The following is a 72,089-nucleotide window of genomic DNA, read 5'->3' as shown; positions in this document are numbered from 1 at the left end:
AACAGGAAACTCCTTGAAAATGCCAGTTATCTAGTATGAAGCCATCCAGTTGTTGAATCCTTGAAAATGCCAATTATCTAGTATGAAGCCATCCGGGTTGTTGTTTACCGGAGTTGTCCAGTTCACGTACATGTGTGGTTAACCAAAAGAAAAGACACTAAATAGGTAATTTGTGTCGAAAGAATCTGTACACTAAGGGTAAAAAAAAACTGAATTCCTCGCAATTTGTTTTTTTAATTCACTCATTAAATTTAAAATTTAGGATTAAACACCACCATGATCCATAAAAAGGCTAAAATAAATACAATGCTTGATCATGGTTGGTCCAAATTATAATCATGTCGATTAATCATAGATTTATTAACTCGATCGTAGAGAGAAAAACCAATAAGCTCCAATTTATACTAGTTTTTTCTCGTGTCCGAAGCGTCTGTATTCATACTATTCATACAATCCTCTATTCTTTCTCCAAAATTCTTGTGAATCAACACTACTAGAGAAAACCCCACCTGTGATCCCCCTCCAGTGGCGGTTAAAATGGACCAAAAAACACACCGCCACTGGAGCCCTCTCGAGGCATCCACGAGCGCCACCAGTGGCAGTGGTGCCTCACCACCAATGGCGGTGAATATTTACATGGCCATTTTCAGTGGCGGTGAATATGGTCCATCACGAGTGGCGGTGTTTGTCACCGCCACTGGAAATGGCCATGGAAACCCTAACAAACACCAGTGGCGGCCGTAAAAAAGAACCGCCACTGGTAGACCACCCGATACATGATGGTACTACTAAGTCTAAGTGACCTTTCCTGAATCCCTTAAGCACCGTCCGATCATTAGTTTAGTACTCAACCGGAATGGGAAACGCACTGAGCGCTGAGTAGTAACCACCGGTAAGTGGGACGGCGGAATCCTTTTTATGCTGGTCGGAACTCATGTAAACTAGTTGTGGCCGATAGAGGAAGAGGCGCCGCAGGAAAACAAGAATGGTGAACGCAAGATATATACGCGATGCAAACCTTCGTGTTACAGTCTGAGCAATGCCGAGCTGCATAGGATGTGCGAGTGTCTCCATGGCATCAAAGTTCCATCGAACTACTCATCCAGCATCAAGAAACTCGTTGACATGAAGAGCCACAAGCTGGTTGGCATGAAGTCTCATGACTGCCACGTGATTCTTACACAGTTACTTCCGGTTGCAATAAGAGGCTGCATGGAGCCATGGGTGAGAGAGATGGTCATGAAGCTCTGTGAATTCTTTGACACGATCGGCCAGAAGTCGATCACGGTGGACCGTTGCCTGCAACTAAGGGACGCAACGATACAAATATTGTGCGAATGTGAGATGTTCTTTCCCCCAACGTTCTTCGGCATTATGGCCCATCTGATGGTCCACGTCGCCGATGAGATCTTGTTGTTAGGGCCATCGTTCCTGCACAACATGTTTGGGCACGAACGATACAACGGGGTGCTGAAGCGATATGTTCATAACAGAGGACGTCCTGAAGGAAGCATCATGGAAGGCCTTCATGCAGAAGAGTGTGTTGAGTTCTGCACTGATTGGTTGGCGGACTGCAAACCCATAGGGGTCCCCGAATCAAGACATAAGGGGAAGCTAGAAGGTGAAGGTGGGCTTGGCCGGAAGGATCTTGACGTGCATGCCCGCCAAAGAATGGATGACTTTATAAGAGCACAGACAATGGTGTTGCAACTCACGCCAGAGGTCGAGCCGTTCATCGACATGCACATCGAAGAACTTCAAAACCTCAACCCTAACAGGAATGATGATTGGATCCAGCGAAAGCACAATTCTACATTCGCCATGTGGCTCAAGGATCTTTGGTATCCAAGGGCTGCGGCGAATGAAGATGAGAAGATTGTCCAAAAGTTGTCACGGCTTCCTGACCGCAACGTCGTCACCTACTAGTCGTACGCAATGAATGGTTATACGTACTACACCAAATCTCAAGACCGTAATAGTACGTACCAAAACAGTGGTATAGTGCTCGTTGCTGAGACGGCGACCGACAGCGAAGGCCAGACTGAAGCGTACTACGGCGTGGTCGAAGAGATCTGGGAGCTTGACTACACCTTCCCCACCATTTCCATGTTTCGCATCAGATGGGCACGCGATGTCAGGCATGATCATAGGTTCAGAACAATGATCCTGCCAAAAGAGATTCCCGGTCATCAGGTGAACGTCAAAAGAATCTCGGCACTACTTGAACCATGGCAGTTTGCTTCCAAATGCAAACAAGTCTTCTTCATAGAAGACACGATAGCGAAAAACCGCGTAGTCATGAGGGGAGGCAAAAGGAGCATTGTTGGGGTCGACGGAGTAACTTCACAACAAGACTATGAAGGTTTCCTTGATCCCACGACCAGGCAAGAAGAAGAGGTGGCAAGACGGACGATCCAGACAAGAAAGAAGTCAAAATTACCCACACAAGACGGGACCTATGCCAGAAGAGCCACGATAAGGTCCAAACGTATAAGAGGAAAGAGAAGACAACAAAGAAAAAAGACAAGATTGTCCAACAGTTCACTGTTTGTGTAATTTTGATAAATTATGCTCGTTGATGATTTTCAATGTAATTTGAATTCTAACGAGGTTCGTATTTTAACTTGTTCAAATTTGAAAACAAATGCCGTAAATTTGTTCGAAATGTTTTTCTAGTCATAATGCATATTTTATTTCCTTGTTTCAATTTCAGAAACAATTACAGAATGCATATTTTATTTCAGAATGAATATTTTTTAAACTTATTACATGTTATTTTCATTATAAAGGAGGAAAAAAAAGGTTTTTAAGCCCGCCCGGGTCAACTAAGCGTTTCGGGTTCAGGCCCAGCCACGCGAACCCGGGAGCAGCCTACTACCTACTAGGCCAGCGCAGAGCTGGGCCCACGGGGCTGCAATCCGAGCCCAGAATGAACATTACAGGTACCGGGCCCACGGGCTAGGCGAGGAGCGGCGGTGACAGGGTATATGAATATTCGGAAGCTGATGCACAGATGGGAGAAAGCCTTATATGCTGATCGAAACGCGTGTAAACTAGCAAGGTGGGACTAAACTCCCACCTCGCCTTGCGTGGCAGCCCGCAGAAGGCCACCAGTGGCGGTGATCCAAAGAAACCCGCCAGTGGTGCACGTACCAGTGGCGATGACCCCAGGAAACCCGCCACTGGTACGTGCTAACACAAAGGAGGGAAAAAAAGTTTTTTAGCCCGCCCGGTCAATTAGGCTGTTTCGGGTTCGGGCCCAGCCAGGCGAACCCGGAAGCTGCCTACTACCCACTGGGCCAATAGAGCACGGGCCCACAGGGCTATAATCCGAGCCCACAGTGCGCACAAATAGGGTACCGGGCCCACAGGCCAGGCGAAGGGAGTGGCGGAGAGAGCGGCATTCGATTTTATTCGGAAATTGAAACGGGAGGGGGAGGAAGCTATTTATGCTGGTCGGAACGCACCTAAACTAGCGAGGTGGGACTAAACTCCCACCTCGCCTCACGCGGCAACCTGTAGAAGGCCACCAGTGGCAGTGAAATCACAGGAACCCGCCACTGGTGCTGTAAAGCACCAGTGGCGGTGAGTACAGGTAACCCGCCACCGGAAGGGAGCACCAGTGGCGGTGATTTACCGGAAACCCGCCACTGGTGAGTGCTACAATTAACATGGGGGTTTCCCAAATCTTGTCCCAGTCACCAGTGGCGGTGATTTACCTTAAACCCGCCACTGGTGCTAATTTAAGAATCCACTATTATATTCCTATCATATTCTCTGTCTTTCCAAAAAATATACCAGTTGGACTTTTGGGTGTATAACAATACTGTTTGTTCCCAATAAAAGTTTTAGACAATAACTCATAGTATTTCATGCAATTTTCTGTGATTATGTGTGGCTTTTCTGCTAATTTAATTCCATAAAATTCAATTTTCATCGAAATGAGCTGAAACTTCGCATGGCAACACCACTCAGTCTAATGAAACCATATGGAAAAAATCAAGCTCAAAGTTGTTTAAATGTTACAATTTGGATGTTGGATTAGAAGTTATCAGAGATATCTACCTAGATGATCCCAAAATGATATTCTTATAGGTTTCATTTGGAATTTTGACACCAAACTTCCTATCTAAGCATATTGTTGTGTGAGAAGCTTCCATGCCAAATATTAGACCATTCTGAGCAATTTTTTAATTTAAACAATTTTTAACCACAGTAAACACTACAAAAGCATAAATATTTCATTTTCAGCAATGTATTTAGCATTGAAAACTTTAGTGAGATAAGAAATAATTATTATACACTTGAAAGTACAGGTGCTATAATTTTCAGAGAGACCCCAGAATATAATATTAGAACCAAAATATTAACCAGTGGCCAGTGGCGGATATATACAATATCACCGCCACTGGTGCGTGGAACAAGAATGTGGTGAACCCTCACTCCTGTTCAAATTACCAGTGGTGGGGTTTTCATATACTCGCCACTGGTGGATTACCAATGGTGGTTATCCGGGATTCCCCGCCATTGGTGGTCTCCTTTACCAGAAACCCTAGGAGGGGTTACCAGTGATGGGTATGCAGAAAATACCCGCCATTGGTGCTATTCCCTATATATATATATATTCCAGAGCAGGACTTGGCAAAAATTTTGTATCCAAAGTGCGCGTCTATTTTGGACCAGCAACGCTTCCTCTCTCTTCCTGACGGCGAAGCCCTGCCAAAATCTCGCGTCGCCGCTGCCGCCCTTCTCCCTCGCCTCCCCTCCCCTCCCTCGCGCTTCCGTCGCCGCCGTCCTTCTCGTCGCCTCCCCGACCACGATGAAACCCTAACCCTAGCCGCCACCGCCATGTCCTCGCAGGACCCGAGCTCTGGCGGGGGGTCGCAACGGACGACGAGGAGCGGGAAGCTCCTCGCCCCGCAGGCCCCGCCGCCGGCCGCCGGATCCGACGGCCCCGCCTTGTCGCCGCCCGGCCCGCGTCGCCGGGGGCGCGGCCGGGCCTCCTCGACGCCGCTGCCTACGGCTGCCGCCCCAACCCCGGCCACGGCTGCCGCCCCGACCCCGGCCACCTTGACCCCGATCACCGTCGCTGCGGCCCCCACCACCGACCCCGCCTCCACCACCGCGCCCGCCGCCGCCACCACACTGCCAAGGTAAGTTTAATATGAATCTTAGAGTTAATCTTAGGTTTAATTTAAATCTTAGGGTTAATCTTAGTGTTTTAATCTTAGGTTTAATTTGCTGTTTAGAGTTGTTGTTTAGTATATAACTTATAAGGGTTAATTTGAAGTTTAGGGTTGCTGTTAGTTTAGTTATTTTTCTGTTTAGGGTTGTTGTTTAGTATATAACTTATAAGGGTTAATTTGATTAATCTTAGGCAAAAAAGAAATTTCTTGTTGTTTAGGGTTGCTGTTAGTTTAGTTAGATGATTAATTTGTTGTTATATAACTTATAAGTGCTTATTGCTGTTCACTTATTAGTATATGTTCCTGCTAGTTAGGTTAACTTGTTGGTGCTTAAGATAATTTGATGCTTATTTGATAAATATGTTGTTGTTGGTGCTGTGATTGGTGCATGTGATCCCGACCATCGTGTCGGTTGATATGAGCAATTTGGGCCCAGCCATTGTGCCGAGGGGGTATATGTGGGTGAGAATTTTTTTATGCAGGTATAAAATTCGGGTAGATTCATTTGGTTTTTTACTACAATGGTCATGCCGAAATTTTCTTTTTTTACAGCATAGGTCATGCCGAAATTTTCTTTTTTTATAAATTACTTTTATAAGTGTTGGATAGGAACCCCAGGCTCGCGTTGAAGAGGTGCCTGAGCAGCCACCGGTTGTGGAGGGAGAAGTCCAAGAAGAACCGGGGGCATCTTCCTCGGGCTCGGAAATTGCCATGAGCGATGGCTTCGAGCACGGTGAAGAAGGAGCCGAGGAGCAGCTGTTCCTTGAATGAGCCGAGGAACAGCTGCTCCTTGAAGGAGCAGCTAACGAGGAAGAAGCCCAGGGTGCGACGTCTCAGGCTACGGCGTCGACTACTCAGTCGAAGTCCAAGCGGCGGGCGAACAAGGTGCCGTCGGAGTCGTGGGTCGTCACCAAGCTCAATAAAGAAAGCTACCCGGAGGAACCGGTGGAGGCTGCCGAAAAATTCGCAAACACATGCAACGCCATCGTACGGGGATGCGCTCGGATCTATCAAAGATGGAGCGACGTCCCTGAAGCTGTGAAGCAGGACTGTTACGAGGCGGCATGGAAGCGGTTCGTGCCTGCCAATGATGAGATCCGCGTACGGTTGGAGTGACGGATGCACCAAGTCATGAGGAAGGGCCAGAGCACGTGGCAATATAACTGCAGGAAGCTGATCGGCAAAGACTGGAAGGCTGTGGTTAACAAGCACTGGAAGGGGATCTCGGAGGAGGACTGGGAGAGGTTCAAGGTGTGGGTCAGGTCCCCTGAATTCAAGGCCAGCCAAAAATGGTACAAGGAGCTTCGTGAGAAAAGGCCCTCCGACCACCGCCTCAGCAGTGGTGGACGCCCCGGAATGGAGAAGGTGTGGGCGAAGGAGGACGCCGCATTGGACCAAGCCGGGATACAACCGAGGGTCCCAACTTTGCTTCAAGGTGAGCGCTCCAGCAAATGGATGCGGTCGTCCATGACCGCAAATCAATGGGCGGGCCTGGAGCCTATGTCAGAGAAGCAAGTGGCTGCACTCGTAAGGCCTCGTCCTGACATCTTCTTTTATCGGTTGGGCTTCTTATACTCACATATAAGCTATATTAACACCGAGCATGTTGTTTTTTTGGATATAGGGTGCAATGGCAGAGTGGAAGTCGGATGGCTCCCACTCGTCTATCAACCAATAGTGGAATGATGCCATCAGATACGCTCTGCAATGAAATGAGGTGTCGGTTACGGGCCCTTTCGCAGGCAGATGGCGAAAGAGCAAGGTTCCCGGAAACGCAGAAGGGCGGCCGTCAAAGAACAGAGCTCAGAGGAATTAGATGAGAAGATCCGGGTGTTTGCGAGGGAGGAGCTCAGGAAGCTCATGCGGCATGTAAGGGACCAGCATGACGTCGACAACTTTATTGATCACGGTGTTTTCCCGCCGGCACCCATCCAACCAACCCCACCCACACCGGATCCGTCCCCACTGAGGAATAAGAGCACCTCATGCTCCGTCACCGAGTGCCAGCTTGACCCGCTTGGGCCACCCGACGAGAACCTCACGGTAAGCGTCTTCGCGCGGTACGAAAAATAGTGAAATACCACTATCATGCTCCAATCTATTAATGATGTTGCCATGTTTGTCATGCGCAGAATGGCGTCAAATGCCGGCTACACATGCCGACGGTGGGGAATCCTCTGGGCGCGCGCGGGTTGCTGATGCCGCGTACGGCTGTGGTGCACCACGTGACCCTACGAGACGACATGGTCAAGGTGCAGGTGGACTCCGTGCTCAAAGGCTTCGAGGACGAACCGGTCCTTTATCCTCCGCACGAAGAGGCGACGACCCTAAGGGATTGCATCAACTCCTACTTCATCTGGCCTAGGAGGTTGGTGGTCATCACTACGGAGCCTTCTCCGTCTCCATCTCCGTCGCCCCGCCTCGGTCCGTCTCCACCCACCCGGTGCCTGACGTCTCCGTCGCCGCTTGGCACCTCACCCGGTCCTTTGTACTACGAGCCTGTGGAACGAGACTTCTCACCTGCGGCGGAGTGCAGCGACGACAATGCAGACCAAAATCCTCCGTCGCCGCCCAAACCCGAAGCCCCGAAGCTTTCCGTACCAAGACCCGTCCCTCGGAGAGCTGCAACAGCATCGGCCCCGTTTGAGCCCCGTCCAAGTGCCCCATCTGGGATGTAGGTCCCCCATAAACCAGACAATTCTGATTTCCTGAGACGCAGGAATAACAAGAGGGAGACAGGCGGCAAGGCAAGCAAGGGCTCCTCCAAGGAGGGGAAAGAGTCGTCTTCTATGGGAAGACAACCGAAGACCGTGCCGCAGATAGAAGGGATTTGGGAAGAGTGACCAGACATTCTGAAGATGCCTACCCATCCATGTGTTGGAGATAGATTGCCTGATGGATCTTATTTCGTGGACAGGAGATTCTCCCAATTTTTGTTGTTCCACCCCGGACAACCGGATGAACTGTATCGCCTGCCACGAGAGACGCAAGAGGTCCATGAAAAATATATGAATGTGGCATCATCAGGCGCAGACCTAACAAATCTGAAAATTAGGGTTCGAGGGCCAAAGCATTATGGCTTCTTCGACTCCAATACGGGGGAAATCCAGAGGAAAAACGACGTTACCTTCGGCATTGACTTCCTCGACTTGTTTCACCTCTTCAACTCCAAGTGCCTCGATTAAGCCATATTAAGACTGTGGTGTGTACACTACACGAGGGAGGCCTATAGGGTGAAGCAATATGGGATGGCCATCGCCGACCCCGTTCTCTTCAACGCCACTTTGCTTGGTCCAGACCCATTGTTGGCCGAAAGTAGAAGGTTGGCGATTGAATACCTCACTTAATTCATGTTGAAGCACAAAGACCGCCACTTTTCAATTCGCGTGAATACATAAATCTTTTTCCGTCAGAAGACTTGCTTGTTATATTATTTGGCTAATACAATGTGCGTCCTTTTGTGAAACAGCGGCCATTGGGTGACAATCGTCATCTGCCTCGATCTTGGAGGGGTCACATATTTTGATCCACTACGACGCAAGGAGAATGAACCACAACGCGACTTTGACCCGATCAAATATGTCATCAACGACTTTCAGGTTCCCCTACGAGCAATAGCCTGAAGGATTCGTCTACTGTGGTTACTACTGCGCGCACACTATTCAGCAGTTCATCAACGACTTCCAGCCGATGGGGAAGAAGACCTTCGAAGAAGTGAGGAATTGGTTTCTGGTCAACGCCGAGTTAGGGCACAACTCATAAATTCTCGTGTACGAGATCCAAAAGGACATCGGCGAAATCCTCAACAAGGAGGTCCTCAAAACGAGCGGGTATTACTACGACAGCGGGATTGTCGCCAAAAGTGGTTAAATAGTGTGGAACACTTTTATTTGTGGCTCATTCTTTCTAACACTTTGTATACATGCATGTGACTTGAATGTTTTAACTCGTGTGGAACTTTGTAATATATTTGCTGCTATTTGGTTTCTTTGATGCTGTATACTGTGCTACTGTATTCCTGCTATTTTCTGTGGTGTGCTGTATTCCTGCTATTTCTGTGCTACAGGAATATTTATTTTTATACATGATTCATTTTTTTTTTGGAAAAAAATAGTACCAGTGGCGGTTATAAATCACCGCCACTGAACATATAGCAGTGGCGGTTAGACACCACCGCCACTGGAACCGGTTCCAATGGCGGTGGCCACGGACCACCACTGGAAATGTCCAGTGGCGGGTACTGCGCCCACCACTGTTGTACTCCATGCACTTTTCGGGAGGTGCCGGAGGGATTTACAGTGGCAGTTTGTAGGTCTTCAGTGGCGGGTATTTTACCCGCCATTGATGATCTCGGTGCAGCAGTGGCGGATTTTACCCGCCATCGGTGCTAAAACCTCCAGTGACGCAGAGTTGGTGGTGGGCGTGATCACCGTCACCAACCCCATTTTTTTACCGCCACTGGAGGAGTTTTATGGAGTAGTGCAAAGGGGTTTTCACAGTTTTTTCTCGTGTGGATATATCAACTACTGCGTACATGTCACGACAGTATAAGTCACTATGTCCTCTCCCTCTTTCTCGTCTCAAATCAAAACCACTATTGCGCGTGCTCACTTTGCTTGTCTAGCACTTTTTTGGGGGTTATAGGCAAGGCGTCATATGCAGTGTTGCTCGCCGTGCCCATCGAGCGGGCACACCCTCTGCCACGAGTTGAGTTGGGTCGCTCGGCTCTAACGACCACAACCATGTCGATGGACCCCTTCCTTTGTCATTTTTGTAGTCACCACTTCTAGCTCATCGGGGGAGGTAGGAGATGTATGGTTGTAGGAAAAGGCAATTTACGAGCTTTGATGGAAGGATTTTAGTCGGAAACCGCTGGGATTCAGTTCAAACCTTTTGAATTTAGTTTTAGACCTTAAACTTTGCACGTTTTGAGATGAATGTTTCTTGAGTGAATGTTCTAATCCTTAGTTACAAGGTGTGACTATATGTCTCAGACACGTGATTTTTAACCAAAAAACTTGCATTTTGAGTTAACGCATTACAACCGTTGAATTAAGATCCGGATGTCATCCTCGCTCCCTCTTTTCCCACACGCTAGCATTGGATCTAATCCAAAGTATAAGTAGATCGACTTATCTCTGACTAAGAAAAACAGATGGCTTCGCGCTAGTAAGAGACCGTTAGCTAAAAGCTGCTTAAAATTAGTTGATATTTTGATATTCCCTTAAAAAAAAAGTTAGTACGTACTACACGCGCATGGCCTGGCATGATTAGGTGCCAAAAAGTGACCACGCTACGACAAGTGGTGTCATATGATAAGCGGCACGGCACGACACATGTTCCCGGATCAGTCTTCCACTCGTCCGGGGTACTACGTGTGTATGTGTGTACGCGGGGCCCCCCTCCTTGGCCGTGGGTCCGACGCCGGCGAGACGGCGACGTGCGCGCGGGGCACGAAACAGGGGGCGGCCGGCCGCGCGCCGCAGAGGCGCAGAAACCGCGCGTCGAGCGAGCGGCGCGCAACAAAACCAGCAGCTGGTTGATTCGATGCTGCCACGCTGGTGTCCATAGTACTATATACTTTTACCCGCAAAAAAAAAGTACTATATACTTTTATTTTCCAGACTGGTGTGCGTATTGAGTGCTCTCGTACATTAAATCTCGACAATTTTGGTGGTGAAGCGGTTCACTGATACACTTGACTACCTTGAATCTCGACAAATTTTGGAGTACTATGTGGATGGCCTGCGGTTTCTACCTAGCGCATTCCGATTCAATTAACCATTCTTGTTCCGTTCCTTCCTCATGGGCTGCCGTTGCTACCGAGCGCTTTGAATGGCCCGAGTATCCGAGCGGTTATTACGCGCCTTTGTTCACGTGCCAGCATACGTGATCCCCCGGTACGTCGTGGCGTCGTGCCATACGTAGTGTGGACCGAATATGCAGCAACGGACGGCTGGAACGAGTCGAGGAGGATTAGACAGTGATGTTGGTCGCTAGTCCTCGATCCGTATATATGTGGATGGAAGAACCTTGTATAGACAATACATGCATGCACTTCGTGATGGATCCTAGGACCAGTTGACGCCCGTAGTATGCTCTGCATCAATCGAGGACCTATGCATATGCTGCAGCGATCGGATGAGAATATGTCCGCTAGGTGTCGTAGCTGGCTCTTCACTCATGGTTTGAGCTAAAAACCTTCATGGTAGTACGGTATAGTGAGGAGCACGACGGGATAGTAATTGGATATAGACACTAGCTCGCAAGTTGCTCGTGTACAGGGTATTGTTTGAGCATGGAGATTTGGCGTGGTTTGGTTTCTGTTTTGGACAACTAAAACTAAACTTAATCTTTTGTTATATATGCTGTACTCATTTCATATTGTAGAGTTTAGTTTTTTTTATATAAATTTAGTCAAAGTTGAAGAAATAGGAATTCATACGGAGTATTTAGGAATGGCCGGGGAATACTTAATTTGCAATTTGGTTGGTCGTCGGTCCGTCCCCCCAAATTCACAGAAATTACATCCGTATGCCACCGCCTGAACTCCCGATTCGTTTCTCTTACCTTTTCTCGCATCTCGCCCAGTCCGCATGCCACCGCTGCTCCCCGTCCCGCGCGCCGCCGCCACCGCTCACCAGCCTCTCCTCTCCCGAAATCTCTCCTCTCCACCGGAACCCACTCGATCCCTTCGTCTCCCTCTTGATCCCTTCCTCTCCCTCACCATCCCTCCCGCGCCCGTCCCTCCATGTGCCGGTCCACGCTGCCGCCGCCGCCATGGGGTGCCGCACTGCCGGTCCCCGTGGACGCCGCCATGGGACGCAGTCCCGCCGCAGAGTAAGTTTCACAAATTAAGCCCATAGCAGGGTAAGTTGCACAAATTAAGCCCATAGCAAGGTAAGTTTCACAAATTAAGGAAACCATACGTAATCTATATTTGAGAAAATTAAGTCCATGTGGAAAGTAAGTTCTACAAATTAAGGTAAGTTCTGTGTTTGTCAATTACGTTTTGGAAAGAAAAAAATTTGATCGGTCGATGGACATGCGTAATCTATATTTAAGACGTAAATCAACGGATACAGCTAGTATAATATTATCCACTGGCAGAGTTACGTTAGGTCCAACCTGGGCAATGGCCCGCCCAGGGTTTTTGAAAAAAAAAGCTAGTAGTACTCATGGGCCCAGCCCAGCAGAAGAAGCAGAGTGCCGATGAAATCACAGAAACCACCCTGCTGCCTCTGACTGGTCGCCGATCGCCTGCAGGCTGCAGCCAGGGGCGTACTGCCTTGAGGAGTTGAGGACGACGCACTCCGCCTCGCTCCGCACGGCGCTGCCGGTCGCCCCCTGCCCTGCGCCACTGCGCCCCTCGCCACGCCAGTAGCCGTGCGCCCGCTGCCCTGCTTCCGACGGAATCAACGCAAATCTTGGCTAAGGAGTAGCTATTATCTAGCTTAGGTAGTTTCTCTGGAAGAAAATGCATATAAGAAAATTAACGACGCTAGCTCGTAAACAAAATGTTGAGGAAAACGATCACGAAATCGGATGAAACGAATAGCTTGTACTAGTAATCGAATGAACCCAACCGTGCGTACCTTTGTGAAGTGGTGACATGATTCGGGCGGACAAGAAAATGCATACGAGGGCACTTGTCAGTCCTGGATCGGTACTGTAGAAATAGTAGCAGTCGATTCTCTGCCGTGCTGTCTCTAATCATTTCCGGGGAGGCAGACATAATCTGTGCGTAGCCTCACTCGCTACACGGCAACACGTGTTGCATGCCTAGGCGCCTCGCATCCTGTTGTGTGCCTGTGTGCGCGCATCTACTGTGATCGATCCGATGTTGCTTTTTTATCTGACCATGCCCACCAAAGTTTGAAACATATCAATTCTACTCCTCCTTCCGATCCTAAATTGAATAAAACCACGACAAAAATTTAGAATCGGAGAGAGTATCATTTTATAATCTCACTCCATCCGTTCTAAAGTACAAGGCCAATAAGTTTTGTTGATTGCAAACTTGTAAATCAACAACAGTTAAAGTTCAAAATCAAGAGCACTAGATCTAGCATAAAATATATTTTCATAATGTATCCGCTTGAAATAGTAGATGTTATATAATATATTTGGCGGTAAGCTTAATCAAAATCGACTAAAGAGTTTGACTGTAAACAAAAGTTATACGCGTATATTTTGAAATGGTTGGAGTATTTCATAGATATATCATTATTTCATTACTATAGCATTAAAATTTTAATTAGCACGTCATTATTTCATTACTATGGTATTAACATCCTATTATTATTATTCTTGTTGTTGTTGCTGCTGCTGCTGCTGCGGTTGTTGCTGTTGTTTAATACATGTGCTTTGCATGGCAACTTGTCAGTGCGTGATTGGTTGAAGTGTCTATGGTATGATAAAATGGAGTTTTTTTGGAATACACTCGTCCACACGTACTACGAATTGCAATATTTTGTTGTGTAAGTTTTCTATCCAAAAACACTAGAAACCCTAGCTTCGCTCCTTTAACTTTTGCTGACCGCTACCTTTTTTGGGTGAAATTGTCGGATCATGTACTGAGCCTCAAGCACGACTACATATAACAGTACAACACTCAGAAGATAGGAAGCTTAGAAACCTTGGAGTACAAGAAGATGGGTTTATATAAAATTCTCGTCTATCACTAAACATTTAAACGTCCCAAAGTATACACATATGGCCTTGTTTGCCAGTGGTGTATTTTTTAGTCACTAGTGGATTAGGTATTTGAGGGGTTTCGTCTAATATTCTCAAAAAAAAAACTTACTCCTAAAACAATAATATGAGAAGTGTTTTTATTTCGTATAAAAATGAGATGTTTTAATTTGTGGGGGCAATCTAAGAATTATCCCCTACAATCCATGCCTACCAAACGACTCATTTGGAGTTTCTAGTGTTTTTGGATACTCTCTAGGAACACTAGAAAAACACTAGTGTCAAAAAAAGGCCTACATGTATTCTGATATTAACCTTGATAGTAATGGTAGCAACGTGGACGATTAGGACCGAACATGTGACGAAACAATACGGAAACGGCTTATGAGAAGCCTTGGATATCACGGACATGCTCATCCCTACGGAGTACTTGTGAGTGCTTCGTCGCTATATATGAGTGCTCACTTGTGCTTCAGCTGGCGAAACATGTCCAGTGCACAAAAGCGTGAGTGCTCGCTTGAGCTCCGACGCTTGGTCATTTCCTCTTGTCACGCACTTATTTTGGTAGCCTGGCTAGCCAGCTGCCGTACTGTAATGAGAAGGAGTACCTAACTATGCTCCCTAGGATGTAGTATGTGTCTAATCTCATTAACAAATCTCAAATTCGTCCATAGGTGATTGGTTGCCATTGATATATAGATCAACATCGGTCTTCGTACAAATTAACTAGATCATTAATTGCCTGTGATATGTTAGACCGTGCATGTGAATGTGTATGTGGTTGCTCGGAATTGATACAGAAATGGCCCGGTGTTAATATTAGCTAGATAACCGATCGATAGACAGATCGACGTGTGTGACTGCAGGTCCACTGACACTCGAAGACCGAGGCAGATCGTCTTGCCAGTACTGGAGTAGCTGTAGTGACCATGCAAAGGCCAGTGCCGGCCGGCCTCATGCAATGCAATGCGTGGCGCGAGCAAAGCCCGCACATGCATCCGAACGGCGGCCGCAAGTTATCTCCCAACACACACATGCATGGCTAGCTACTCCGACATGCATGTACTGCATGCGCATGTACCACGACCGGCCATGCGTGATTCAATTCACAAGTTCAGCTGGACTCTCTCTCTCTCTCTCTCTCTCTCTCTCTCTGGAAACTGCGAATCTTTTCAAGTTTCCTGTTTCTGTTGGAGTTCTCAAATTAATCTGGCCGAGCGAGCAGCTCGAAGTGATGAATATGGCAGGGGTCACGTACAGTGATTCTGCCAGATGACTAACACAAACAATTCTCAGAACTTCATGCAAAACAATTCTGCCAAACAAAGCCAACGAACGAGCTCCGGAATCCTCATAAGTTTGAACCAGAACAGCTGGCTACATTTGACGGAATGACGGCACACTCGCGCACGTTCAACAGTTCTTGGTGTTGTTGGCTAGGTGGAGCCGCAGACCGGAATAGAATCTCTCGGTTCGAACGCGCGATGGCGGCTAGTCGGTTCGCCGTCGTTTGCTACGGAGGGGACGACGGGTGAAATGGATGTTGGAGCTGAATCTCACAACTCGCACAAGAACAAGAACAAGAGACTCCAGCTGCCTCACACAGCACAAGTTTTTCTCCCTTCTATTCCTCTTCTCTATTCTCCGTTACTACCAAATAAATGGGATTACAATGCTTAAATAAGCCATGCGCAGCTAATGGAAACTAACAACCTGACCGGGTCTCCAGCCCCTAACTCAGCGCACGTCCCACGTCTTCTTCCTGGATTCTCTCCATCGAGGCAACGGTAGGACTTGGCCAACTAATTGACCGGCCGGCTAATTAGGCAGTTAAGCTTGCATGCAGCCGGATAGCTAGGGGATGACAGCTCTCGGCTACTCACGCGAGGAAGACACGATCACACTGGACTCAAAGAGATTTTGTGCAGCGAACTGTTAGCTGATTTTCGGGACTTCTCTACCTTTTATTCAGCACTCTGGGCGCAAGAACCGGTCACCACAACCCGGACTGGCCGTGCCATCCCACAGCGGATCCTACAAGCAAGGCGCACACAACGTTCGTGCGCTCGTGCCTAACAGAAAGGAAAAAGATCCTGCCTATCAAAACCGATAGCAACAAACTAAGTTCTGCCGCGGCAGGAAATCTCTACCGCGTCAGGTTTATTTTCAACAAACTCCCCCTAAGCCTGACGTGTACCTGCGCAGTCGACGACGCCAATCATCTTGCACAGCTCCTGGAAACGCACACGACCAAGGGGCTTCATCAGAATATCTGCCTTCTGCTCCTCCGAAGCAATGTGCTCAACCCGAACTTGCTTGCCCTCAACACAGTTCTGAATGAAGTGAAATCTGGTGTCGATGTGCTTGCTGCGAACATGGAACACAGGGTTCTTGCAGAGCTGGATGGCAGACTTGTTGTCGATGTGGATAGTAGTGCACGCAATCTCCTGATCAGTGATCTCAGCGAGAAGGCGTGCCAGCCAAATGCCTTGGCAAGCCACGGTGGTAGCAGCTATGTACTCAGCTTCACAAGAAGAAAGTGCCACCACCTGTTGCTTCATGGACTGCCAACTGACCGGGCTCCCCCAAGGAAAAACAGGACACCCGATGTACTCTTTCTGCTTTCCACATCTCCGGCCATGTCCGAGTCACTGAAGCCCACTGAAAGATCGGTATGGTCGGCTAGAAGGGGGGGGGTTGAATAGGCGACTAACAAATTTTAATCTTTTTTCTTTTCTTTTCTAGAAAGATACAAACACTTAACCTAGGATTTACTAAATTCTCTAAAGGTAATGCAACCCTAGGATGAAGTGCAATAGCCGAAGCAACTAGATAAAAAGAATGTAAAGGGTAAGAATGGATACCACACGAGAGACGAAGATTTCACCGGAGTTCCACTGATTGGGGTAGGTGTACGTCTCCGTTTGGAGGAGTGCTCTACCACAAAGGTAGAGACGCCACAAAGGCTCACTCTATTCTCCTCTCACGGCACCACAAAGGTGAGTGAGCTCCACTAATGGCTTTCTTGAAGGCGAAGACCGAACCTTTACAAATTTGACTGGGGCTAGCTCCACAACTCAATTGGAGGCTCCCAATCCAATCCTCAAGCTCCACGATCCCCAAGGGAAGAGCTCAAGGCAACCACTTCCGTCTAGGACTCCCAAATGCCAAAGAGAAATGAAATCCACAAGAGAAATAAGGGGAATCAACTTTGTGACTTGGTGAAACCCTAGGTCTAGGTCTTCTCCTCCAATCCTTAAAGAACCAACAAGGAGGAAGCTTTCTGGAGGGAGATCTAGTAGAATGAAGCTTAGGAAGTTCTTGGGAGAGAGGGGGCTGTTCTTTGCTTCGTGCTCGGGCAGGAAATCCGTTGGGGACGAAGGGGTATAAATTTGGACTCCCCAAAATCTAACCATTATGCACTGCAAGTTCCAGGGGCGGAACTTCCACTGGTCACCGGAAGTTTCGGGTGACCGGAAGTTCCGTCCCTGTTCCGGTTCAACTTCCGGAAATCCACAATGGATTCCAGTAGCGTTGCGGACCTACTTCGGAGGTTGGGCGGACGTTCCGGGGTATCGGAACCCCACCGAAACGTCCGGAGCTGGGCAGGCAAATGCACACCAGTTAGCCTCTAGAGTTGGTTCTCTCTCGCTTTTTGGTAGGCTTTATGTGGGTGCAAGATGTTTGTTTGTGTACGTGAAAAACGATTCACCCATTACCTTCCCATGTGGACTCCCTCTTAATAGTACGGAGTTCCTACGACTCAATAACCAAAAAAGCCGCTAAAACTCCACTACTCTTCGTTTTCCAACTTGAGGGCATCGAATCGTTTTGCGCCATTTGATATCAAATCTGAAATATTTAACGCACGATTGGTCCACAACACACGTTGTCATCACCACCAAAATTAACTAGGAGAGAAATGTCCTTTCACCCACAAGTTCCAGGCTGTCCCCGCGACAAAAATTGCAGCCAAACGTGCGCGTACCAGCAATGTACCGCAGCAGGTGCTTCACCGCCACAAGATGCTCGGCAGTAGGATTCTCCATGAACCGACTCACATACCCAACAGCATAGGAAATGTCAGGGCGTGTGTGTACAAGATACCTCAGGCTGCCAACCAAGCTTGGATAAACTTTGCGTCCGCCGGAGGAGAAGAGCTCTCCCTGCTCAATCCGCACTTTGGCTCCATGGGAATATGACAGGGATTGCAGTCATGCGTTCCTGCCTTCTCAAGCAACTTAGCCGCATAAGCTGCCTGAGAGATGCTGATGCCGCGCGGCGTCTGTTTGACCTCGAGCCCGAGATAATAGCTCAGGTGCCCAAGATCACTCATGCTAAACAGCCGGCGCATCTCGCCTTTGAAGTCGTCGATCACAGACTGTGCAGCTCCAGTGATGATCAGATCGTCGACATACATGCCCATGATCAGCAGGTTGTCGCCTGTCCCACGGATGTAGATGCCATGCTCAGCTTCACAGCACCGAAAGCCCAGCGAGACAAGGCTCGCGTCAAGCTTCGCGTTCCACGCTCGTGGGGCCTGCTTCAACCCATACAGGGCCTTGTGCAGACGGAACACCATCTGCTCCTTGTCGGCGGCGACAAAACCCGGCGGCTGCGCTACATACACCTCCTCCTCCAAGTCGCCGTTGAGGAAGGCAGATTTCACGTCCATGTGATGGACATGCCACCCTTTGTGTGCAGCGAGCACCAGCAGCATGCGACTGACTCCATGCGAGCCACCGGAGCGAACACCTCCTCATAGTCGATGCCGGCACGCTGGACATACCATTTTGCAACGAGCCTCGCCTTGTGCTTGATCACAGCGCCGCACTCGTCCTTCTTGAGCTTGAACACCCACTTGAGCCCGATCGGACGCTGCCCTGCAGGAAGATCGGTGCGTGTCCAAGTTGAGTTTTCGTCGATGGAGTGCAGCTCGTCCAGCATCGTCTGTCTCCAGGCAACATGTGGCGCAGCCTCGCTAAAGGTGGTTGGTTCCTCCCCGCAGCCAGATACAGCTCGTCCCTGTCAAGCTCATCGAAGATCTCCTCAAGCGGACGGTAACGGCGTGCTGGCGGATCCCCATCGGCCGATGACGGAGTGGGCCATGCCGGTGGAGATATGAACGTCGGCCTAATTGCTGATGAAGAGGCCGACGCTGGCATGTTGCTCGGTCCTGCCGCGCTTTCTACTGCAGCAAAGGATGGAGTCGTGAGAGACTTGGGCACTGTAGCAGATCCAGCTGTTGTCGGGCTGGCTGCCGCAGATTCTGCCGCGGTAGGGGATGCTGCCGTGCGCCAGGGAACCTGCATCCCGGTGATGACAAACTCGGGCTGGTCTGGATCTTCGTGCGTCTTGCTCCAGTCCCATGCCGCGCCTTCGTCGAAGACCACGTCGCGTGTGATGTACACGCGCTTCGCCTCCAGATCATAGACGTGGTATGCCTTCGCGCCCGATTCATAGCCGATGAAGACCGTCGGCTTGCTGCGATCGTCGAGTTTCCTCAGGTGTGGGCGAGTGACGCGCACGTGTGCCACACACCCGAAGACTCGCAGGTGCTCGATGTTTGGCCTCTTCCTAGCCCCGAGCTCGTACGGCGTCGCGGTGGCATTTGGGCGAGTTGTAGACCTGTTCAGCACATAGACGGCAGTGGAAATGGCCTCCCCCCAAAACTCACTCGGCATACCTCTGGCTTTCAGCATACTCCTCGCCATGGCAGCGACAGTCTGGTTCCGCCGTTCCACCATGCCGTTCTGTTGCGGCGAGTACGGCACGAACAGATGGCGCCGAATGCCGTTGTCAGCGCAGTAGGCATCGAACACCTTGGAGGTGAACTCCCCCCCATGGTCGGTGCGCAGGGTCCGGAGCTTGGCGCCACTCTGCAGCTCGGCCATGGCTTTCACACGCTTGATGGCACCTCAGCTTCATCCTCGGAAGAGAGGAGAGTGATCCACATATAGCGGCTCACATCATCCACCATCAGTAGGAAGTGGTGTCTGCCTCCCGGCGTGGGTGGCGAGATGGGACCACACAGGTCAGCGTGAATGAGCTCCAGCTTCTCAGTGGCACGGAATGATGCAGACTTCGGGAACGACGATCTCCTCTGCTTCCCTGCCAGGCAGGTGTCGCAGAGTTGATCGACATGGCCGATCTCAGGCAGGCCGCGGACTAGCTGCTCACGGCTCATGCGGTGGAAGGCACCGAAGTGCTGATGGCCCAATCGCTCGTGCCACAGCCAGTCACCATCACCGCGCCTCGCTGCAAGACACAGCGGCTGGATGACCTACAACAATACCCTGTATAGAAGGTTAGGCAGTTGAGGTACCCTGGCAATCGTTCTGTTGTGGCGATCTTCCACTGTCATGAAGCCGTGCCGGATCGAAGTAGGACAGCCGTGTTCGTCCAATTGCCCGAGGCTAATGATGCTGGTCTTCAGGCGGGGAATGTGTATATAGTACACATCCGTCAGCGCCCGGTGCTCGTCTCCTTCCACTGCGAACGTCACGGTGCCGCGCCCCTGGATCGGCACGATCGAGTTGTCACCAAAACGCACAGAGCCGGTGATGGAGTTGTTCAGATCCGTGAACAGTGACCGATCTCCCGTCATGTGATTCGACGCACCTGAGTCCAAGTACCACGGCAAGTCCACGGGTTCCGATTCGGGCCCGAGCCGAACCCATGCACGTTCTTCATTGAGGTAGACGTAGCCGCCCACCATCTCCGGTTCTGGCGAGTCGCCAGAGATCATGGCCATGAGGAGCGCCGGTGCGTCGTCTTCATCAGCCTGCGCGAGGTGTGCCTCCTCTGTAACACCCCGGATATCGACTCTATCCTGAATATTACCACATTACGCAAGTAGCACTAATAACTAGGAAAAACTAGAATTTTCGGCAGAATCTCCTTTGTTTATAAGGACATCCACGACAGGCAATTTATAATATCTCTCAAATATATCCACAACTAGAAAGACATGCACGCAGTTCATAATAAATAAGTAGACTCCAAGGAAACTAAATAAGAAGTCTCAAACAGCTAACAACTCCAACTAACAAAGGTACATGAAAGGGGTTCTCAACATTGACTTTATATCTATTAAGACATTAAGAATGAACCTAAGACTAATTTATAACGTGTGATGTGTGCTGTCCATGTATAGTGCTACAACTCCCGTCCATGCATGCCATTATTCGGAGTACCTGGAAAACCAAATAAAACAACGAGAGCAAGAGTGAGTAATTATATTACCCAGCAAGTACAATTTGGAACCAGAAAAAAAACATTGAATACTAGTCACCATCACATGTTCACTGGAAAACCACACTTCACTGAACACAATGTCAGGAAATAAGCATACGGAATTTAACCACATGTGACGGGGACTAATCACATGTAATCGCAGTGTTGGCTCAAAATTTACCAACATGTTGGCGGGGACTAACCAACCTGCGGCAGCGTTGGCTCGGAATTTACCAACCTGTGACTCTTGAAGTTTGGAAGGAAAAGAAAGTACCATTGCAAAGAAATATCAATTCGGAAGAACCAAGCACTCGAAGCACAACCATCAACACAATCAAGCATACAAAGAAAGGGTTCGTCATGCACTTGCCTTAGACGCAAAACAAGTCGAACGATCAATCCGTAGGTTTATGCCCGACACCTGAAGCTCCTGGCAGCAGCGAGGACTGCAGCGGCCACGGCACCAGCACGAGACAGCAGCAGAGGAGAGCCCGCCGGTGGCAGCTGCAACAGGTCGACAGCGGCGGCGGTGCGGCTGGCGACTGGACGACGGCAAAAAAATTGGGTATGACTTGGGGAAACTAGGGATTTAATCTAGCGAATACCCTTCTCCGAGTCAGTTCCAAAGCCGCGTGTTGGTTTGCCTTTTGTTTATATATTTTGTTTAATCCCAAAAATTTCTTTAAGGGCTGAAAACAAAAGGTGCTTTGGCCAATTAATCCGGGCTCCGAAATTGACAAACCTATAGTGATTTTCGATCGACTTGATGGTACGAATCTAATCATGGTCTCCGTTTTTTCCGTACGACTTACGATTCAAAACTCAATTTTTGGTCAAGGGTGACAAAATTAACCTTAACAAATTTCGGGGTATTACATCCTCGCGCTTCTTTTTGCAACAGTCGTGGGCCCAGTGGCCCAGCTTGCCGCAGTACCTGCACTCGTTGGTGCGTTGCAGTCCGACGGCACCGACGGTGTTCGGCTCTGGCTCCTTGTCCTTGCGCTCCGGCTTCTTGCCACCACTCTTGCGGCGGCCTTTGGACGTTCCTCCTCCGCCACTGCTCCCGGAGCCGTCCTGATCACGGTGGCGCATACGCGCCATCCATTGCTCCTCGGTCAGCAGGAGCTTGCCGCCCGAGTTGCTGTCGTCATCGGCGCCGCGCTCTTCGACGACCTTCAGCCGGCCGATGAGCTCGTCAAGTGTCATCGTAGACAGATTGACACAGCTCTCAATCGACCAAGCCAGTTGTTTGTACTTCTTGGGGACGACTCGGAGCATCTTCGGGAGCACTTTCTTCTCTGCTACGTCCTCGCCGACGGTTGCCATCTCATTGACGAGGGTCTGGAGACGCATGCCGAAGTCGTCGACCCCTTTGGCCGGCTTGAACCGGACGTCGTCATACTGCTGCCGGAGTGTCTGTGCCCGTGATTCACGAGCACGTTCTGCTCCCATGCGCAGGGTGCGGATCGCATCCCACGCATCCTTCGCCGTCTTCTTGCTGGCGAGCATGCCATGCATTTCCGGCGGCACCAAACGCAGAAGCGCCTCCATCGCATAGCGATCGTCGGTGTAGTCCGTCATTCCGGTTTCCACCACCGTCCACAGGTATCTCGCCTGCAGGAGCACCTTCATCAACAGCGACCAGTTGTTGTAGTTCGTATTCGTGAGCATCGGGAATGACGCCGATCCCAAACCAGCGTCGCGCGCCGGGTGCGCAGACACCAGCTGCTGGTTGTTGTTGCCGCTTCTAGCCATCAGCTCGTCCACCTGGGCGGTGAGCTCCGCAATCCGCTGCTCCTGCTTCTCAGCCATCTGGTCGGGCGTCTTGGAGCCGCCGGTAGCACCGCTTGTCTTCGGCCTGAACTTGGGCATACAATGTCAGGGCCTACGGTGGCTCTGATACCACTTGACAGCTCTCTACTACTCACGCGAGGAAGACATGAACACACTGGACTCAGAGAGATTTTGTGCAGCGAACTGTTAGCTGCTTTTCGAGACTTCTCTTCCTTTTATTCAGCGCTCTGGGCGCAAGAACCGGTCACCACAACCCGGACTGGCCGTGCCATCCCACGGCGGATCATGTGATCGATCGATCCTACAAGAAAGGCGCACACAACATTCGTGTGCTCGTGCCTAATGGAAAGGAAAAAGATCCTGCCTAACAAAACCGACAGAATCCTATGTAAAAACGAAACAGCAACAAACTAAGTTATGCCGCCGCAGGAAATCTCTACCGCGTCAGGTTTATTTTCAACAGGGGACTGACTCCATCATTCAATACCCACGCAGCAGTACCTTCCACTTCATCTCTTCCATGCAGCACTGCAGCCTCGCGTCACAGTCGGCATCTCATCACGCACGTCGCCTCGACATCTCACCCTGCATGCCCCAAGATGATGGACTCGTACCAGACCACTACAGCTACTGTACCTAACTACATGTAGAACAAACAAAACAACTAGATACATGAATCAAGATTATTGCTAACAATGGATGTCGGCGTCATTCTCATTCGTTTGCTAGCTATGGAGAACTCGAGCATCCTCTCGCTACCTCACGGCAGACGTTTGCACGCACTATGTTAGCCGCACTTTGTTCAAATGTAGTTAATTTCTGTTTTTAACCGCACTTTTAGCACTTCAACCATAGATATATTTAACACTTTTAAAATGCCATGAATATGAATTTGATGCACTTTAAAGCCAAATTAACGCACTTTGAAATGCGTCCGGTTATCTACCGTGACGTAGCGTGGCACACGAGCGCGGTGGGGTCTGCGGTTGATGGTACACCAGGACCATCCAATCCAAGTCATGTTTTTTTTTCCTTTATCAGGTCGACAGCTAGATAGCTAACACTTAGACTATGCCAGAAACACTTGTGTTCTGGACCCGATCTATGCGGGTCGATACGGTTTGATGATTAATCGAGTACAACGATCCGAAGGACATCCAAGCCCAAATGATTACTGCCTTTGTGCTAGTTTGATATACCATGATTTAGTAATGGATCTTCAGATTTATTTTGAAATCTTGAAGATTCTCGGCTTGCAAAACGATGGAGAGAAATAAAAAGGGGAGAAAAGCAGGGCAACATAACTCCCAACGATGATTTGCCTCTAACTTGCTATATAAAGTACTCCCTCCGATCCTAAATTGTTGTCGAAATATTACATGTATCTAGACGCTTTTTAATAATAGATACATTCATATTTGGACAAATTTGAGTCAAGAATTTAGGATCAGAAGGAGTACATGATACGACACCAGTAGCAGTGCTCTGGTGGCTCGTATACTTCCTCCATCCGGAAATGACTTGGATTTGTATAGATTCGAATGTATCTATACACTAAAACACGTCTAATAAATGATTGTGCAGTTCTGCTAAAAAATATCAGTGCACAAAGCTGCTGCTACCTCTGTCCTAAATACAGGTCATGTTAGATTATTATTTTTTTGACTAAGGCTTTGCCCAAAAGTTACTTCATTAGTATACAATTTATATGACATAAAATTGATATCATTGTATTCGTATTCAAAACGTATTTGCTTGTTGTTATGATCTGGATCATATAGCTTACATATTAGTTAAGCAACTTAGTGAGACAAAACCTGATATGACTTATATTGTACTGTAGAACGGAGGTATTACCATGGTACCATGCATGACTAGAACACATGCTTAATTAGACTTCTTAGGTTAGGATAGGTAGGATCAGCACTGCATTTGCTGGGCACACATTATAACACTTTTTTCAAAGTGTGCGTGGCCATAAGGCTAGGTAACTAGTATTTGAAACTCCTATATGTTTCCGTTATTTGTTTGGAAAATCTATGAATCTCGCCGAGTCGCCATGACACACGTGCAAATAGAGCAATTGCAAAATTACTTGTGTACATGCTTACTGCCTAGGAGTAAAATCCACTGATAAGCGTATCCCTCGTGAACATATGAGTTTGTCATTAAAATGGTTTACGCGCAGTGATAGCAGAGTTTAACCTCAGAAAATCAATATATAAGCCAAACTAGACTAAAAACATCGAAATGCAAAATGATAGCAGAGTTTAGCCTCAGAAAATTCATCCATCAATTGTCCTGATAATGATAATTTTGTTCAAATAATATGACAGACATTATTCACCTGTTTTCATAGCAAAGAACTAGTTGAAACGGAATAACACACCATCACTTGTTTTCCAATGCAAAACACCCGTTGGCATTGAAGCTACTACCTTAAAATCTTCCTCCGCCTCTAATTTATTAATTGCATAATCATCATCAGGTACCTCCAATCTGATACTTTGAGCATGACCTGGAAAATATAAGGAATTAGAACTATGCACAATATACAAATTAAAGTAAACAAAATAGAGTAATTAAGAAGACTTCCAATCAGATAACTAAAAGACATATATGTCATCCTCGGCAGTACTTGATGTTTTGGATTATACCACATAGAAAAGATTGGAAGCATAAATTCAATGCGTATTAGTCCCAGCTTGTCCTATAGAATGAACGGACATATAGTATATAATTCACGCATCAAGTTATTGGACGAAAACTAGTAGCCTCAGATCATGAAACAATGCAACTCCTATGAATAATACAAAGATTAATCATGCATGGAAACTCTCAGTTTTCTATTTTCATCAAATGCTTTTGAATCTCAAGTAATAGTAAGAATTAAAATCACACAAGCAAGTCTGTACATAGCAGTGGATTATGGTAATAATGTTTCAAAAACTCCCAGCCTTTTCTACTTTATCATCTATTTTATTAAAAGAAACTACTTTTACAGCTATTTTTCCACAGTAGAATATGAAAGTTTTTCAGCACAACACATTCAGCAAACTCAGACTGGGTTTTAGATTTCATTCATGAAAGAAGCACAGAAGTATGTTCTCATCCTGCATTCCAAAAACCAGAAAGCCATGAAATAATATTAAACTAAGCAGGTTTGACACTATTTTGCATTCCATAGAATATTTACTCCCCTCCCCTCCCATACACCTACTGCACCCTTTTTGCCCCATCACTACCGGAGAAGGCATGTTTGCCTAGTACAAAAATGTATGCCTAGTGCCTTTTATCCCCACATATTAGGAGATTTTGAAACCTACGAAAATCTACTTGTAAATATGGTTGAAATAAAGTATGTTCCCTTTGTATATTATATATGTTGATGATCATCCCCACATATCGTAATAAGATTATTGTGAGTTTGCTACAGGAGGATGTACAGCAGGACCCTTGTCTATATTATGTCATACAGTAATGTTTTTAAGGAACACGATCTCTGTACGGATACCCGAGAAAAAAATTGTTCATGTTGTTCCTACACAAAGATTAAAATTAATGTACATGATTCATATGTTGGAATAATCCTGGTTGAGATACACTGATTCTCAACACATTAAGTTTGCACTCCACAAAACGAAAATGCCAAGAAATGACATTAAATATCATAATAGTAATATATAACTGAAATGCTCCCTTGGTTTTACTACATATGTTCTCAACAACCATGCTAGTGCACAAACAAATAAATACTAAATTAAGGCATGTTAAATGATACACATGCCAACTTATATTCAATGACATGTTACAATAAGGCCCATGTTTAGCAAACATTTCTTTAAGTACAACATGAATCTTATCTCTCTAATTTAAGGAAAAAATTTGAAATAAAGAACGCCATGACCCGTTATAGGGCCGTAACAGGTACATCAAGAAATGGAATCTTTAAAAAATTTATTTCTTCATTGAGTTATTCTTTATCTCTTAGGTTCACAAGTATTGAGTGATGTTTCTTCTTCACTTAATTTGATGTTCACTGAGAATACACATAAAATGAAGATCGTCGATGCTAATTACAATACATGATCGATGCGTACGTATGGAACCTCAAACATCGTCCCATCAGATAGCTACATGTCAATAATATAGTAATGAATCCAAATATAATGTGGAAGTTGTGTGAGAAAAAAGCCAGTTTCATAAGATGAAGTTAAAAACAAGTTAAAATGACACAGCTTGGCATTTTGTTCAATGCAGATATGTATATGTTGTTTATTGCTGCTTCATTTCTATTTATAAATATATGTCGTTTTGGAATGGCCAACTCAAGCAGACAAGTTTGACTGTTACATTTCTAATGAGTATGTTAGTAAAAAAAGAGGCATTTCATTATTAGCAGGAAATAAAAAATGATTTATATATTAACGTATTTCATTAGAAAAATTATCACTCTATTTTCACTTGAACATTTTTTTATATACCAACTGAAATGTATTACTTATCAATTTTGAGTAACAAGAGAGAGCAAAAGGTTGTGCCAATCATGGTGTATTATGCAACCAGTTTTGGACAAACAAGATGCATGCATGCCTGACTACATAATAGCACTTATAGCATATACATTATCCTCGCAAACACAGTTGTTCTATTTGATTTTGAGTTCTAGAATTAGACGCTACTAATCTCACACCCCTAAAAGTAAAATTAAAATCAATTATTTTAAAAAGCACGTAAAGAAGAGTTTCCTTTTTGTCTAGCGAGTACTTTATATCAATTATTTAAAAAAGCACGTCAATAAATAATCCAAACAACCTGAACAAAAATAATGACATAAAGACATTTCACATTACCACTTGTTCATGTTATGATTAAAGTACCTTATATCAATAGGTGTGCTCTGGGAATTTTGGGAGCAGTGTAGCCTTGTTAGTGACGTCTGCAGCCTCCATGGAAGGATCTGCTGGCGTCGAGTCTGATCCAGCCTCTTGTGTAGGTATGTTTAGCGCAGTTTCCACGGTCTTCATAGACTCGCCTTGGCACATAATGTCATTGGAATTTGACGTATGGACGCGTTGAGCTGGAAGAGATGGCCAAGATAACAAAGTTCAAATTATCACCTACTTTATGTATTTTTGTAAGACTAGGTACACGAAGTCCATAATATGATAGTGCATGAATAACGGCTGTCTAGCTTGGCCACTCCATGTTTTGATATACGGAAAAGTTTTAGTAGGCTCGGCCGCACTGCGCCTAGAATCCTCAACCGCCCAACAAATGCAAACGGGCCGTCCGATATGCATGCGTGGGTCCAGTTGTACCAAAGTTATTGTGAACCTGTTATGGATGCAGACAAACAGTACCCCCTACGGCTTGTTTGAATTTGAACGCAAATCAACGTTCCCGCCCATTGTGCAGTCTAGGAAAACAATACATAAGTATTGCAGCAGTCTTGATGTGCTCAGATTTCTCTACGGTTTATATTCATGTCAGATCTACATGGAATTTTGATCTAGCATCATGCACGTTGATCTAAGAACCGGAACGGACAGACTTCCAAAGAGATACAATATATTGCTCCACAAGCATGGCAACCTTGTTGCGTTGACAACCTCTATCAAACTACTCATGCATGGAGTACGGAAGATGCATGATCCTTTGGCAACACACCTCCAATGAAGACACAAGCAGCGCGCGACTCGGCAAATGTAAGGAAAATTGTTCTTTCTGTTGCCATAAATCAAGAAAAAAGGAAAGCCTTGCTAAGTTGCTAGCTACTACCTCTGTTTCATAATTCTTGTCAAAATCTTACATGTATTTAGACATCTTTTAGGAATAGATACATCCATTTTTTAACAAATTTGAGACAAGAATTATGGAACGGAGGGAGTAGATTCTAGCTGCTAAATCCAAACTTACTCAACTGGAAATGGACCAATGAATGGTTTTTGATTCTAGACATTAATCTGGAACCACAAAGATTGAATGGATCTCTATCAGAAATCAGATGAGCCACAGGCCCTTTTGCATTCAAATATGTATATGTATTTAGCTTATATACCTGCAGCTTGTTCCCCTTTGATCTCTTCTTGGCTTCCCTGCAGGGCGACGGCAGTACTCCCGGTTGTAGCTAGGTAGGTAGTGATTTCTTCTCTCGCTTTTTCTTTCAATAAGCGATGGATCTGGTGCAACAAATTAACACTAGTTAAGTAAGGGCATGCATGTGCTCAGGAAGAAAATATCAGAGTCTATTTGTGGAACAAAACCTGCAGCTCCCCTTTTGGAATATGGTCTCGCTTCTGGCGCCGACCGCTGCCGCGGCTGCCGTCGGAGTTGCCAGCAGTACCACCAGACTTTCCGGCAGACTTTCCACCAGGGCCAGAATTGGCACCAGGAGCGGGATCCGTTGCGCCTCCATGACCCCCAGATGTGTTGCTGCCTCCTCCGGAGCTTCCACCACGGCTAGAATTGGCACCACCACGAGCGGGAATGGTTGCGCCTCCATCACCACCAGATTTGTTCTTGCCACCGAACCTGCCACCACGGCCAGATCCTCCGCCCCTCGGTCGCCCACGGCTGGATCCGCGGGCCAGGGGACTGTTTGCGGCCGGTAGAGCTAAAACGATTTCGCGGCGGGGCGCCACTGGCAGCATGGCACCCTCCTCGTCTGCTGTGTTGTTGGCTGGGAACGAGGCCTGGGTAGACATGGCCGAGAAAACTAGAGACTGGTTTTGCATAAAATTTTGAATCGGTGGTGTTGAATCGCATATGGTGGCCGGTTTTTGCCCCCGGCGATCGAAGACCATATCTATAATTCTAGTCAGACGGTATACTTCGAGCGAGGACGCGTTTCTTTCCCTTCTTAACTTTTACAGTATTTCTGTTTTGTACTCTACCACTAAAGGCTGGATGACATTTCATGATGAGTTGGCAGATAGGTTAATACGTTATAAATCACTTCCAAATTTTGTTTCCGAAGAAATCACATGTTAAATATGTAATATCTATCTATTGGAAAGATATGCAAATAGACCTTGGGCCTTCTCTGTATTTAGAATCTAATTATACTCCTCTTTTTTTAGAATCACGTGCTCGACAACTCAGGCTGGACAAACGAGTTGTGCTCGATTGAGCTTTTGGCGAGCCGGGCTGGGCCGTACGTGTCCTTTTTTCTTTCTCGTTTGGGCTGTAGCAATGTGATGTATGGACTGGTGGGCCGTGTTTTTTTTTTGGAAACAGTCCTGCAAGCCTGTATTAAGATGAGAGGTCAAAGCACCTCCTAGCAAAGTTACAACCTCCTCTCAAAAAAAAAAAAAAAGCAAAGTTACAACCAGAACTTGGTTCATGGACCCAAATAGAAGAAGAAATTACAACCCGGTCCCTATTGGACACATAGACCACGCACGTGTCAACTCCGCTTGTCTTGATTGCCACGCGTCTGATGAAGTGCTTCCTTGCCGGCCGCCGCTGGCGTCTCCTGGACTCCATCGCTCGCCGCCGCCGGAAGCTAGGGATTTGCTCTCGGATGAAAACCTCCAAAACTGGAGGGAGAAGCCCTTCTCGATGGCACCATGAGAGTTGGTTTAGCATGTGCGCCAGAGAGGGAGCTATCGCCCCTTCGATGGGCTTCTGTCTCTTGGATCCAGAGGAAGCGTCGCCACTTTTCTTCTTGAAGGCCGGCATGGCCTGGAACCCACAAAGGGTGCCTCGAAAAGTCGAAAGCTGGAGGTAGAAGAAGGCACTTGCCGGATCTAAATAGGCTGAGAAGCTTGCGTCCTCCACCAAAAGACATGATTTGAAGCTCTTCTTTTCTGCCAGAGACAAGTAAAAGGCATTTTTTGCTCTGGCAAGTGATTCGGGGAAAGGCAGGAATTATTGGAAGAAAGGAAAAAAGGACAGAACAGGAGCTGGTCGGGTGAGGACACAGCGGCTGCCATCGATTCTTCTCGCTGGAGGGGAGAAGGGAATCGAGGAGACGTCGATGTGGTCAAGACAAGAACAGCGGCAAGAAGAAAGGCCGGCATGGTGGCGAAAAGCAAACTACAAGTTACTCCTATACACGCACATACTCCCTTTCTCCTCTCCTCCGCCGACGCCGGCGGAGGAGAGGAGAAAGGGAGCAGGCGAGGCTAGCCCATGTGTTTTGAGTGCGTTTTTTTAGACGCAAAACACACCTTTTATTACTGCTCAAACACTGTTAATACATCCTTATTAATTATATTCTAAAAAAACATCCTTATTAATCAATACATCCTTATTAATTTTATTTAAAAAAAACATCCTTATTAATCAAGAAAGTCAAAATACTACTAGGTGATCCTCCGTCCAAATAAAAGAGGGAGACCATCGTGCGAGCACAGCTAACTCATGGGCGACAACATTCACTTCACGTGGGCAATGCTCAAAGGAGATTCTTGTGAAGTCTGTTACCATGTGCTCAATGTCATCGTCTCCATCGCCGTGATCATCTTTTTTTTTCTTTATTTGGAATACAACCGATCGAAAAAACTAAAACGACAAGATTACGGATAAACCGAAAGTTACATTAAAAAATCTTTGAAGCCAACTTCTCTAGCTGCGATTTTCCATCTTGATATATTTCTCTAAATCTCTGGGGACGAAATAGTAAAACACCAACCCTGCATAAGCTGAACTAACTTTGTAGTTTTTACCGAGCCGCCTGAGCCGCCCACCACAGCGGGTTAGAACTTGATATCGTTAAACGTGTGGTGGCCAAGGACACACCCCTCGCAAGACAGGCTGTCGAACCATTGAATCATCACCTTACCGATGAAGGAGATGACCAAAATTACGAAATTACGAACCATGAGATCCACAAACTTCATGGAGTAGACCATTATAGCCACACCAAAACGGGGATGCAGTTAGGAGAACTAATCCATGCGTCGTCTCCTCCACCGTCAGGACACCGCCGCCAAGGATACACAAACCCTTACCAAGAAGAAGGTACTAAGACGATGGCTAGATGTTGATCCGTGATTCCCCTCACCTCTTGCCGCCCAATAGACTGTCGGAGGCGAGGGGAACAGAAGATGAGAACGGAGATCCTTTTCTCACGCGGCAGCGGCTAGGTTTTCACGAGTCGTCGTGATCACCTTTGCACAGTCAGATTGACTAGTAACGGTTGCATCTCATAGATTGAGCAAGCGACAGCCCTAAACGCAGTGCCTATACTTCCGCCTAGAGCTACAATTTTGTGACCCTCAGGGTACCCTTTGACCCTCCATAGTTCAACCAAATGAACTAAAGTTTTAAAATGACACAATTTTTTGAAAAACTAGTTCATTTGTTTGAACTAAGAAGGGTCAAAAGGTACCTTGAGGGTCACCATGTTGCACCTCTACTTCCGCCGTAGGAAACATCAATTCACCGATTCACCTAGTGCCAGTCACGAATCACTGCACCAACCGATGCCTGCTTCCGCCTAAAGAACATCCGGACGCCAATTCGCCTTCTCATTTGCGTGTGTTAGTGCATCTCCACTCGTCCCCCCTATATTTCATCCGGCGTATGACCATATGGGGAGACGTGGGCGCAATAATTTGTTTGGGGTGGAACCGGCAGTCGGCACCCAACCACACCCCCAAACATCGCTCCCCCAAATTTTGTTTGTCTCACTGATAAAGGTGGCCCGCGCTGCTTTTCAGCTTCAGCCGGCACCCCCGCTAGCCTCCCTGTGAGTAGGGAGTGGATTGGGGGCGCCGGCTAAATTCTTGTGCCAGGCCGCCTACTTTTTGGATTTAGGGGAGTGGACTAGGTAGGTTTTTCTGTGCCGGCGCCCCCATTTAGCGTTTGGAGGGCCTTTAGGGGGCCGGCTGGAGATGCTCTTAGTTACTTGTGAGAATTCTAATGGACTCGTCCAATTTTGCTTAATTGTAATGCGTGTTCCTTTTTTCTATTTTGAGAGAGGGTCACGTGTATTAGTGTTTTCTTTAGGGCAAAAGCGTGTGTTAGTTTCCTAGGAGTAAAGTTATTTTTTTAGTGATCATGCGAGTATTTTTGTTTTTTTAGAATCACCTGTAATAAAATCATTACACGTACAGTGCTTTGGATCATAAACACAAAAAACTACAAAGTAAACCTTATGACTAAGAATTAAACTGAAATCTTTTGAAAATATATTCTTTATGGTATCAATCTTTGCAACACGAAATATTTTTCAATCTTCAGCAAAGGGACTGCAATTAGACTGGAGCGGCAACATCGCCACTCGTATCCCTGCACGAACTTGACTACCTTTAAAATTTTTAAAAGGCCACTTGAGTCGCACGTCTAAAAAGATGAGAAACCGTGAGCGTTGAACGTACTTGGTCTAGGAATGATCCATTAAAGATGCAGGTCGTCGAATCACAAGATCTTCACAAGAACGCAAGAAAATGATTCCAAAGCCACAAAAGATCAGATCAACAAAATCATCGTGACACACTGACAAAGCCTGATCAGATCCCCTGATCAAATCCATATGATCAAATCCATATGAACGGATGCACACTCAGAATCCGCATGAACTGACTCTAATGGATCTGGGCAACTGCTGGGCTGGGCGCTGGCCGCTGGGTTTTTTTCTCTTTTTTTGGGCTGTAGCAATATGGTATATGGGCTCGTAGTTAAATCTCAGAGTGGGCCGTGATCCACTCCTGGTATTTTTGCTCATTGTCATGGAATTTACTCCACACAGAGCTACTTCTGTCGCCAAACATGGTCAACCGACTGGCAGGAGCAGTAGGGCACACTGACGCACAGGGAAATGGGTCCCAGCGTGCTTGTGATACACAGGACCCACCAACAGGCAGCTTTGTCCAGTAGCACTACTAGTTTGGTGTGGCTGCCTTTCGCATTTATACAACCAGGAAGGAGGAGCCACAGAAGGATCAAACGGAACGGAAAAGGTAGGAACATGCCTCTGATTCAAGTGCCAGTTACCACATGCCAAAGCAAGCTCAGACGTCTCCGTCCACAGAGATCGCTGGTGGTAGCGATCCGTCCACTGGTACTCTCTACTCTATTTTGAGGCTTGGCCCTTTTTGACCGGAGTTGAGAGCGACGGGGCAGGCAGGCAGGCGTGCACAGGCAGAGGAGACTGGGCAGAGGTGCCGACCCCACCGTTTCTTTCTTCCAGTGGACACGGTGGGACCCGCATGTCATGTCAAATCAGCGTTGCGGTTGGTTTACCGGCTCGTCACGCGGACGAATCAATTGTAGACAAAGAAAAGTTGTGTGGTGCAACGATTTCCGGCCGGAAATTTTCCCCTCGGCGCCCCTTCTTTCAAGTTCCCGACTGCTGCCTTCGATTCGAAACGCTGCTCCGCGATCCTCTCGCACGAAAACGATGGGGACGGATGGTTGTTGCATCAGCGGTTCCGCAATGGCAACTTTGCAACGGCGCTCCCGGTACATGACAAGGGAGCTCACGTGGACCTCGAAGAGCGTCCCTTTCAAATCCGAAAAATATACAAGAATATCGCCTCGCGAAGCTTCGTGCCATACAGCTCACGTCCAGCCCGGCTCCATCTGTTCGACCTACTACTACATTGCTAATAAAAAATCTTGGAACAATTGCAAGAGACGTGCTCTACCCTTTTGGGTTTTACAACTATTTTTGCTTCCTTTTCCTTTGCCCAGAATGAACTGAGATGATTTTATCTCACAAGCCACCGATTGACAAGCACAATAGACATGACACAGAAACTCAAAAGTTTGTTCACCCGGCTGCACCACTCATTCTGCACCACTCAAGACTATTTCGCGATAAGAGAGGAACTTGAACAAAATGTACAGAAGGAATTAATAGCACTGACAGTAACAAAATAATAATAATCCACGTTACAATTTCTGGACGGGCTAATTTTACACGACGTTCGACCACTCTTACAATCTGCAGAGCAGTGGAAGCAACAGCATCTATAGCTAGAACGACGGACACAAGACTTTTACCGGCCGGGGTCACTGACCAGTGACCGGCCACCGGAGACGCCGGGCACAAAAACGCCGGCTTTACCGTCCTCCGGGGACTACTAAAACCAAACCCTACACAAGAGAGAAACAAATCGGAGATCTACACAACGAACAAGGATCAGAAGAATACGGGAGCTAATCCGCCAAAGGCCGGTGCAGAATGTCTAAAATGCCATCTGCATCGCGGCGACCATTAACACTAACCTAGATCCATGACAACGCTAAAGACGGGGTACTAGTACTAGTAGTAGCTTAGCAGAGACCGAGATGAGACGAACTGGGTGTCAGTTGGTGGCGAGGAGCGAGTCCCAGTCGATCTCGTACGAGGGGTACTTGGTGAGGGCGAATCCTGCGGCCTCGTCCCATGGCGCCTCGCTGAAGTCGAGCTGCTGCATCTCCGGAACCTCTGCTGCGTTGGTGGCGGGCGACGGCGATGACTCCGCCGACTCCAGAGAGGACGACGCCTCGTCGGAAGACGGCGAAGAGCAGTTGCTTGTGGGGGTGGATGAAGTGGCTGCGGAAGCGGAGGATGACTTGGACTTCTTGGCGTTCTTGGAGGCGGTGATGTTCTGGCAGAGGGTCTGGAGCTTGGCGTCGACGGAGGCGTCGAGGGGGCCGCGGGAGGCGGCGTTGTCGGGGAAGTTGAGCCGCGCGGCGTCCCCGCGGAGGCGGTACGCGGCCTGGTCGTAGGCGAGGGCGGCTTCCTCGGCGGTGTCGAAGGTGCCGAGCCAGAGGCGGGTGCGGTTGCGGGGGAGGCGGATCTCGGCCACCCACTTGCCCCAGTGCCGCTGCCGCACGCCGCGGTAAAGCTTCTGCGGCCGCGGCGGGGTCGCCGCCGCCGTGGAAGCCGGCTTCATGGGCTGGGCCCGCGGGCCGAGGTGGCCCGGCGGGCCGGTCTGGCGCTGGAGGTGGAGGCGTGCCTGGATGTAGTGCATCTCGGCCGGGCTGAGCTCGGCCTGGGCCTGGGCCTGCACCCCGTACGGGTACCCTTGGTACGCGGCGTGGGGGAAGGAGAATGGCGAGGTGGGGCTGGGATGTGAGTTGAGTGGAGGAGGGGAAGCAGAGGCATCCCGGATAAAAGGCTCGAGTGCTCTCATCAGCTCTTCCCCGGACAGATCTATAGCTGCAGCCATCTACTCTAGTTTCAAGGATCTGAAGAAACTTTTTTTTTTGAATTTTTTTTTCTTAATAAAAAGGAGAACAAGAAGAAAGCTGCCTGGTTCCCAAACCAAAATGAAGAACAGGCAGAGGAAATCAACAGCCACAGCAAAAACAGATGGCGTTGGTGGTAGATCTACACGGAAGCAGCAAGGAGGTGTGGAAAAAGAACCTCTCTTGGCCACCTATAATGATACTAGTACTAGAACACAAGGGGAAAGGAACAGATCTGAAGCTCCCTGGATCTAAAATGCCCTGGAGACCTCACTCTCTGCTCTTGGATCACGAAGAAGACGAGATTAACAGGGGAGAGGAAGAGGGTTGGAGTTTCGGAGAACCTTACCTTGGAGACGCAAGAACTCGCTCGGATCTATGCTTACCTCGCTCGAACTCACGGAGGCTGTGTTTGGTGGGTTTTTGGGCTTTCTCGGTGGGTGGCGGCTGGCTGTGGATGAAGGTCGAAGGCGAAATGGGGGGCGGGGACGAGGAACGGTGGACAAGGAGCTGCTTTATAGCCAGGCGGCCTCTCCGGAACCCGTGAGTCTTGATGACCATAATTTATCTGCTTCCTCGTGATAATGGTTCTTTTTCCTGTCTTCTCGCGGTTGTTTGGAGCTGTAATTAGTGGTTGCTTCGCTCTTACTCCTGCCCCTAATCACTTTCAGTGACGGTGACACAAGAGCTGTGCAACTGTCATGTGGGACCGCTCGTCCCACCTGGACATTAAATACGGATTTGGAAATGATGTTTGTGATGGGTCACCGAACCAAACAGCGTGTGTGCCGGTTCAACCACTGGAAGGAGGAACGGTGTCCAGGTCACCGGCACGTGTGGGGTGAAAGAACCGGGTGAACCGGTGATGAGGACGTGGCTGAATGCTACTGGGTGTTCCGGTATTTGCTGTTCGACGGCGATCAGCCTTCGAGATGCCACGAATATTCCCAAGCATTACCAACGGCTTTCCTTTCGACCTGAGGTGGCGTCGCAGTTTCTCAATGCGGTTAATTTTACTTTCATCTTGGGATTTTTCGAAGGGAAAGTATTAGCTGAAAACGAAATTTGAAAATTCCAGTTGCCCTTAGATCCTACTCCTTTTGTTTTTTAAGCTCGGGCACTACCAAATATCATTTAAATATATATTTTGTATGAAAATCCTTTTAGATTTTTATTTGTGAGAGCGTTTAAATGACCAAAAGTTCCGCCTTTTATTGTTTTGATTTGTTTTTAAGTTTTAGCTTAACGGAGGTTTCATTTGATATGCCGCCTATTTTAATGCTAATGTTTTTTTACAACTTTACCTCGTGAAAAAGTTGTGTTGTGCCAGCAAACATAGGATCACTACCAAGTATGGTTACTATATACTAACGATCACTAAATTTGAAAAACATGCGCTATTAATTCAAATCCTCTTAAGTACTGTACATAAACAATCAATTTTGCGCCTTCGGTAAAAGACTGGACTTCGGTGATAAATATGCTTATCTTTCAGAGAATGGAATTTGATTCTTTTCTCAAAACAAAAAAAATGTTTTTACATGAAATTTTACTAAGGGATGGACCATAATGATTGGCTCGTGAGTACTCATCATCGTTTTTTGGAGTATAGGATTGTTTGGATGGTTGGCTGCGTGACTGTAGCAGCTACATCCTTAAGACAAGGTGTTATTGGAGACCAGTTAAAGTTGCATGTTGATCTACAAATTTATCATAGAGTGAGCACACCTGCAGCGGCAGACATCACGCCAGATGAAATTTCCTATTGGTCTCCAAATTTCATTTTTACCACCTAGATTTGTTTTCGTGGCACCAAGACCCTGTTTAGCATTATTAGTGTGACTTAACCATGTCAGACGTGAGATGGTGCGGTCCATTTGCCATGTCGGAAGTGTCCCGAGAGAATGCATTATCCATATGGCAAATGCCATGCCAGCCCAAAAACTAAGTCCCACCTGTGGGACGAGAAAAAATTAGTTGGAGTAAAAATTGTCACAAGTTTCATAATGTGGTAAAAGGAGATATAGTTTGATAGAAATCAAACTAAGGTTAAAAAAAGGCAATTCACTCTATGCGTGTAAATATGATTTGTTTTCCGTATTTTGCAAAAGAAATCCCTCCATTGCTATAGTTTGACATGTTTTATAAATGATGTTGCCCTTTTGGCCTTATTTGGTTTCTCTCATCTGTAAACCCTGGCTCTGCCATTGCGCAATTGAGCTAAGCTTTTCGTGGTTGGTTGGTGGCAATATCCCTTTTGTCGAACGCATGGTTTATCTTAGTCAAGGAACGTTCTGGACCTAGAAAACCAACTTGAAAACAAAAGGTGACCTTAGCCATAATTGACCCCATGTGCAATGAATCTTGGCCATCCAATTGACCATATATATGGGCATTGATTTTTTATGAAATCTTAACAGTTCAACATACCGTATGGATGGTAAACTTCTCGATAGTGTTTCATTTTCAAGAGTTTTCCATGTATCATTGTTAACTATTGATTAGAAGCTCGGTCCTTCCGTCGTGTTATTTTTGCAAGGCAGTGAGAGGGTAATGCAGCAAGCTTACCGAAAAAAGATGACAGATTGACAATGGATTAGGAATTATTTAAAACAGGGTTTTGATGTTCCTTAAACGTCTTAATTTTTCAGGAAAAATTTAAATCTCAATCGAAGCACGAGAGCTGTGAGATTAATATCTAAATGTTATCTTCACTCCCCATTTTCATAGTTTGTTCCAAATCTTAATGCGCATACCAAATCCGACGAGTGATCAACCGACTGACCCTTTACTTAAAAATCACACGACTCAAATCCGACGAGTGATCAACTGACTGACCCTTAACTTAAAAATCACACGACTTGACATAACAAAACCGTTAAAAATAAGTTGTCCAATGTGAACTTTTAGTGTAAGGAAGTTGACCCTACCTCTGGATCTGCAATGAACAGCTTCATGTCGAAAAGCTGAAGGATATGCATCGCTTAGCTGCAGACAGTACCAAATCCATTCATTAATCAAGCTCTTACCTTACAAGTAAAGCAAATTAAAAAATATATTCTACCGCGCGCCATCATATAATCAGTGAGCTGTATCCTTGCCAGTGTCTGGGCAAAACAAACGTAAAGGTATTCGTTGCTTGACTCGCTTGTAAAGTGTCATGTACTCTAGACCAAAAACCATTTCGGGCCGGTTCTTTTTAGCTTCACCTTCCGCAGAAACGGTTTAAGCTTCTTTATCCACAGAAACAGTTGTGGAGAGAAGCTCCTGAAACACTGCACTCCATTTTTTTTCGGCTTCTGTTGTCCAGGCTTATCGTGTGAGTTTTCTGATGGAAAGTCTCTAGTACCCCTCCGTCCTCCGTGCTGAAACCGTCCACAAAATTCTACGATTAACCACGGGAATCTGATCTCCACTAGACCAAAAAAAATCATGCTCATACGCAGAGTTTACACAAACAACAAAATCGAGTTCCTTTTAGCTTAGATCATTCACATAAACAACAAAAACTCTACTCAAACTCCAAATCAAAATTCTATTGCTGCTCTGGAGCTACTCATCCCCAGTTGAGAAAAAAACGAAGAGCATGAAGAGGTGGTCGGGGCGGAGGAGCATGACACAGAGGAGGTGGAGGTCGATCTGATTTCAGTAGATGTGGCCCGATGTTATGCTGACTTACGGCAGCGAGGAGGAATACGGCGGCGACTGCTTCATGGAGCGGCAGACCAACGGCTTGGGAACGAATTCAACAGCGGTGGGGATTTCGAATCCGCGGCGGCAGGGGCTTCGTGGGGTGGCGGACTGACGGCTTGGGGACGAATCCGCGGCGGCTCGGCTTGGGGACGAAAGCGGCGGCCGGAGGACGAATCCGCAGCGACGGCGCCACGAAACAGCAGGGCGAAGGCGGAGGTTATCGCGGAGAGTCTGCCGGTGTCATAGCTTCCGACGGGCGACGGCGGGGCACGGACTTGGCGGCGGGTGACGGCTGAGGGAGGAACCCTAGAAGAGACGAGGATAGGAGACGAGAGGAACGGGCCGCGAAGGGAATTCGGGAGAAAAAAGATGGCCGAATCGGTACGTAGACTCGGTGACATTCTCGCTGTAAATAGAGTGCTCTTTTGGAGCAAAGAAAGTGGGATTTTTCAGAAATCCGGAAAGCTTGAACAGGCTTTTTTTGGTATGAAGTATTTCGGGTGTTAGAGCTACTACTAGAAACGAAAATCGAGTTTTTTTCGGCTTGAACTTCTGCGGACCTAGAAGCTGAAAATAACTGCCCTTAGACATTCAGTCCCAGATGGTCACGTATTTACTCACGGAGTAATCAACAACCAGCTCTTGCCAAAATACAAAAGGAGATACATTAGTAGAAGCTATAAACATCATCACCACGGAGTGCCATAAGCTTATACACACTATTTCATTTTTTTCCCTTCACGATAATGTTATCTTGGTGCTCGACTGTTTGATCCTAATACAGCAAACATCATGTGTGGCCACTATGTGTGGTGTCACTCTCCTTTCCTTTCCTCTTTGTCACGTCCTCGTCGTTGCCGTCTTGATCCCTCACATGACGCCATAACCACCTTGCTTTTGCCATGACTGTGTAGCACGAACTAGGCATGGGGTTTTCTGACGTGTTGCCCTCATGGACGCCACAAATATCGTCCAAGCTTTTATTGGGATTCAGAGATGCGTGACCATTGATCAAAATGATTACTCGTAAACTATATATACCGTAACAGACCCCAATCAATCATTAAACTGGACGTGGGAGGCGCACCAACGTCTTGACAATTTGGAAGGACGAGGTTGGTTATCTTAAATCAAGAGAGTGGCTCCATGTGCAATCCTATCTCCCCAAATGTGAGGAAGTTGACCTTAACCTCTAGATCTGCATTCGCCATTCAACGACTTGACTCTAAAAGAAACTGAATCTGACGCACCTTCTTATTTTGGTAGATAATAATGCATCTTCTTCTTTTTTGAGACGGTAATAATGCATGTTAGGAAGGTGGAACCAGTATCATACGGCTATATAGGAATAGTTAGCTCTCACCTACGGAGTAGTACACAGTTATTAATTTTCATAGAAAAAAGAGGGAATCTAATTTTTCATACAGAATCGGCACTTTGCAACAGCATGCCTAACTATATTTATCGAGACTTTTATATGTCACAAAGTGAACATGCAGCAGGGAGGCAGGCACACATGCCTGTGACCACTGATCTCAGCTGATGAGCTGCAGATGTTCCAAGTTTACTTTTTTTAATCAGAAGAGGTCCCATTCCAACTTCCAAGTTGGTTGAGGCGGAGAGCGAGCGAAGTCGATTTAAAAAAAAAACAGACCTCGAGGAGAAATTATTTCATAAAATGAACTCGTCACAAAATTATTTTACAAATTTAACCCTTTTGCATAGCGTCCAACAGTTAGGCGTTAAGTTCTATAGCATAGCGGCTTATCCTAAGACGCTATGCGTCTGCCAGCGTGGTTAGCCCGGACCCCACCTGCAACCATGCAGGGTCTCAAATTTCGCGAGTTGGGCGCTATACCAGCTACCTTCGCGCCCAACGAGAAGACGCTATGCCAGTCTCTGGCGCCGCAGCATCCACGTACGCTCGCTGGGCGTGCTCGGACCCGCCCGTGTCGCGTCGTGACGCTGATCAGTGAAATGGATAAACGCCTCGCGCAGGCCGGTCGGGCACTTCGATCGATCGGGTAGTACTAGTACAGGCTACATGCATATGAGTGAGCTATACGCATGCAGTGCAGGTCCGCATAGCACAAAGTGGAGGCGGGACGCGGGTCTGAATTCTGAAACCATGGGTCTGAATCCTGGTTTCTCAAGCGGGTGCTCCTGGGAGTTGCGCAGAACAGTGGCCGCTGTCTGAATACATTGAATAAGTATTACTGTGGGTTAGCCTGTTGACCAATCCCTGTTAACGCCAAGGTAGCATGCAGCCAACCCTGAGACGTTATGCTAAGACTTAGCGAACTTTGAGACCTGCATGGTCGCAGGTGGGGTCCGGGCTGGCCACGCTGGCAGGTGCATAACGTCTTAGGGAGAGATGCTATGCTACAGAGCTTAACGGCTAACTATTGGGCGCTATGCAAAAATGTTAGATTTGGGAAATAGTTTCATTACTAGTTTATTTTGTAAAATTGTTTTGGTTCGAGGTCTCTTTTGTGCAAATCGACGCGAGCGAAACGGTGGGCGCCTTTAATGAGCGTCAGTTACTCAGTTGTGATCGCGTTTTAACTTCGGCGAAGACTTTCACCCCTCGTCCGTGCCGTGCGTGACCCACGAGCCGAGCCGGGGCCATGTGATTCGACTGTGGCGTTCAGGAGAAGGCCGAGGCCACATGCGCTGGCTGGCTTCGCGCGTCAGGTCAGTGCATGCATGCATCTGATTCCTGTGATTTGCCAAGTTTAATCGTGATTGCTCCTCGGTTTTGCAGTTCTTTTTGTTTCTAAACCGAGTGCCATACTTTGTTTATACTTCTGCGTACAAAAGGAGGGAGCTGCTATCTGCCTTTTCCTTGGATTCTCCGTCGCGGAAGCAAATTTTACTCTTGGTTTCCTAGTTTACGTTTGTCAGTACTAGACGGTGAAGATGCACAGTAGTATAATTTACAAAAATTTAAAACGCTGGGCGTGGAAACGAAAGCGACAGCATCTTTTTACGTAGCTGGTGCTTACTGGCCGTTGGTATGTCGGCAAATGACTGAGAGTTGTATAAATCAGCGCAAAGGTTTCTTCCGTTTCCGATCCTAGTCATGCCTGCTGATTGATTGATTGTTCATTGCATGTGCAGGCTCTGGAATGGACTATATGAAGTAAGTACGGAGCATGTGCGTGCAGTCGTCACGACGCAGATGAAGCGATTTCGTTTTCTGGGGACAAAACTTCACGCAGCTAGTGCGGCCAGGTCGGGTTGATGAGACTTGAGACAGGAGGATACGGTCGCCGTCGCGCACGGCGTCGTCCCTTGCCTGTCTCTGTGAACAGCTTTCCGTTCCCTTCACGCTTGCGACTGGTGCACAGACTTTGCTGTTTGCATTTCCCCCTTCGACGAATCCTCATCTTGATGCCTATCTACGGTTTGTTCGTAAAGCACAAAATCACATGGAAATCAGATCGATGTTAGAACTGTAGATTGCGTCGGTCTGGCATGTCACTACCATGTACACAGGTAAGAGCATCCCTAGCATGTATCGCACCGGCCTTTAAAATAACTGTTGTTTTATTGTTTCGTGCCGAAAACTGATCCGATCAGGTCCCTAAAAACCGCACGGCTCGTAAAGTGAGGTGCCAAAAACTCGAGACGAAATCCATCGTATAGGCGGGGTTGACGATTATTTTCTCGAGTCACCGTAAGAATGTCTAATTCTTGGCCAGAGGAACATTTCAGCTCGACTCTTCCTGCTTCCGCACCGCTGCCGATCTCCCTGCCCGCGTGCCGCCCAAACAACGCCATGGAGTTCCCCAAGGTCCCAATCTTTCAATCCTGCGTCGCGCAGCCTCAATGGCAACCGCCCACTCGGTCCGGCCATGGCGGAGAAGGACCCGGGCACCGTGGCCACAGGAGGAAACAGATGAGGAGCTCCATGCCAGACGGTGCCGGGGCAAGGAGATCGGCGGCGGCGAAAGTGCGGAAGCAGCAACACCCAAACGAAAGTTTCCCTCCTGCCAACCGAATGGTGCTTTTATTTGGGCTTGAGTCATCGGATCCCCGCGGGAAAAAAATCCGGGACAATCGATTTTACGGGATCTGATTGGGTCCTTTTTTCAGCTGAATCCGTAGAATAGCGTGTATTTTCCGGATCGGACCGATATACGAGATCTGCTAAAGATGCTCCAGTGTGGTATCGTTACACCAAGAGCGTCGAGCAACACGAGGAATCCATCTGCCGCTGATGGGTTCGTTGCATGAAAAACAAAAAATTTCCTACGAGAAGTGCGTAAGAACCCCAAGATAAAATCTACTAGATGTAAGTAATGAGAGGGATTATGACCATCATACCCTCGTATACCACAAAGCGTTACGATCACGGGATCGTTGTTGGCGTAGTGGACTTTCGATGAGATCGATCTCAATGCCGAACGTAGGGCACCTCCTTGGTATCCACACGTACGGCTTGATGTCGTCTCCTCCTTCTTGATCCAGCAAGACGAGGGGGAGAGATTGACGAGATCCCGACAGCACGACGGCGTGGTGTAGGATATGGTGGAGATCTCCGCGGGCAGGGCTTCACTGCGCACGGGAGAGAAGGAGAGGGGCTCAGGGGAGAGAGATCCAGCTGAGAGCTTGGTGTGTTCTCTTCCCCTGCCCCTCCCCTCTATTTATATAGGGGTGGTGGTCAGTGTTTGCTCCTCCTCCAAGAAGAGGATAGGGCCGGCTAGGGGAGTCCCGAAAGGATTCCTCCTTCTGCCCGGCCTCCCCACGCACGTGGTTCTCCACCGTACGGTGGTTTCCACCACGTGGTGGAGTCCCCCACGTTTCCTCTCCCCTGATGGGAATTAGATTGCTCAAATTAATTCATATAAAGACCCAATTAAATTCTCAGGAATATTCCGGAACATTTCAGAACCTTCTGATAACTTCCGAAACCTTCTAGAATATTCCCAGTCACCGAAAATACCACGAACTTTTCCGGAACCCTGAAACAGTTTTTCCATATATAAATCTTTATCTCCGGACCATTCCGAAGCTCCTCGTGATGTTCTGGATCCCATCCGAGACTCCGAATCAATATTCGATATTACCATCTATTATCGCATCAAACCCTAGCGACATTAAGCGTTAAGTGTGTGACCCTACGGGTTCGAGAACATGTGTACATGATCATATCAATAACCAATAGCGGGACCTGGATGTCCATAATGGTTCTCACATATTCCACGAAGATCTCATCGGTTGAACCACGATGTCAAGGATTCAATTAATCCGGTATCCAATTCCCTTTGTCTCGCGATATATTACTTGCCCGGGATTTGATCGTCGGTATCACCATACCTAGTTCAATCTCGTTACTGGCAAGTTCTCTTTACTCGTACCGCAATATAATATCCCCGTGACTAAACACATTAGTCACATGCTTGCAAGCTCATTAGGATGTTATATTACCTAGAGGGCCCAGAGATATCTCTCCGTCACATGGAGTGACAAATTCCAGTCTTGATCCATACAACCCAACAAGCACCTTCCGAGATACCTGAAAAACACTTTTATGATCACCCAATTACGAGATGACGGTTGATGTCCACAAAGTATTCTTCTGGTACTAAGAAGTGGCATGATCTCATGGTCTAAGGAAATGATATTTGACATAATGAAAGCATTAGCAATTTAAACTTAAGTGACACGATCAAAAGCTATGCTTACGTTTTGGTCTGTCCATCACATCATTATCCTAATGATATGACCTCGTTATTAAATGACAACACATGTCTATGGTTAGGAAATCTTAACCATCTTTTAATTAACGAGCTAATCTAGTAGAGGCGTATTAGGAACACGGTATTTGTTTATTTATCCACACATGTATTTAGTTTCCTGTTAATACAATTATAGCATGGATAACAAACCTTTATCAAGAACAAGGAAATATGAATAATAACAAATTTATTATTTCCTCTAGGGCATATTTCCAACACTTTTATTCAAATAGCCTTTAACACTTTTAAGAAGTTCTATATCATTTCCGATCAACAATATGTCATCCACATACAGTATCAGAAATGCTACAGAGCTCCCACTCACTTTCTTGTAAATACAAGCTTCTCCATGAGTTGTGACAAATTCAAACCCTTTGATCACCTCATCAAAACGGAGATTCCAACTCCGAGATGGTTGCTTCAGCCCATAAATCGAACGCTGAAGTTTGCATACCTTATTAGCATCCTTAGAATCGACAAAACCTTTGGGTTGCACCATGTCCAACTCTTCCTCAATGTGACCATTAAGGAACGCAGTCTTGACATCCATCTGCCAGATTTCGTAATCGAAAAATGCAGCAATTGCTAACATAATCCGAATAGACTTTAGCATTGCTACGGGTGAGAAAGTCTAATTGTAGTCAACTCCTTGAATTTGCCGAAAACCTTTTGCGACAAGTCGAGCTTTATAGACGGTAATATTACCATCAGCGTCAGTTTTTTTCTTGGAAATCCATTTGTTCTCAACGGTTTCGGTCATTGGGTAAGTCTACCAAAGTCCATACTTGGTTTTCATACATGGATCCCATTTCGGATTTCATGACGGCTAACCATTTTTCGGAGTCTGGGCTCATCATCGCTTTCTCATAATTCGTAGTTTCATCGCTGTCTAACAACATGACATTCATGACATGATCATTGTGCCACTCAGGAGTGGTACGTGTTCTTGTCGACCTGCGAAGTTTTGTAGTAGTCTCATTTGAAGCTTCATGATCATTATCATTTGCTTCCTCTCTAGCTGGCGTAGGCTGCACAAGAACAGTTTCTGGCTGTTTGACGATATTTTGTGCTAATCAAGATGTGAGTATCAATTAACATGGTTAAATATATGTGCATTAATCAGTGTAAGCTAGCCCAATCTCCATGCATGCAATCGATCAGAAACCCATACATGCATGGCTGTGTACTGTACTTCATACGTGCGCATGGGCTAATCCCGGAGAAACCAAGAAATCCTCGGTGCTGCTCAGCTTAATTAAGGGGCGCGCATGCAGGGAAAGGCAAGCTCCGTTTCAGGGAAATACATGGAAACGGCCTCGTATACACGTCTACGAAGACGGAAAGTATTGGCAATTTGGTGTTGATTAGCAAGTCAGCAGTCCTTGTGATTTGTAAACACGGCAGCTGCAGTTGCCAAAAATATGAGGCGGTGGTCTTTCCTTCCGGTGCTCCGTCTGAGGCCTGTATAAGCCTGCCAATGCTTCCATCGAGGGGGACAGAAGAGGAGAAGCGCTGAAGCCGCCTGGGCGTCGGCAAGAGGTAAAAGGAGCACGTATACTCTCACATCCAGAATACAAACACCAAAGAACCTCCACGTACAAGTTTAAGAACAAGCAGCAGCCGGCCAGGGACTTGATCAAGGACAACAATGATGGCGTCTTTTTCCAATGGTGAGGATCATGGTTGATCTCCCTTCTCCTCTCTCCTTTTTTTTGCCTGTACTGTGCATCTTCGCATGCAGCGGGTCGCTTGGTCACGGCCAGTTTGCCGAGGCTGCTGCCGTGCGTTTTGTCGGCCTACTTCCGAAGCCTCGTCCAGATGGTGGCCGTTGGGCCATTGGGGCTGCCAACATGCAGGCCGCCGGCTCCGACGTTGGGAGATCGTCGACACTTGCAGCTGAAGAAGACGACGCCACGTGTCTGCCTAACGCGCGCTGCGATGGCAGAGGTGCCGTTGCTGCTCTGACATCGCCATGTCATGTTTGTTGGCGCTCGGCCGATGTGCCCGCCCGACGAAGATAACACTTTGGCAGGTTCTCCACTGAGAACATCACCGATGCCTGGCCACTTTGCCTGGCTGCGAGGAGGCCTCCTCAGGCGGCCCTTCTACCTCACGAGCTACGACGCCGACGCCGATGCCGAGGCAGTCTACTGGCGCGTTCTTCAGCTAGTACACCTGCGGGACTTGGTAAATCCCTGGTGTGCAGTAACCTCTTTGCTATCAAGCAACTCCTGCCGGTAAGACTTTGGTGGATGCTCTACGGGGGTGCCCCTCGACCATCTCGACGATACCACTGAGTCGTCTGAACGTCAATGCCAAGCCCTACCATGCGTATTCATCTGACTTCGACGACATCGACATCGTTCGGCTGACGAGGCCGGACGGTAAGGGCGAGCGTGGCCGAAACAAGGGCCACCCTATCGACGGCGCGTGCATGTTCAAGTGCATGGACCCTGCCGCCGTCCACACGTCACCACCATGCATGCAGAACGCGACATGAAGATGAAGACGATGATCCAGCAGCTTAATCGGAGGTGTCCTGCGGCTCGAGCTGTGCGAATAATTAACCGGAAGCCTCCCGAGGCCCCGGGAACCAGAAGACCATAATCGCTATGTCATGTTAGCCGAGCTAGTAGGCTACGGAGCACACACTATCCTCGGAAATAAACACTTATTTTTTCGTTATGATTAATAATGTGTAACTTCCATATTATTATTTTCTTTGTGTACTTAGTACACTGGCACGCCCGTGTTTTAATTTTCCCCGGTGTGAGAAAAAATAATTTTTTTTCTCCCTTGAGTATTTTTCGTGTCAAACACTGGCGCTGCGCTACTCTCAAATTCGAGAGAAGGTTCAAGAACGTCGTCGAGTTCTACTTTCCTCCCACTCACTTCTTTCGAGAGAAACTCCTTCTCTAAAAAGGACCCGTTCTTAGCGACAAACACTTTGCCTTAGGATATGTGATAGAAGGTGTACCCAATTGTTTCTTTAGGGTATCCTATGAAGATGCATTTTTCCGACTTGGGTTCGAGCTTATCAGGTTGTATCCTTTTGACATAAGTGTAGCATCCCCAGACTTTAAGAAATGACAGCTTAAGTTTCTTGCCAAACCATAATTCATACGGTGTCGTTTCAACGGATTTAGATGGTGCCTTATTTAAAGTGAATGCGGCTGTCTCTAATGCATAACCCCAAAACGACAGTGACAAATCAGTAAGAGACATCATAGACCGTACCATATCTAATAAAATACGATTACGACGTTCGGACACACCATTACGTTGTAGTTTCCAGGCGGCATAAGTTGCGAAACAATTCCACATTGTCTTAAATGCGTGCCAAACTCGTAACTCAAATATTCACCACCACGATCCGATCGTAGAAATTTAATTTTCTTGTTACGATGGTTCTCCACTTCATTCTGAAATTCCTTGAACTTTTCATATGTTTCAGACTTGTGTTTCATTAAGTAAATATACCCATATCTACTTAAGTCATCTGTGAAGGTTAGGAAGTAACGATATCCACTGCGCGTTGTAACACTCATTGGTCCGCACACATCAGTATGTATGATTTGCAACAAGTCACTCGCCCGTTCCATTATGCCTGAAAACAGGGTTCTAGTCATCTTACCCATTAGGCATGGTTCACATGTATCAAATGATTCAAAATCAAGTGATTCAAGTAGTCCATCAGAATGGAGTTTTTTCATGCGTTTTATACCAATATGACCTAGACGTCAGTGCCACAAATATGTGGAATTATCATTATCCACTTTGCACCTTTTGGCATTAACATTATGAATATGTGTATCACTACTATCAAGACTTAATAGAAATAAACCATTCACAAGTGGTGCATGACCATAAAAGATATTACTCATATAAATCGAACAACCATTATTCTTTGATTTAAATGAATAACTCTTGCATTAAACAAGGTCCTGATATAATGTTCATGCTCAACGCAGGCACCAAATAACAATTACTAAGGTTTAAAACTAATCCCGAAGGTAAATGTAGAGGGAGCGTGCCGACGGCGATCACATCACCTTTTGATCCATTCCCGACGCGCATGGTCACCTCATCTCTTGCTAGTCTTCGTTTATTCTGCAGCTCCTGTTTCGAGTTACAAATGTGAGCAACTGAACCAGTATCAAATACCCAGGTGATACTACGAGTACTAGTAAGATACACATTAATAACATGTATATCAAATATACCTTTGACGTTGCCAGCCTTCTTATCTGCCAAATACTTGTGGCAGTTATGCTTCCAGTGGCTAGTCCCCTTGCAGTAGAAGCACTCAGTATCCGGCTTAGGTCCAGCTTTGGGCTTCTTCACGGGAGTGTCAACAGTTTTGCCACCCTTCTTGAAGTTTCCCTTCTTTCCCTTTGCCTTCTTGAAACTGGTGGTCTTATTGACCATCAACACTTGATGCTCCTTCTTGATGTCCATCTCCGTGGTTTTTAACATCGCGAGGAGCTGAGGAAGTGTCCTATCCATCACTTGCATATTGTAGTTCACCACAAAGCTTTTGTAGCTAGGTGGTAGTGACTGAAGAACCCGGTCAATGCCTAATTCATTAGGAATCCCAATTCCCAGTTGTCTTAGGCGGTCAGCGTACTCAGACATTCTGAGCATGTGCTCGCTAACGGAGCTGTTCTCCTCCATCTTGCAGTTAAAGAACTTTTCGGAGGCTTCATACCTCTCCGCACGGGCTTGGGTCTGAAACAAAGTATTCAGTTCCCCAATCATAGCAAATGCTGTATGGTGCTCAAAACGCTTTTGGAGCTCAGGTTCCATACCAAGCAAGAGGCCGCACCTAACTGCATTGTGGTCCTCGAGTCAGCCAGACGCTCCTAACGTCAGTAGACTCAGTTGCTGCGGGTTTTGCACCAAGCGTTGCATCAAAAACATAGACCTTTTTGGCAGCTTCGAGGATAATTCTCACATTACGGAACCAGTTTGTAAAGTTGCTTTCATTGGACTTCAGTTTATCTTTCTCTAGGAGAGTATTCATATTGAACGTAGTACGATCCATTGATCTACAGCATATTTGCAAAGACAATTAGACTATGTTCATGATAATTAGTTCAAGCTAATCAAATTACTAATGAACTTCCACTAAAATCAACATCCCTCTGGTTGTTTAGTGACACATGATCCAAATCCACTACACCAAGTCAGATCATCACATGAGATGGAGTAGCTTCAATGGTGAATATCATCATGTTGATCATATCATTCATATGAGTCATGTTTAACCTTTCGGTTCCTTGTGTTCTGAGGCCATGTCTGTACATGCTAGGCTCGTCAAGTCAACCAAAGTATATCTGCATGTGCAAAACTAGCTTACACCCGTTGTATGCGAACGTAGAGTTTATAACACCTGATCATCATGTGGTGCTTCAAAACGACAAACTTTTGCAACGGTGCATACTAATGGAGAACACACTATTATCTTGATATTACTAATGAGGGATCATCTTATAATGCTACCGTTGTAAACTAAGCAAAATAAGATGCATAAAAGGGATAAACATCACATGCATAAATAATGTGACATGATATGGCCTTTTCTTCATGTGCCTTCGATCTCCATCTCCAAAGCACGGGCATGATCTCCATCATCACCGGCCTGTCACCTAGGTCCTCGGGCGTTAAGTATAGTTGCCTCCACTAACCATTGCTACTACAACTATTGCTACTACTAGCGATAAAGTAAAGCAATTACATGACGATTAAAACGTTGACACAAAGGTCATACAATAATTAACGAGACAACCATACGGCTCCTGCCGGTAGCCAAACTCATCGACATGCAAGTCGTGAAATATTACAAAACATGATCATCTCATACATCAAATATATCATATCATATCTTGACCATACCACATCACATGCCTCTGCAAAAACAAGTTAGACGCTTCTACTTTGTTGTTGCATGTTTTACATGGCTTTAGGGGTAGCATTAAAAGAACCGTTATTACTTACGCAAAAGCCACAATGGTGATATATAAATTGCTTATTAACCATATAGGCCTCCCATTGCAAATCAGATTTCAACTATTGTGGGAGAGACAAGACACTCGCCAGCCGCATATGCAATACAAGTTGCATGTCAATTGCGGAACTGGTCTCTTGTGCGATGACAAGTAAGGTTGGTCCGAGCCGCTTCATCCCACTATCCCGCAAAATCCGAAGTGCACAAAAGAGGTAGCAACATGAACATCAACGCCCACAACCAAGTTGTGTTCTACTCGTACAAAACATCTATGCATAGATCTAGCTCTGATACCACTGATGGGTTCGTTGCATGGAAAACAAAAAATTTCCTATGAGAAGTGTGGAAGAAACCCAAGATAATATTTACTAGATGTAAGTAACGAGAGGGATTATGAGCATCATACCCTCGTAGACCACAAAGCGTTACGATCACGGGATCGTTGTTGGCGTACTGGTACTTTCGATGAGATCGATCTCAATGCCGAACGTAGGGCACCTCCTTGGTATCCACACGTACGGCTTGATGTCGTCTCCTCCTTCTTGATCCAGCAAGACAAGGGGGAGAGGTTGACGAGATCCCGGCAACACGACGGCGTGGTGTAGGATATGGTGGAGAGCTCCGCGGGCAGGGCTTCGCTGCGCACGGGAGAGAAGGAGAGGGGCTCAGGGGAGAGAGATCGAGTTGAGGGCTTGGTGTGTTCTCTCCCCTGCCCCTCCCCTCTATTTATATAGGGGCAGTGGTCAGGATTTGCCCCTCCTCCAAGAAGAGGCTAGGGCCGGCTAGGGGACTCCCGGAATGATTCCTCCTTCTGCCCGGCTTCCCCACGCACGTGGTTCTCCACCGTACGGTGGTTTCCACCACGTGGTGGAGTCCCCCACGTTTCCTCTAGGCCCATTAGGGGATAATTAATTAGATTGCTCCAATTAATTCATATAGAGGCCCAATTAAATTCTCAAGAATATTCCGGAACATTTCAGAACCTTCTGATCACTTCCGAAACCTTCTAGAATATTTCCGGTCAATACCGAAAATACCCTGAACTTTTCCGGAACCCTAAAACAGTTTTTCCATATCTAAATCTTTATCTCCGGACCATTCCGAAGCTCCTCGTGATGTCCTGGATCCCATCCGAGACTCCGAATCAATATTCGATATCACCATCTATTATCGCATCAAACCCTAGCGACATTAAGCGTTAAGTGTGTGACCCTACGGGTTCGAAAACATGTGGACATGATCATATCAATAACCAACAGCGGGACCTGGATGTCCATAATGGTTTCCACATATTCCACGAAGATCTCATTGGTTGAACCACGATGTCAAGGATTCAATTAATCCGGTATCTAATTCCCTTTGTCTCGCGATATATTACTTGCCCGGGATTTGATCGTCGGTATCACCATACCTAGTTCAATCTCGTTACCGGCAAGTTCTCTTTACTCGTACCACAATATATATCCCCGTGACTAAACACATTAGTCACATGCTTGCAAGCTCATTAGGATGTTATATTACCTAGAGGGCCCAGAGATATCTCTCCGTCACATGGAGTGACAAATTCCAGTCTTGATCCATACAACCCAACAAACACCTTCCGAGATACCTGAAGAACACCTTTATGATCACTCAGTTACGAGATGATGGTTGATGTGCACAAAGTATTCTTCCGGTACTAGGGAGTGGCATGATCTCATGGTCTAAGGAAATGATACTTGACATAATGAAAGCATTAGCAATTTAAACTTAAGTGACACGATCAAAAGCTATGCTTAGGTTTGGGTCTGTCCATCACATCATTCTCCTAATGATAAAACCTTGTTATTAATTGACAACACATGTATATGGTTAGGAAACTTTAACCATCTTTTAATCAACGAGCTAATCTAGTAGAGGCGTATTAGGGACACGGTATTTGTTTATTTATCCACACATGTATTTAGTTTCTGTTAATACAATTATAGCATGGATTAGAAACCTTTATCAAGAACAAGGAAATATGAATAATAACAAATTTATTATTGCCTCTAGGGCATATTTCCAACAGACACGTCCGGGCGGAGCACTAGGAATTCAAGGTCACCCAAGAATCTAGTGATGAATATCATGGTCAAAACATATAGCCCATAACACTATGAGAACCTCGAGAAAATAGGCATGCCATTACTTTGTTCGTTGATATTTTACATGGATTTTATAGTTTTTTACGGGAATAGGCCGCCACGTTAGTGATTGAGAATATTGATAAGGATACTGAAACAATCGCATGAATTTACTTTTTTTTTTGGAATAACATGGATTTTACATGGAGTGCTATCCTGCGACCCATACGGCCTTGGGCGCAGGTAGGCATGTCGCATGCCCTTAGCCCATTGGGCCACTACTCCTGTTGTACCACCAAGTACACGGGTACGTACGGGACAAAGTGTACAAAGGGCCAGAAAAAACTACTCACAAAAGATCCGTGTGCATGGAAGAGGAAGGGTTTCTCTAGGGTTTGGTGATTCCGGCGGCGATTCTCATCACTGACGTTTGTTTCTCGCTGGATCTTTCTCGCCTTGCTTCCGATCTCTCCCTCCGACTCAGGCTGACTAAGGGGCTGGCTGGCCCAGCTTCCTGGCCTTGGTTGGGTGGTGGTGAGCTGAGGTAGCAAGGCTAGATCCGTTCGGTTTCTCTTCTCCAACTCGGGTGAAGATCCTGGACATGGCGACTGAGGTCTCTCAGTGGCGTGATGGCAGGCAAGGAAAAGCAGCAGGCGACGTGGATGACATGCTGAAAAAACTGAAGCTCCATGATGCGGAGCTTCAGGACGTCGTTCTCGGGAAGGACGACGCTGGCGATCTGCCGTCGGTGAAGTGGATGGCGGTGGCAAGGGTGCTCACAAGGAGGAGTTTTGGTAGGGGAGCTTTGATGGAAACGATGTACTCTGCATGGGGTGCAGATCGTGAAGTCTCCTTTTGCGAACTCGAACCCAATCTCTTTCTCCTCCAAGCTTTTTGCCTGGGAGATTGGAAACGGATCATGGAGGATGGTCCTTGGCTCTTTCGGAAGTGTGCTCTAATGACTGAACCATATGACGGGGCGACTCTGATCCTGAAGATCCCGAATCACGTGGATGTGTGGATCCAAATTCACAAGATCTCTCCCCTGTACCGTACCAGAGCTGTGATCACACAACTGGCAAGTAGGGTGGGGGAGGTTTTGGCGATTGATTTTGCCGCGGTTCCTTCTAGCCGTGGCGATTTCTTTCGAGTTAGGGTTCGACTGGCGGCTCATGCCTCCCTCGCCAGAGTGGTTCCCCTGTCCCCGGAAGGCCAGGAGAGGATGCTTTTGAAAGGAATATGCTCGAGAGGCAATAATAAAATGGTTATTATCTTATTCCATGTTTATAATAGATGTTTATTTCTCATGCTAAAATTGTGTTAACAGGAAACATTAATGCATGTGTGTCTAATAAACAAACAAGAGTTTCTAGTGATGCCTCTCATTTAACTAGCTTGTTGATTAACAGATGATCAACGTTTCCTGATCATGAACATTGGATGTTGTTAATAACAGGGTCACGTCATTAGAAGAATGATGTGATGAACACACACCCAAAGTAGGTATAACAATACGATCAAGTCATTAAGTTTACATTGATGTATCAAACACTTACGAAGTAGCCATAATCCTTAGACCATGAGATCATGTCAATCACTGACACCGGAGGAGTGCTTTGATGACATCAAACATCACATCGTAACAGGGTGACTATAAAGGTGGCGTTGGGTACTCTGAAAGTATTAGTTGAGGCTCATGGATCAAGAGTGGGATTTGTCCATCCAGATGACGGGGAGATATACTCTGGGCCCTCTCGATGATATCACATCGATACCGCTTGCAAGCACGTGACTAGGTCACAAGGATGTCATATCACGGAACGAATAAAGAGTACTTGTCGGTGACGAGATCGAACTAGGTATAGTTGACACCGATGATCGGATCTCGGACAAGTAAAATATCGCGAGACAAAAGTAATTGGTTACGACGTTTATGGTTCACGCGACATTCATCGTTGAATGAGTGGGAGTCATTAAGGATCTCCAGATCCTGCTGATGATTATTGATCGGAGATATGTCTCGATCATGCCCACATCATTCACGAACCGTAGGTGACACACTTAAGGTTCATCGACGCTTTTGAGTGGATACGGAACACCGGAGAAAAGATTGGACAGCGCGACGATTGTTTTCGAGGAGCGCCGAAATTGTTTCGGGATATCGGAATAGTTCAAGGGGCCGGGATAAGTGTTAATGTTTGTTGATTAAATGAATTGAAAAATATTGAATAAAAGAATTAAAAATGTTTTATTCATTTATAGGAGAAAACCCCCTTCATTTTGAGTGGAGTTTTACACCCATTATGGGGACCTTTGAGTTTGAGTGCAGTGTCCACTCACATGAAGAGGGGAGAGGTGGGGGCACCCCTTGGGCTGCTGCCCTTCCACTCCTATATATAGAGGGGTGGTGCTCCTCTCTTCCTTACATACTCATTTGCACCTCTTGGTTCCTTCCTCCCGCTGCTCCACCTCACGAGCCATGGCTTAGGCGAAGCCCTACTCAAATAGTTTCTCCACCACCACCACCACCACACCGTAGTGCTGTTGGAGTTCCCGGTGGATCCACTACTTCCGCTGCCCTGCTGGAACGAGGGATCCGAGGTCGTCGTCGAGCCGTACGTGTGACCGAGTGCGGAAGCGCTGCCCGTTTGCACCGCTCATCATCGCGATCTTGAGATCGGCAAGTGATCGTCTACATCATCCACGAGAACCGTTCTCATTAACAAAGCTTTTGGTCTTCGAGGCTGAGTTCTTCTAGACTACGGTTTACCCGTTACTTTCATCTCCTAGATATGATCTTGGCCCGTTTGAGGTTTCAACCGTAGGAATTTTTTTGTTTTCTATGCAACAAACCCTTCAGCTTTTACCCGTTCTGTATGAGAAGATGCCCTGCTTTTGTGACGTCTGTGGTTTGATGGGGCATGGCAAACTGGAGTGCGGTACTGGCGAACATGCAGAAGAGGATCTGCAGTTCGGTGAATGGATGCTGGCTGACGAGGCGCTTTGGCACCCGGGAACGCCTGGCATGCGGGCTGGCCGAAGTTCTGGACAGAATAGCGGCAGTGGTGGCCGCGGTCGTGGCGGCCGCAGCGATGGACGTGGACGTGGCCATGGTGGTGAGCGTGTGTTTCGCCGGTGGAAGCCACATAATCCTTCTAACAGTGGGAGTCGCAAACGCTCCTCTCAAGATGCAGGTCTTAACAATCCCGAAGAGCTAGATGACACAGCATCTAGCCCACTCAAGCCGCCGGCAAATCATACTCCGGTGGAACAAGTGGAATCAGGCGCCAAAAAACAGCTGAACATGGATGCTACTTCCCAGGAACTTGGTGGGGATTTAGTACCTCCCCCTCCGCCTCAGTATATCCCACCTCGGGAGAAGAAGTTGAAGAAGATGGCGGGCTCAGAGGGAAGGCAGACGGCAGATAGGGCTGCCAGCTCAAGCAACTCAGGATTGGCAGCCTCCCTCGCGGAGGACCGCCGGGAGCAATGAGTACCCTATGCTGGAATTGTCGAGGCCTTGGCATGGCCGCAACAATCAAAGAACTCCGTGACTTGAGCCGGAGATATGCCCCCTCTGTTCTCTATGTTGTAGAAACCCAACTTCATAGGGAAAGAGTGGAAAGACTAGCATCCACGCTAGGTTTTGATAGGTATTTTGCTGTTAGCAGTTCTGGCCATAGTGGCGGCATAGGAATCTTCTGGAACAATGAAATAAAGATTTCGATTTTACCGTATTCCCAGTACCATCTCGAGGCTGTTGTTTCCTCTGCTAGCATGGAACCATGGCGCCTCACGGTGGTTTACGGAGAAGCTCAAGTACCGGAACGCCATAAGACATGGGATATGCTCAAATTCATACGATCATCTTCGGGTCTCCCATGGTTGTGCATTGGTGATTTCAACGAGGTACCCCAACGGTCTGAGCATGATGGAGTTAGCGAGAGGAGCAATGCTCAGATCGCAGGTTTCCGGGAGATGGTGGATGTGTGTGGCCTTGCTGATCTGGGCTACCGTGGCACACCATGGACTTTCGAGAAAAGAGTAGCAGGGGGTAGCTTTTGCCGAACCCGTCTGGATCGAGCTCTCGCGTCTCCCGAATGGTCGGCTCGCTACCCTTTGGCGGAGCTTACACACTTGACTGGCATCACGTCGGATCACTCGCCGATTCATCTCCAATTCCATCCAAAAGATGACCAGCCAAGGAATGTCTAATCTTCAGGTATGAAGTTATGTGGAAATCTCATGAGAATTTTGACCCTTTCCTCAAACAGCAGTGTCAGGATGGGGAGTTTTGCAAATTTGTACACGTCCGAAGGTACGCATAGTATGGGGGCGGTGCTTCATACGGTGCCCCGGAAGGTGACCGACGCCATGAATGCAGATCTGTCTGCTTTGTTCACGGCGATAGAAGTGAAGGAAGCTCTATTCCAGATGTTTCCGACTAAGGCCCCAGGGTCTAATGGCTTCCCCGCACATTTTTTCCAGCGCAACTGGGAGCTGTGTGGGGCAGAGGTGACTGCGGCTATCCTTCGCATTCTCATGGGCGAGGATGATCCAGAGGTAATAAACGAGAATTTCATTGTGTTAATTCCGAAAGTGGTGAGCCCTTCTGAACTAGGTCAGTTTAGACCTATTAGCCCGTGCAATGTTTTTTATAAAATTGTTTCAAAAGTGCTTGCTAACGGTTTGAAAAAGATCCTCCCTGAGATTATTTCGCAGGAGCAATCTGCCTTTGTGCCGGGACAACTAATCACGGACAACATCATTACAACTTATGAATGTCTGCACTTCATGAAGCGCAATACTGCAATTAAGCATCGCCAGTGTGCGCTGAAACTTGATATGCAGAAGGCCTATGACCGTGTTGAGTGGTCATACTTGCAGGCGATCATGACCAAGATTGGATTCAGCGACGGCTGGACAGCTCTGATCATGAGAATGGTGTCGACGGTATCATTTTCGGTGCTGTTTAATGGTTCCCCCCTCCCTCCTTTCAAGCTGATGAGGGGGATTCGCCAAGGAGATCCCATCTCTCCGTACCTGATTTTACTAGCAGCAGAGGGCCTCTCGTGCCTCTTGAAATCCCGAAGTTCTGTTGAATCATCAAGTCTCCAAGGTTTAATGGTGGCCAGCTCCGCCCTGGCGGTCAACCACTTACTCTTTGCTGATGATAGCCTGTTGTTTGTGAAAACGAGTTTGGAGGGGGCGGCTGAAGCTGCGACGGTGCTCGACACCTATTGCCAAGCCTCGGGTCAAAGAATAAACCTTGATAAGTGTTCTGTTTTCTTCTCGAAGGGCTGCCCAGAGGCCGTCCGGACTGAGATGAAAAATACCCTGCAAGTTCATAGTGAATCTCTGAGTGAAAAGTATCTGAGGATGCCATCTGATGTGGGACACTCGACCAATGGAGCTTTCAAGTACTTGAAAGATAGAGTGTGGAAACGGGTCCAGGGATGGATGGAACACACACTTTCGTCGGGCGGGAAGGAAATTCTGATCAAATCGGTCGCCCAAGCTATACCTACGTACTCAATGTCGTGCTTTCGCTTGCTGAGAGGTTTATGCTTACATGTAAATGGTCTGCTTCGGAATTTCTAGTGGGGAAGCAGAGAGGGGAAACGCAAGACATGTTGGGTCTCATGGGAGGACATGTGCTCGCCAAAATTTGCCGGAGGCCTGGGTTTCCGTGATATCGAGCTGTTTAATTTATCTATGCTGGCAAAACAAGCATGGAGGTTGATGCAAAGCCTGGATACACGGAGTGGAAAAACTCTCAAGGCGGTCTACTTTCCTCAAGATGACATCCTGACAGCTAGTCTCGGCGCGCACCTGTCACAAATTTGGCAGGCGATCATCGATGGCCGTGATGTACTCAAGCAGGGCCTGATCAGGCGGATAGGTAATGGAGAGAGTACTCATGCTTGGAACGACAATTGGATTCCTCGTGATTCGTTGATGAGGCCGATTGCTTGCCCGACGGACGATGCTCCGTGTGCTGTGTCTGATTTCATTGATAGCACGTCTGCTTCGTGGAATCGTGGGAAACTTGAGGAATTTTTCCTGCCGATGGATGTGGAAATAATTCAGTCGATTCCCATCTGTACCCGGAGTGCTGATGATTTTTGGGCATGGAATTTTGAGAAGACGGGAGTGTTCTCTGTACGATCTGCCTACCGTATGCTCGTAAGCACCAAGCGGAGAAGGGAGGTGTGGTTGGATGATCGTGCCTCGATTTCTAACCAATCTGCTACGGAGAGAAGCTGGACAGCTCAGTGGAAAGTCCGTGTTCCCTCCAAGCTGCGTGTTTTCCTGTGGCGCCTGGCACACACGTCATTACCTACTGGTGATGTTCGCCACCATCGTGGCATGGCCATGTCCAGCTGCTGCGGCATTTGTGGCGAGCGGGACTCATGGCGGCATTCTCTCATCGAATGCACCGTGAGCAGATGCGTTTAGGCGCTTGCACCGGAGGCTCTGCGCGAACACCTGGAGGAGACAGCGGAGCCTGATCCTATGCAATGGATTTTTGCGATGATCGAGTCACTTTCTCATGAGGAGTTGATTCGATGCTTCATGACGCTTTGGGCCATCTGGTATGCCCGAAGGAAGGTTCTTCATGAAGACCAATTTCAGAGCCCTCTCTCGACGCACTCGTTCATCGAAACCTTCATCTGTGACCTAGAGATTGCAGAACTGAACCATGTAAAGACAGTCCGGCCACGCCTGCCACAGCCGGCTGCTCGATGGATCCCTCCACTAGCGCTCCATGTCAAGATCAACGTCGATGCGGCTGTTGCAAAACAAGCTGGCTCCGGCGCATTTGCAGCTGTCTGCCGGGATGCGGACGGCCGTTTTCTTGGTGCTTCTACCCTGGTGATCGCTGGCATTGTTGACCCAGGTACCTTGGAAGCGCTCCCGTGCAGGGAAGCGTTGTCATTGGCGGAGGATCTCCAGGTAACTCATATCCGGGTTGCATCTGATTGCCTGGAAGTTATCAACGCTTTGAGGGGGGAGAACCTGGGGCGTTTCGCTCTCGTCCTCCAGGAGATTAAGAGCCGGCCGACTCGCTTTTCGTCCGTGAGTTTTGTGCATGAGAAGAGAGTTTCAAATGTGGAAGCGCATAACCTGGCTCGTGCTTCAACCTCTCGACAGGTTGGCCGATTTGTTTGGCTCGTGGAGTCACCAGACCCTATTTGTATCCTTGTTATCTTAGCTAATCAATAAAGTGGCCGCTGCTTTCTAAAAAAAAACTACTCACAAGCTAAAACTTGCATATGTTTTGAGACTTTCTTTGAAAAACTACCCCCTCCATCCAACAAAACATGTCTCAACTTTGACTAAATTTGAATGTATATATACACTAAGAGCTCGTTTGGCATCCAGGAATTGGGCCGAGAATCGTGGAATTCATTTCGCAATTCCGGACCAAACAAGTTTGGCAGACAGGGAATTGGGCCTTGGAATTCAATTCCCCTCTCGAGGCCGTCATTCTTCTGGATTTGACGTCGCTCTCTCCCCCGACCCAGCTCCTTCCTCTCCCCCGACCGTTCTCCTCGCCCTCCCTGCCGCCGCCATGGTGCTCGTCCTCCCCGCCGCAGGTGATCCTTGCTGCTGCCGGTGAGCGGAATCATCTCCGCCCCCTCCCCTGCCTCCCGCCTCCCTCCTCGTCTAGTCCTCTTCTCCATACGTTCCTTCCCCCTCGAGCTTCTATTGCCGCCTGCTTGATTCCGTCCTGCCTCCAGTGATCTCCGTTGTGGATCTCTGTCTCCGGTGATCTCCGTTGTGGAATTCATGTGGTAGCCAAACATGATTTTTGAATTTTGAATTTATTTCAACCAAATGAAATCCTGTGGAAAATTTAAATTCATTTCATTTCTATCAAATGAAATGAAATCTTAGGTGCCAAACGAGCTGTAAGTTATGTCTAGATACATTTAAATTTTGACAAACTTGAGACATCTTTTGTTGGACGGAGGGAGTATCTATTTCCTTATTTACATGATTTCTAAAAAAAAATAGCTTAGATTTTCTCGTAAACATGACACTATTCTCTTGATTGACTATTTCATCCAAAAATAATCGAAACAAAAAGGCCTCATCCAGACCGGTCGAGAAGAGAGGGCCGGTGTAGTCCACGCGCTCGACGGCTCGAGGGTGGTCTTGTAAAGAAGCTGCCGAAAGAGCGGAGGCTACACGTTTTTTTTTTTTTTGAGCGAACGCGGAGGCTAAACGTTGTACACGGACGATGAACCGCGCGTCCCATGGGCCGGGTTTGGGAGCACAAGCCACGCTATGTAGCTGGATCAGGCGACAAAAATCTGTACCGCAAACTGCAACGACCCTGATCGATGCCCGAAAAAGTGTGTTCATCACAAGCATATGGAAACTTATTCAACACAGGAAGGATAGCAGGGTGAAAGCAGCTACGTGGGCTGACTACAAAGCTTCATGCTCACTGGGTGTCAAAACTCATAGCGCATACAGCAAATTTGGCATTCTGTAGGTTCTCGCCCTAGCTGAAGAAAGGAATGCAAGGCATTGCCTGCTATCTGCCATAGACGATAAATATGGAAACACCCTGAACCCATCAGGTCAGCTGGAGTCTGAACCTATCACTGCCAAGATGGTAACATATCCCTCTGAAAGATTATATTGCCCAAGCTTTGCTTGAAAGAACATATATCACCAAAGCGGTGAGTAGAGAAGATATAAGCTGGTAAGCATAAGCTAACCAGGAAAAGCATAAGCTAACCAGGAAAAGCATGCGCCAAAATGCCAGAACCATAACCAGTGCTCCGAACAAACTTTATCCAGAATCCAGATACCCAATAGAACCGTTTGGTTACATAAGCTGGGAGCCTGGGGCAGGTACCAAACTCCCAATCACCAAAGCGGAAAACATAACCAGCCAAAAGGAATGTACAATTCACAGTATACCCAAAATCTAAATCACCATCCCTCTTGTACGAAGAAACATCTTTCTTTCTCATATAAACTAACACCTGAACTCAAAATGACTCGGTTACTCCTATCGACGACCAATGGTATACGCCTCCTGGGCAATCTCTGTCTCTCGTTTCACATTTTCAGACAGGCTGGCCATGGCGCCTGACAGCTCCGACAGTCCACTAAACATTGTGGTTAGACCGTCCTGCAGGGTTGCCAGCTTTGATTCAGTCTCTGATTTCCCACCATCTGCAACTGATTTGCCTGTGTTGGCGTCTACCCCACTGTCTGAAGGTTTCTTCTTTGCTAGTTTATGTTCTGCCTGGTGCTTGTACATTTTCTTGAGATCAGCTATAAGGTTTTTGATGGAATCCCATGGCTCTTCAGATGGGAGAGATGAGATTCCTGTGGACCAATCTTCAAAGAGAACAAATAGGGGAGGAGCAAGGTGTTCACGAGGTGAGAGGGTCAGCCTTCTTCCCCGTGAGGGATGTCGTGGTTCCACCACACATTTCTGTAGCCAGGAGTGAAGACCACCCACATAGCTTTTGTAAGCATCAACCCAGTTTATCAAACTGGTGTAGAAGAATTCCAACTCGGTGATAAGGTTCATCAAGGTATGTTTGTGCGACTCGCTTGGGGGAGATACTGATGAGGATTTTGTATCTGCCAGTGAGATAATGATCTGCTGCATTTGGTGAACTTCCTGCATCATGCTCCACATGCGCATCAACCTGTCAGAGTGTCATGCACAATAATAAGTATGATACCCACATGTTATGTCGGAGTTTACTAACAAGGAAAATATTGAATATTTGAACAATGTATTCTAATTTTGCTGAATATGTGGATACTTCATCAAAACGAATACAGTATTTAATCATAGCATGTGCAAATGCAGTTTCAACAATAGTCAAGAAGTCCTTATATGCCTTATACTTGGCAAGTATGAAGTGAACAAAGATTTACCCTTGTAATAATTCAAGAAGTTGGGGCTGCAGCTCTTCATCTCGTAACTTCTCGATTAATTTTGAAATTATGTATAGTACTTCCTTCCGTACCATAAGTCGCGAATACAATTCTTTGACAGTGGCTCGAGTTTTGTCAACTTGCCTAACATTTGCATCCCTTGCAAACTGGTGGAGTAACTGACCACACTTTTTGTCATATATCTTCTCGACTGGTTCACTGCTCTACAATTCTCAACACATCGGAAGAAGCTAGGTCAGATATACCAAATGCAAGAGAAAATAGCATGTAGACTTACATACAAGAAACTGAGAATAACTGAAGTAGCAGAAAACTTATGGTAGTAATCTAAAATTTTGTAATCTAAAATTTTGACAACACCAGTGCAAACTTTTCATAGACATTTCATTAGCTAAATAGCCTAAATATAAATACCAATCTTAGTTAAAAATATTCCACATGCCACAGAACATAAGGCATCAACAACAGATTTGGTTTAAGATCCAACAACAAATATCAAACAATGTTTCTTTAACACCGCTTCAGTTCTTTCACCGACGCACCCATTATAACTCACACTCCTCCCCTCACACATGCTGACACTGTCATGCCACAATTCTCAGCTTTGTTCTGGCCAACCCATCTGCCCCCCTATGCACCATGCCTTTTTTTATGGGCAATCTATCTTCAATCCTAGACGATGCTTTATCGCATAGATCTTGAAGAAAATCAAAGTCCGGTTGATTACTGCTAGTATCATATTTGTATGCAAATTTTAAGTGATTTTTAGCCCTTCCAAATTATAATTAGTTTTTGTAGCTTTTCGTATGGCCTAATAAGTGCCGTCAAATAGCATAGATCCAGAGTGAGTAGCGATAAGATGTAAGCCCAATATTGCTCATAGCATTGGCCCATTCACCAACCACATGCACGTGAGTGTTTTTCTCTGGTGCATAGTGGGTATTGAACAAAGCGAAAGGTTATTACAATAGAATCAACGACAAACAAGAGGAAAATAGGACTGGCCATTCTCTTTTTTCATGAAACGCAGAAGCGCTGCTTTCATTTATTAAGGAGAGGTAAAATAATGTTATTTACAAAACTACGAACAAAGGGAGAGAGAAAGGTCATGTGTGGTGGGGCTGATAAAGCGAAAGGTCGTGCAAAAGAAGCAACGAAAAACACGAGGAAAATACCGCCACTATAGTCAAGTCCTGAAACTGAAACAACTCTAAATACAAAATCACAATAAAACAAACCATTGACACAAGACATAAAAAGTGGCAACTGCTCGTGAACGGAAACATTGATCTAGAAACAAAATAACCTATTGTTGCCGAAACACGTTTTAGGTTTTCAGGAACTTAATGAACAAATTCACACATAAAAAGTAAAAATAAACTACCTAATGTGAGAATAAATGAGCTAGTTCACTAAAATTTACGTAAAATATAATTATATTTTTTCTATAAAAGCATGTGTATCACAGTTAACAATTTTGTTGTACCATGAGTCGGTTTGCTGCTGGTATGCTGCTATCAAATTTTTGGGGTGAAAAGTGGTGCACACATGCCGCGACTCAAACATACAACATTCCTGGTGAAAATGGTATGTATGCTATTACACAAAATGGTAACTTGAGTTGATTGATTCTACCAACACTACTGAAATAATTGGGAAGTTACGTTTCATATAAAATATGTTCTTCAAGAATTGAATCATGATACTTATAACAAAATATCTTCTAATAAAATTGTATCAAACTTACGTTATTGCACATTCATTAGATAACCCCAAGATGTTAAGCATTCTAGTTTGGGCAGGATATACATGAAGTATATACCAAGTGTAAATGTTAGATTCCGTGCTATTGATACCTAGAGTGGAACATCAAACGGCACAGCAACACTGGTATAGTAGGTCTTTTTTTATTTCTCAAAAAGGAAGTTGCACCCCAACCTCCATATCGATAGATGCACGCAGTCTAAGGTCCAACATAGTAGGTCTAGCCAATACATTCTAAGGAATTTATCTGTTTATTCAATGAATATTTGTTTGCTTGACTATTATCTTTGACTTCAACGTCAGAAGAGAACTTTTTATTTGGAAAAGAAATAATTCGATTTTACCCCCCAATCTTATCGAGAAGTCCAAACAACACCCTGAACTTCAAAACAGGACAAGATACCCCTGAACTTTTGAAACGGTTCGTCCCAACCCCCTGCCTGTTTCGCGACATGTCTGGTTTAGAGGATGAGGCCGCCACGCTAACAGGTTGACTCTGCTGACGGGAACACTGGCTGCTACGCTGGCAAGTGGATGTCGTTGTTTATAGTGGTTGTTAACAAAGGTAGTTCCTACAATTAAAGTGATTGAAAGAGATTTGGAGATCTTCTCATTAACTTGTGTTGGACATGAAATGGACACTGCAGATTTAAATCTTTCAGGTGGGTTTATTACTCTAAGGATATAACATAAGCAATGGACTAAAACTTAGGCTATATGCATATTGTGTGAAGAGTCCGGAGGTAATAAATATTTTATTTTCTAAACACAAATGATCCGTGGTATATATGTGTATCTTGTGTGAAGAGTCCGGAGGTAATAAAGAATTTATCTGTCTAAGAAATTTATCTATTTATGTGTGTGTTTTCCAAGTTCGTGAACTAAAGTGTTCATTTCTGCCGAGCTCATGGACTAGTGGTGTATTTTACTCGGAAAAAAAGCCAACATAGAAGACATCGGCATACAAAATGCATTATGTGTGACAAATAAAACCTTTGGACAATATCTGTCTACATATGAGGTATTTGTTTACCACTTACAACTTCATAATTCGTGTAAGCTATCTTACCGGAAAATATCTCCACACCAAAAAAAACATTGGAAAATAAGGACAAAAGAAGTAAACAATCTTTTTCGAGACAAAAATATCACCTAGCATGATCATAGCAATAACTCATCTATTCAAAGACCATATCCAAGTTAATGAGAAGATTTCCAAATCCCTTTTCGTCGTGTTAGTTGCAGGAACATACTTCTATTAACATGCACTATAAACCTTAAGGGAGGCCTCATACTCGTTATTTGACTTCAGAAAGTACTACAAACAAAATATTCTAGAAAAAAAGAAAGTACTACAAACAAAGATGCCAAAATACAGTTTAAAGATAATATATAGGTCCTGAAAATTGGCAAGAGCTCACTAGTATAAATATTACTGTTTTTTTTCCATAAAACGAAAGGGGTGTAATTATGTAGGATACCATATAGGGTTTCCTTTCTAGAAGGTTCACATTCTAGAGGATCAAAATGCGACACACAATAGTGTACATACCAACTTTTTCTAGAAACCTGGCCGGAGCACTGCTTACATACCAAAAATGCATCCACAAAATTTCTAATTATACTTTATTGGTGTTATTATAACTCTGCTCAGTGCTCAATACATGATAGCCTCAGAAAATTGCCAAAAAATGTACTGGTGACACCTACAGTATGGTCAATGCACAATTAGATAAATGACACGGAAGAAAAATTGTTAGCTCTATATGCTACAGGTCTAATAAAAACACAGGACACACATCTCATGGTTATGTTTCCAATGTACTTAATTATATAAACATCTGTTGAAGTGTTGAACAACACATTTGAGCTCACCTTTAACTCATCATACAACTTTCTTTCCCAAGCATAGAGTCTATCTAAAGAGGATGCATGGCTTCCTGAAATCATACCAAACTCTTCAACAAAATCGCTACAGCTTTCGGGAGAGTCATCATCCTGTTGAGCTGACAAGAGTAGCGGGTTCTTAGATGACGATGATCGTGATGAAAGTGACCGGTTCCTAGCGATTACTTTTGTGGCATGCTGCTCTAATTCTGCAGTAAAATAGTTGAGTAAAATAACCATACAAATGAGGCTTGTAACTATTTAGAGTACATAATAGGACACACTTTATAAATTACTGTATTTGACATACAAATAAAAATATACCATGGGATGCTGCATTTCCGGCTTTGCAACAGACCAAGGATGATGACAGAGAAAGTGCACCGGATGATTTCCCTGCAATACTTAGCAATTAGCACCAATATTAAGCTAGTGGAAGTGTAGAAGTTCAGGACACGAGTATCATGATGAAAAATCATGTCCTCACCTGTTAACTGGGAAGAAACGCCGAGTCGAATCTTCCTTGTCTCAAGCATCTTGGAGACCTCATGGCAAGACTCAGCTGCCCTAGTAAATAGATGCTCAAGTTCTTTGACATCGGACAGAAAATTGCCCTTGTTTTCTCCCCTTTCACTAGATCCATTGGGTACATTAGCCTTGTTATAGTAGGCATCATTTTTTCCATTATTGCCCATACATATAGGATTCTGCCCCTCTTCAACCAGCGTCCGCACTTGATCATGTCCTTTCATTAAGCTCGAGCTCGAATCATTTGGTAAATGCATACCAGCAATCTCAATTTCATTACAATCATTGTTATTCAAATTAGGACTGTCATAATTATCATCCACTTGTTTACATCCATATGTACCCAGTTCTTCTTGTATCTCAGCTATTTGACTCGTATCTCCTATCGAGGAAGCCAAATCCCTTTCATTTGTGTGGCGAAAATCCTCCAAACTTCCCACTCTACTGTTCACGCTGTTCTCTGGAACATGGGATGCAGAATTTTGAATCACATCATTTGGATCAAAGAAATCCCATGAGGAGCAAACGTCCGAGGACAGCGGTGATGGACATGAAATAGGAATGGGCTGCCCTTCTTTGCTAAAGCTAGCATCATTTGGGTTGACTCTCACTGTCAAGGATGGGCTTATCTCTGACCTCATGCAACTAACATCAAAACTACCGGGTACCAGTACTGGTGAAAACTTAGCACCGTCTGCAGGTTGCAATGGGGATGGTGAAGAGCGAGGAGACTTCCCCAGATCACCGTCATTGTGTGACTCCACAAACTGCCTCAAAGCAATCCCAACATTGTGCAGAGATTGCTCGTATAACAGGTGAGCAGCAGAAAGGGCATATCTTGCATCAATTGCTTGTACAATGTACTTGAGCCGACCCTTGCAGAGCTGAAGTGCTTCTTTGCTGTCGTGCTTCGAGACAGATGAGCCCATGGTCCAGTTCCTGAGGACAAAAGGTGGCTTACAATCAGAACAGTGAAAATAAGTTATCATGGACGCAGAATTCATGATGCTTGACAAAGGAACTCATCATTTGCATTCAGGCATGTTGACTGCAAATAAAATATATAACCCATGCATGTTGACTGAAATTTTAGGATTCTGCTACAAAGTAATTAAAAATAAGCAGGGGCCTTTTTATTCATGTAGAAATTCAGAGTTTCAGGTACGGGCAAGCAAGGATTGTGCCCACCAAGTAACAGAACTTCAGAAACTCACGCAGCAACAGGGAAATAAAATCTTAATCGATAAAAAGAAAACTTTCTAAAGATCACTTAGCACGTAATTTTGTTGTACTTATCAAAACAAAAAATCTGTAAATATACACAGTAGGAGTCTACTGTTTCCTTCACACACAAAAGAAAAACTGGCCTATTTTGCCCCAGCATATCATCATCGCAGCACATCGATCCAGGCTACGAACACGCTTGGATACCACAATAATTAGTTCATCAAGCAGAAAGAAACTAAAAGCCACACGAAACAGAAGGATAGAAAAAAAAAACAGAGAGAGGAGGAAGGTACGAAATCGAGCTCTATGCCACCATGAACGAGCACTCACCTTAACCAATTGGTAGGCAAACAAGATCTCCAAATTAAATCAGAGCACTCGCTTCTCACTTCATCATCCTGACCACAGGAACAACAGTCTTAATTCCAACCCAAGAAATCAAGAACTCAAACCCCCCAAAACCCCACGGCTCTCCCTGCCTCCTTACCCAAAAATGCCCGAGACGAGACCCGGAACCAAGAACCGAGGCGGAAGATCGCAGCTTTACAGGCGCACGGAAAGGAAAAACGAAAGAAAAAGCCCGTTCCAACGCCGAGACCAAGAACTGAAGGGTAAAAGACGAAGGCCCTTAAGCAACGGGACAAGTAGGAGAGAGAGGGAGGGAGAAACAGCTTCCGTTTCTCTTTTTCGTGCGCTCCATCGTCCGCGTGAAGAGAGAGAAACCGGAGTTTGTGTGTGCTGGAGTCTGCGTGTAGAGAGAGAGAGATGGAAGGAGGCTGCAAGTCATTTATGAATAATTTATGAACTGGAAATTGGGAAGGGTGCAACCTGACAAAATTCCAAGAGCTCCTTGCTGGCCCTATCTGTCAGCTGCTGGCAGGAATTAATGTTGAAAGATTTTTTTATCTTTGCGAGATCTTTTTAGCAGGAAATGGAAACCTTTGTGAGATTATTCTGTATCCTTGGTTTGGTGTACTTTTAGCAAAAAGTAATTGCATAGGCTGGAATAAGATTTCTAGATAAACTTCCACGCCGGTCTGGATAGGGTCAAATTTCCATATTTGAGCAATTTGTAGCGATGCATAGTTTTGAAATCTTTAGCAAATTATGAACCATAATTTCAAGGACTGATTCCTGAGTAGTCCCATGAATCCGAATGCGAATTTTGCGTCCCCACCTGTGACACATCAACATTGTGTCATCACCGAAGATGAAGGAGAACAAAAATTAAGAAAACCAAATGTACCAACGTATGGTGAGTCTTTGAAAATTAATCCAATTCTAACCTCCAGAAATTCAATGAAAACGCAAGTAACTGAGAAGGTATGGACTTTCAATTCTGTAACAAACTTTGATATCTCGGATCAAAGATTTCCACTACACATACACCTACTTTGTACTACACGAAATAAAAAATCAACAACAAAAAAGGACAACCAAATCTCGCAACTCTTACCTTGTTGCTGGACACGATAAACCCAAAACCCAAACCACAACAAGTTTACCGATTAGTTGGGTTCTTTTTGGGTCGACTTTGTTCGGCTTCTTTGCCTAACTTTGCTTGGCTTTAATAATATATGACTGTGTGCATCAGTCGATGCAGAGGCCGGGGGTTTTCTCCTTTCCGAAAAAAATGTTAGGTAATTTGGTTAACGGGTTTCTGTTTCAATTCTAGTTTTTGCACTACTCGGTATTCGGTCTTGTATTCCGGACTGGACGACAGCAAGTTCCCTTTTCAGCTTCTTTTTTTGACAGCAGTTCCCTTTTCAGCTTAAGACCGAATGACCCGATTAAACCGATATATTTTTTTGGCATATATTAAACCGGGACCGATAGTCCATGTTTGTACTCAGCCTCCAAGGCCACTCTTTGTTCAAGCCCAAAGCCCACAAATGTCCTTAAAAAAAGCCCACAAATGCCCAACAATCCCACATCATGGTCTTCTGACCCGACAAGGCGACCAACAGACCAAACCGTTTCCAATCCCCAGCCCCGTCGTCTCCTCTCAACACTGTCCTCTCCGTCTCCCACGTCAAGCAGCACCAAGCCCCCGACGCCTCCAAGATCGCAAGATGCAGACACTGCTGTTTGCCCCCTGTTTGCCCCCCTTGCCCTCCAGTTCTCCACCCACCATATCCTCCACGCCGTTGGAGCAGCCGAGGAATTATACAAGCACGTATGATTTTACGTTACATATCTGTAAATTTGCATTAGAAAACATTGTTGACTGTGAGCTGCACACACAAAAAAACATAGATTTTAAATAGTTCTACAGATTATTCTAGACTCAAAAAATTGTTTTTGCACAGATCAGAAATTAACTATTTCTAGGCAAAAATTTACGTACATATAGTATGCATATATGTTTACATTGGAACAAAAATTTAGAATTTTTTAAAACTTTTTTAAAAAAGATTTTCATTTAAATTTTTTTGGCTACTGTCCGAACTCCAAAAGCAGTTTATTGTCTTTTCCTTGGCACCACAGTCAATTCCATTGACCTTGTTTCTCCGTATGGAGTTTCAACAGGTTATGGCGCACTGGACGATAGACGTCTGATATTCGCCATCATAAAGAGTGAATTTTCGGCAGCGCGTTCAGTTTCCATATATTTGTCCAGGTTTTACAATTGCCCAGGTTTGCCATTCTGAACTTACAAGATGGTAAGCTGATTTTTTTTGACAGCAAAACCTCTTTATTACTTGGCAATGAGCCAATGATAGAAGTTACATCAACGACCAAAAGAGGTACAATGCTAGGGAAGGGGGACATCAAACCAAGAGGACTCCTGGGGTATATATTTTGCTAATTGAGCTAGATCATGAGCCACTTCATTCCTTTCCCTAGGCAGTGCTGAAAGAGAAGTTTAGTGAATTCCGGCACCAACTGTAAACAGTCACCCATCGCAACGGCTCCTAACCCATAATTAAGCTCCTTACCATTCAGCGGCGGAGCCAGGAACTAACTTAGACCAGGGCTATCATAGTGTATGTGGCTAAGCAATAGTAATTAAGGAGGAAAAACCCAAGCCCCAGGCCTTGGCCCACCTTGCCTGGGGCTTGTCTCCGCCTATGTTACCATTCATGATCTTGACCATCTCCAGGTTGTCCGAGTTAAACAAAGATCTATTGTAACCATTTAAGATAGCTAGTTTCAT

At 46.2% G+C, this 72,089-nt stretch overlaps 3 protein-coding genes across 3 annotated transcripts; 1 reads left to right on the top strand and 2 right to left on the bottom strand.

Annotated features, from left to right (window-relative positions):
- Positions 1-34,704: 34,704 nt before the first annotated feature.
- Positions 34,705-36,550, bottom strand: LOC100838838 (ethylene-responsive transcription factor RAP2-13). The gene has a single exon (XM_003577991.4). It carries the CDS (start codon positions 36,017-36,019, stop codon positions 35,171-35,173), a length of 849 nt encoding a protein of 282 aa, XP_003578039.1. The 5' UTR covers positions 36,020-36,550; the 3' UTR covers positions 34,705-35,170.
- A 21,366-nt stretch (positions 36,551-57,916) lies between these two features.
- Positions 57,917-60,046, top strand: LOC112268687. The gene is made up of 3 exons (XM_024454634.1): positions 57,917-58,150; positions 58,310-59,035; positions 59,189-60,046. Exons 1-3 carry the CDS (start codon positions 57,917-57,919, stop codon positions 60,044-60,046), a joined length of 1,818 nt encoding a protein of 605 aa, XP_024310402.1.
- A 2,572-nt stretch (positions 60,047-62,618) lies between these two features.
- Positions 62,619-68,634, bottom strand: LOC100838526 (nitrate regulatory gene2 protein). Its single transcript, XM_003577990.1, has 5 exons — positions 67,665-68,634; positions 67,502-67,573; positions 67,166-67,386; positions 63,506-63,729; positions 62,619-63,270 (listed from the first exon to the last, which is right to left on the bottom strand). Exons 1-5 carry the CDS (start codon positions 68,632-68,634, stop codon positions 62,619-62,621), a joined length of 2,139 nt encoding a protein of 712 aa, XP_003578038.1.
- Between the last annotated feature and the right edge of the window lie 3,455 nt (positions 68,635-72,089).

The sequence above is a fragment of the Brachypodium distachyon genome, chromosome 4 (genome assembly GCF_000005505.3).
Source record: "Brachypodium distachyon strain Bd21 chromosome 4, Brachypodium_distachyon_v3.0, whole genome shotgun sequence".
Taxonomy (NCBI): domain Eukaryota; kingdom Viridiplantae; phylum Streptophyta; class Magnoliopsida; order Poales; family Poaceae; genus Brachypodium; species Brachypodium distachyon.
The sequence above is the reverse complement of the archived record's forward strand: the minus strand, read 5'-3'. Positions and strand labels throughout refer to the sequence as shown.

What these genes read in the sequence shown, in the direction of transcription:
- LOC100838838 (XM_003577991.4), bottom strand. Translation starts at nt 36,019, where the DNA reads ATGGCTGCAGCTATAGATCTGTCCGGGGAAGAGCTGATGAGAGCACTC.
- LOC112268687 (XM_024454634.1), top strand. Translation starts at nt 57,917, where the DNA reads ATGGGGGCGGTGCTTCATACGGTGCCCCGGAAGGTGACCGACGCCATG. An exon ending in TGGGCGAGGATGATCCAGAG is followed by an intron (nt 58,151 to 58,309) that starts GTAATAAACGAG and finishes ATTATTTCGCAG; the next exon opens with GAGCAATCTGCCTTTGTGCC. An exon ending in AAGATAGAGTGTGGAAACGG is followed by an intron (nt 59,036 to 59,188) that starts GTCCAGGGATGG and finishes CGGAATTTCTAG; the next exon opens with TGGGGAAGCAGAGAGGGGAA.
- LOC100838526 (XM_003577990.1), bottom strand. Translation starts at nt 68,634, where the DNA reads ATGGGCTCATCTGTCTCGAAGCACGACAGCAAAGAAGCACTTCAGCTC. An exon ending in CGTTTCTTCCCAGTTAACAG is followed by an intron (nt 67,574 to 67,664) that starts GTGAGGACATGA and finishes TAAGTATTGCAG; the next exon opens with GGAAATCATCCGGTGCACTT. An exon ending in AGTTGTATGATGAGTTAAAG is followed by an intron (nt 63,730 to 67,165) that starts GTGAGCTCAAAT and finishes TGAGAATTGTAG; the next exon opens with AGCAGTGAACCAGTCGAGAA.